The 72089-nt window shown below is 47.8% G+C and overlaps 1 protein-coding gene across 1 annotated transcript; it reads right to left on the minus strand.

The window, feature by feature from the left end:
• Positions 1-674: 674 nt before the first annotated feature.
• C2H1orf74 (chromosome 2 C1orf74 homolog) lies at positions 675-45206 on the minus strand. The gene is made up of 2 exons (XM_063955349.1): positions 45106-45206; positions 675-4540 (listed from the first exon to the last, which is right to left on the minus strand). Exon 2 carries the CDS (start codon positions 4500-4502, stop codon positions 3726-3728), a length of 777 nt encoding a protein of 258 aa, XP_063811419.1. The 5' UTR covers positions 4503-4540; positions 45106-45206; the 3' UTR covers positions 675-3725.
• Between the last annotated feature and the right edge of the window lie 26883 nt (positions 45207-72089).

Below are 72089 nucleotides of genomic sequence, written 5' to 3' on the forward strand. Positions count from 1 at the left end.
ATAGCTAGAGAAGTGGACCGATCAACTCATCTGTGTCATCCCCATGTCCGGATTCTAGATTTGTGCGTAAGTCTAGGCTTCGGGAAATCTTCTCTGTTTATTTTTGTTTGAGTTTGTACCATTTTTAAAATCTTCTTAATTAATCTTTGTAACAATTTTTTTTACTAAAGCTCTGAAGTATTCTTGGAATTAAACTTACAAATTCTAGTCCTGATTCTGTGATTCTTAGAACCTAAGGCCTCGTGTGAAGGCCTCGTGTGGCACACGTCTACCTACTTTTTCTAAGCAGTGTGTGTGTGTGTGACAGGTAGAAGCAAAGGCTACCTTGCATTTAGACTCTAAAATCCCTCTTGCTGGTGGTGGCGAATGTGTTTGTATGACCCCCGCATGTCCAAAGTGACCCACACGTCATAGGCGGTGCTTCTCAGATTGGCGTATCTGGAGAAGCGACTGGCAGGTCCGTGACATAGGACAGTGTTTCTGAGGCTAGAAGGACCAAAACAAGCAACCTACATGGAGGGTTTCCATGTTATTCTTTTGCCAACCGTTACCTGCCTTTCTGTACTCTTTATATTGCAAAGTATTTACTTCTAGAACAGTCTATAAACTGCAGTGCCTAATACAGCAGTAGTTCAAGAAGCATGTATAGACAATCACCGATTGACAGATGTCATTCAATTTATTTTGTGTCAGCTGGTAAATATAACACGGAGGCTCAGGATTTATAAGAATATGATTATTGGTGCAGATATAAGAACAAAAACATGCATGTGAAAGTGATGATGAGATACTCTGCTTTGGATTTATCTGCATTTTATTGTCCAATATATTCTTGAAAGTCTGAGGAAAACTTTGTCAATCATCAATATTACTTCTTGCAAGTCCTTCTAAGTCAGACTCCCACAAAACATAAGGTTGCTATATTCTATATACATTTCCTTAATTTGTTCAAATCCCCAAGATAACTTGTTAGGACTGGCTTAGATGAGAAAGCTATTTGTCCCAGAATGCTTAGGGAGTGTCCACTACATGTCAGGCTAGTGCCAGGCAGATGCAGAAAAACAAGCATGATGTAACCTATAGCACACAATCTGTGACCGAGTTGGGTCTCGCATGATATTAATGTTTTGTTTGACTTCCAAAAGTTAATACAATGGGCCAGATTCATTACATATACTTTGATGTAAATGTGTGTTCAATATTTAACAAACTGATACACCCTATGAGGATTCTGCTAGTTTGTAATCATGTAGAAATCAACATTTTTAACCCTATGGTCACAACATAGAAGGAACACTGGCACATAACAGTGTACAAAAAATCTTCCCAGATATTTTTGGAGTATATTCAGAACTTAATTACTATCTTGTATTTATTAAGACTCCCATAGTGCCATACAAAGGAATAAAATAGACAACAGAAACATAAGTGCTTAATAATGCAGACCATATAAATTCACATTTATGCAGAGAAGACAGAGGGAAACGCGAGGTAAAAATGGAAGGAGACTCTAATGGAGCAATGGAGGTCATTCCAGAGTTTAGGAGCTGCCCATGAGAAGTCCAGAATGTGAGATTAGGAAGTAGTGATCAGGGAGGACTTGAGGTGACAATCAGCACAGTTAAAGAGGTAGGAGGAAATTAGGCTGGAGATGTAGGGAGGAGCATTCATGGGGAAAGAGTGGGGAGTTTGAATTGAATTAAGAGTGTTCTAGGGAGACAATGGAGTTACTATCCGAGAGGGACAGCACAGGTAAAGCAACAAGAGAGAAAAGGGAGGCAGACAGTAGAGTTGAGGATAAACTGGAGAAGGATGAGGCAGGAAGAAGCCAAAAATGAGAAGAATACAGTAATCAAGGTGGCAAATGAGTAGAGCATGCATGAGCTTTAGTAGCTTCCAAGATGAGATAGGCAGAGCTGACCCTGACCAATTTGGTGGCCTATGCAACATCTGTGTCACGCCGCACCTCTGGATGGGCCTTCCCCGGATTGATGCTGTCAAAAGACTGGCACTGAGGAGAATAATCCGCCTCCTTATCTGCCCCGTACTGCCTCTAATGCTGCCCTGCTCAGTGCTGTAAATGCTGGTACGATAGGCCAAGCTCCACCCGCTGTATGTTAAATAGGTAAGGATTGCAGGGATAGGCTGACTTTATTCCAAAGGGCCCTAGGTTTCCTTGCTTAGCTTCTTGCTCTCCTTAGGGCTCCTCCTTTGAGGTGAAAAGGTAAAGATTTTCGCACAACACTTAAGGTCACTGGGAGAGCTGTCGGCACCCTTTACACAGCAGATAGTCAGCAAATGCTTGTCAAGCTTTCCTTTAATACATTTAAGAGTCAAACGATCTATGTCTCCTTTACTGCTTTTACTGAGAGAATCTGCAATGTTTAGTGCAAGTGAAAATTTAACCTCTGATAATTACACTGTTCTCTCCTGACTGAAAATCGTTTGGTTAAGTACTTATATGTGGAATCTAAATAAATTGAGACATATATACATATATATATATATATATATATAAATAAATATATATATAAAAAATCTCAAATACCACTGACTCATCACAAAATCTCCTGAACCATAGGGCTTCACTTCCTTGCCAGTGGCAGTTTTACAGCAGGCCATTATTCAAATAGGGGAGCCACACTCAGCGATGTTTGACAGTGTTTAGACGTGGCAGTTGATGTGGCTCCCCTATTTGAATAATGGAGTGCTCTGCCACTGCAAGGAAATCCAGGAACAGAGCATTGTATCTCCCCCCTCCATGACTTGATATCGCCGGCACCATGCATCGGGCTGTCTTAACTTTCCTCTGTGAGGGGGGAATTACCTCACCCCTTTTAACCCTTTTGTGGGTGGAATTTAGGAAAATCCCTTCTTAGTGGGTGCCTACGTCACCAAATCAAGCTACTGTCCAAATTTCAAGTTCCTAGTCCTTATGGTTCAGGGGATTTTGTGATGAGTTAGTGGTATCTGCCATATACAGTGTGTATGTATGTATGTATGTATATTCACATATAGTATACTATACACACACACATACAGACACTTATACATATATACACAGTCGCACACTTATGCACACAGCCACACACTTATACACGCTGCAGCCCATAGAAGCCAGTTAGGGTTGACATTGAGAAGCATACTCTGTTAATCACAGCTCGGCCTGGCAGTCCCAGAGGAAGAATCACCTCACCCCTGGGTGTGTTTGTCGTGTGGGTGATTGACAGGTAGCACTTCCAATAGGAAGTCACAGTGAAGTCAGTGCAGTCACAGACTGTAATTGGCTCAGTGAGCTGAGGTTGCGTATTTTTTTTTTTTTTTTATTATTTTTTTTTGGGGGGGGGGGGGGGGTTGTTAGCTGCTGTCCTGCAGCCCTTAGGTAAAATATGCCACTGTTAGCAATGCATGGGAAGACTAGATGGGCAAAGGGGGTTCTTATCTGTCAACAAAAACATTTCTGTGTTAATGTGCCTAGGTTTGTTATCACCATCTTGTCTGTTCAATTGATTACTGTTACATAAGAGCACTGCAAGCAATGCCAGAAGGAATCGCATATTAATACTGAAGGAAGAAATCTTTTATGGACCAGGTAAATTCATCATACTAAGCAACAGGTGTTTTATGTCATTAGAAGAAAATAAGGATAATATATTGTAAGCTGGGTTGTAATGGAGACAAAGCAGGCACACCTATAATCCAATTTGCATTATATACACATTCCTTTAGAGAGCCACAGCTGGTAGTGTTACAGTTTCTGTGATAATTTCAAGGTCTGTGAAATGACCTTGTTCATGAAACACACGTCTGACATCCTTGCTCCATGTCTGCAGTGGCGATTGCAGAGAAGGATATATCAACTCTGGAATTGTGAAAGAATAAAGCTGAAATTTATGTAGTTCTATTTTGGGACATGTGGTCTGGACAATAAAACGCTTCAGTGGCATAAGAGACAAGCAATTCTCAAAGTTTCTTGTGGTATCAAACCAGTAAACAGCCGGGTAATGGAGGAGGAGACCAAACATTGTGCAGAGATTCCACTCTGAACAAGGGAGCTCTGTAACTGTTATGGAACCTGGCTGTTCTCCCAGGTAAGGTCTTAGATGCGTCAAAAGATCTGAAATATGGGGTCGGATATGACAAAGTTGATCCTGCCCAAATATCTTGGGTTGCTTTAGCTGGGCAGAAACATCCATTACGTGTAAGTCTTTACTCTGTAGTAATATCTTCAGAAAAGAGACAACTCTCGACACATTAAGAATCAGAATATTCTCTTCCATGGTAAGAAGGTGGAGAGGCCCTTTTATAAAACCCATCTTTTGAAGCTCTTTGAGGTAGTTCAATATTTGGAGCATATCTGCTGCACTGAAGTCATACAAAAAACACGGCTTTAGTCCACAGTCTACAGACAGTATTTCAGCAGCAAGTTTCAGGACTAATGACCTCTTCAGCCCTTTAAGATGGTTCTTCGCTGCCGAGTGAAGATCCTTTATAAGAGACATTGCAGCAGAACTCAAGGAACCGTGACTTGTATTGCCATCTATGATAAATAAACAAAACCCCTTCAGTGAAACATTGAGGATTACACTGCCAAATTATATATATATATATATATATATATAGATTAAAATAGGATTTTAATACCTACCGGTAAATCCTTTTCTCTTAGTCCGTAGAGGATGCTGGGGACTCCAAAAGGACCATGGGGTATAGACGGGATCCGCAAGAGACATGGGTACACTACAAGACTTTGAATGGGTGTGAACTGGCTCCTCCCTCTTAGAGATGAGCGCCGGAAATTTTTCGGGTTTTGTGTTTTGGTTTTGGGTTCGGTTCCGCGGCCGTGTTTTGGGTTCAACCGCGTTTTGGCAAAACCTCACCGAATTTTTTTTGTCGGATTCGGGTGTGTTTTGGATTCGGGTGTTTTTTTCAAAAAACCCTAAAAAACAGCTTAAATCATAGAATTTGGGGGTCATTTTGATCCCAAAGTATTATTAACCTCAAAAACCATAATTTCCACTCATTTTCAGTCTATTCTGAATACCTCACAATATTATTTTTAGTCCTAAAATTTGCACCGAGATCGCTGTGTGAGTAAGATAAGCGACCCTAGTGGCCGACACAAACACCGGGCCCATCTAGGAGTGGCACTGCAGTGTCACGCAGGATGTCCCTTCCAAAAAACCCTCCCCAAACAGCACATGACACAAAGAAAAAAAGAGGCGCAATGAGGTAGCTGTGTGAGTAAGATAAGCGACCCTAGTGGCCGACACAAACACCGGGCCCATCTAGGAGTGGCACTGCAGTGTCACGCAGGATGTCCCTTCCAAAAAACCCTCCCCAAAAAGCACATGACGCAAAGAAAAAAAGAGGCGCAATGAGGTAGCTGACTGTGTAAGATAAGCGACCCTAGTGGCCGACACAAACACCGGGCCCATCTAGGAGTGGCACTGCAGTGTCATGCAGGATGTCCCTTCCAAAAAACCCTCCCCAAACAGCACATGACACAAAGAAAAAAAGAGGCGCAATGAGGTAGCTGACTGTGTGAGTAAGATAAGCGACCCTAGTGGCCGACACAAACACCGGGCCCATCTAGGAGTGGCACTGCAGTGTCACGCAGGATGTCCCTTCCAAAAAACCCTCCCCAAACAGCACATGACGCAAAGAAAAAAAGAGGCGCAATGAGGTAGCTGACTGTGTGAGTAAGATAAGCGACCCTAGTGGCCGACACAAACACCGGGCCCATCTAGGAGTGGCACTGCAGTGTCACGCAGGATGGCCCTTCCAAAAAACCCTCCCCAAACAGCACATGACGCAAAGAAAAATAAAAGAAAAAAGAGGTGCAAGATGGAATTGTCCTTGGGCCCTCCCACCCACCCTTATGTTGTATAAACAAAACAGGACATGCACACTTTAACCAACCCATCATTTCAGTGACAGGGTCTGCCACACGACTGTGACTGATATGACGGGTTGGTTTGGACCCCCCCCAAAAAAGAAGCAATTAATCTCTCCTTGCACAAACTGGCTCTACAGAGGCAAGATGTCCACCTCATCATCATCCTCCGATATATCACCGTGTACATCCCCCTCCTCACAGATTATCAATTCGTCCCCACTGGAATCCACCATCTCAGCTCCCTGTGTACTTTGTGGAGGCAATTGCTGCTGGTCAATGTCTCCGCGGAGGAATTGATTATAATTCATTTTAATGAACATCATCTTCTCCACATTTTCTGGATGTAACCTCGTACGCCGATTGCTGACAAGGTGAGCGGCGGCACTAAACACTCTTTCGGAGTACACACTTGTGGGAGGGCAACTTAGGTAGAATAAAGCCAGTTTGTGCAAGGGCCTCCAAATTGCCTCTTTTTCCTGCCAGTATAAGTACGGACTGTGTGACGTGCCTACTTGGATGCGGTCACTCATATAATCCTCCACCATTCTTTCAATGGGGAGAGAATCATATGCAGTGCCAGTAGACGACATGTCCGTATCCGTAATCGTTGTCAGGTCCTTCAGTCCGGACCAGATGTCAGCATCAGCAGTCGCTCCAGACTGCCCTGCATCACCGCCAGCGGGTGGGCTCGGAATTCTGAGCCTTTTCCTCGCACCCCCAGTTGCGGGAGAATGTGAAGGAGGAGATGTTGACAGGTCGCGTTCCGCTTGACTTGACAATTTTCTCACCAGCAGGTCTTTCAACCCCAGCAGACTTGTGTCTGCCGGAAAGAGAGATCCAAGGTAGGCTTTAAATCTAGGATCGAGCACGGTGGCCAAAATGTAGTGCTCTGATTTCAACAGATTGAGCACCCGTGAATCCTTGTTAAGCGAATTAAGGGCTCCATCCACAAGTCCCACATGCCTAGCGGAATCGCTCCGTGTTAGCTCTAGAGATGAGCGGGTTCGGTTCCTCGGAATCCGAACCCGCCCGAACTTCAGCTTTTTTTACACGGATCCGAGCGACTCGGATCTTCCCGCCTTGCTCGGTTAACCCGAGCGCGCCCGAACGTCATCATGACGCTGTCGGATTCTCGCGAGGCTCGGATTCTATCGCGAGACTCGGATTCTATATAAGGAGCCGCGCGTCGCCGCCATTTTCACACGTGCATTGAGATTGATAGGGAGAGGACGTGGCTGGCGTCCTCTCCATTTAGATTAGAAGAGAGAGAGTGAGATTGAGACAGAGACACTTGATTTACTGGAGCTTAGGAGTACTAGAGAGTGCAGAGTTTACTAGTGACTGACCACTGACCAGTGACCACCAGTGCAGTTTTATTTAATATAATCCGTTCTCTGCCTGAAAAAAACGATACACAGTGACTCAGTCACATACCATATCTGTGCTCAGCCCAGTGTGCTGCATCATCTATGTATAATATCTGACTGTGCTCACACAGCTTAATTGTGGGGGAGACTGGGGAGCAGTTATAGGTTATAGCAGGAGCCAGGAGTACATATTATTAAAATTAAACAGTGCACACTTTTGCTGCAGGAGTGCCACTGCCAGTGTGACTGACCAGTGACCTGACCACACTGACCACCAGTATAGTATACTATATTGTGATTGCCTGAAAAAGTTAAACACTCGTCGTGTGACTTGTGTGGTGTTTTTTATTCTATAAAAAACTCATTCTGCTGACAGACAGTGTCCAGCAGGTCCGTCATTATATAATATATACCTGTCCGGCTGCAGTAGTGATATATATATATTTTTTATATCATTATTTATCATCCAGTCGCAGCAGACACAGTACAGTAGTTCACGGCTGTAGCTACCTCTGTGTCGGCACTCGGCAGTCCATCCATAATTGTATACCACCTACCCGTGGTTTTTTTTTTCTTTCTTCTTTATACATACTACATCTCATTATCATCCAGTCTATATTAGCAGCAGACACAGTACAGTACGGTAGTCCACGGCTGTAGCTACCTCTGTGTCGGCACTCGGCAGTCCATCCATAATTGTATACCACCTACCCGTGGTTTTTTTTTTCTTCTTTATACATACTACATCTCATTATCATCCAGTCTATATTAGCAGCAGACACAGTACAGTACGGTAGTCCACGGCTGTAGCTACCTCTGTGTCGGCACTCGGCAGTCCATCCATAATTGTATACCACCTACCCGTGGTTTTTTTTTCTTTCTTCTTTATACATACTACATCTCATTATCATCCAGTCTATATTAGCAGCAGACACAGTACAGTACGGTAGTCCACGGCTGTAGCTACCTCTGTGTCGGCACTCGGCAGTCCGTCCATAATTGTATACCACCTACCCGTGGTTTTTTTTTCTTTCTTCTTTATACATACTACATCTCATTATCATCCAGTCTATATTAGCAGCAGACACAGTACAGTACGGTAGTCCACGGCTGTAGCTACCTCTGTTTAGGCACTCGGCAGTCCGTCCATAATTGTATACCACCTACCCGTGGTTTTTTTTTCTTTCTTCTTTATACATACTACATCTCATTATCATCCAGTCTATATTAGCAGCAGACACAGTACAGTACGGTAGTCCACGGCTGTAGCTACCTCTGTGTCGGCACTCGGCAGTCCGTCCATAATTGTATACCACCTACCCGTGGTTTTTTTTTCTTTCTTCTTTATACATACATACTACATCTCATTATCAACCAGTCTATATTAGCAGCAGACACAGTACAGTACGGTAGTCCACGGCTGTAGCTACCTCTGTGTCGGCACTCGGCAGTCCATCCATAATTGTATACCACCTACCCGTGGTTTTTTTTTTCTTCTTTATACATACTACATCTCATTATCATCCAGTCTATATTAGCAGCAGACACAGTACAGTACGGTAGTCCACGGCTGTAGCTACCTCTGTGTCGGCACTCGGCAGTCCATCCATAATTGTATACCACCTACCCGTGGTTTTTTTTTTCTTCTTTATACATACTACATCTCATTATCATCCAGTCTATATTAGCAGCAGACACAGTACAGTACGGTAGTCCACGGCTGTAGCTACCTCTGTGTCGGCACTCGGCAGTCCATCCATAATTGTATACCACCTACCCGTGGTTTTTTTTTCTTCTTTATACATACTACATCTCATTATCATCCAGTCTATATTAGCAGCAGACACAGTACAGTACGGTAGTCCACGGCTGTAGCTACCTCTGTGTCGGCACTCGGCAGTCCATCCATAATTGTATACCACCTACCCGTGGTTTTTTTTTTCTTCTTTATACATACTACATCTCATTATCATCCAGTCTATATTAGCAGCAGACACAGTACAGTACGGTAGTCCACGGCTGTAGCTACCTCTGTGTCGGCACTCGGCAGTCCATCCATAATTGTATACCACCTACCCGTGGTTTTTTTTTTCTTCTTTATACATACTACATCTCATTATCATCCAGTCTATATTAGCAGCAGACACAGTACAGTACGGTAGTCCACGGCTGTAGCTACCTCTGTGTCGGCACTCGGCAGTCCATCCATAATTGTATACTAGTATCCATCCATCTCCATTGTTTACCTGAGGTGCCTTTTAGTTGTGCCTATTAAAATATGGAGAACAAAAATGTTGAGGTTCCAAAATTAGGGAAAGATCAAGATCCACTTCCACCTCGTGCTGAAGCTGCTGCCACTAGTCATGGCCGAGACGATGAAATGCCAGCAACGTCGTTTGCCAAGGCCGATGCCCAATGTCATAGTACAGAGCATGTCAAATCCAAAACACCAAATATCAGTAAAAAAAGGACTCCAAAACCTAAAATAAAATTGTCGGAGGAGAAGCGTAAACTTGCCAATATGCCATTTACCACACGGAGTGGCAAGGAACGGCTGAGGCCCTGGCCTATGTTCATGGCTAGTGGTTCAGCTTCACATGAGGATGGAAGCACTCAGCCTCTCGCTAGAAAAATGAAAAGACTCAAGCTGGAAAAAGCACAGCAAAGAACTGTGCGTTCTTCGAAATCCCAAATCCACAAGGAGAGTCCAATTGTGTCGGTTGCGATGCCTGACCTTCCCAACACTGGACGTGAAGAGCATGCGCCTTCCACCATTTGCACGCCCCCTGCAAGTGCTGGAAGGAGCACCCGCAGTCCAGTTCCTGATAGTCAGATTGAAGATGTCAGTGTTGAAGTACACCAGGATGAGGAGGATATGGGTGTTGCTGGCGCTGGGGAGGAAATTGACCAGGAGGATTCTGATGGTGAGGTGGTTTGTTTAAGTCAGGCACCCGGGGAGACACCTGTTGTCCGTGGGAGGAATATGGCCGTTGACATGCCTGGTGAAAATACCAAAAAAATCAGCTCTTCGGTGTGGAAGTATTTCACCAGAAATGCGGACAACATTTGTCAAGCCGTGTGTTCCCTTTGTCAAGCTGTAATAAGTAGGGGTAAGGACGTTAACCACCTCGGAACATCCTCCCTTATACGTCACCTGCAGCGCATTCATAATAAGTCAGTGACAAGTTCAAAAACTTTGGCCGACAGCGGAAGCAGTCCACTGACCAGTAAATCCCTTCCTCTTGTAACCAAGCTCACGCAAACCACCCCACCAACTCCCTCAGTGTCAATTTCCTCCTTCCCCAGGAATGCCAATAGTCCTGCAGGCCATGTCACTGGCAATTCTGATGATTCCTCTCCTGCCTGGGATTCCTCCGATGCATCCTTGCGTGTAACGCCTACTGCTGCTGGCGCTGCTGTTGTTGCTGCTGGGAGTCGATGGTCATCCCAGAGGGGAAGTCGTAAGCCCACTTGTACTACTTCCAGTAAGCAATTGACTGTTCAACAGTCCTTTGCGAGGAAGATGAAATATCACAGCAGTCATCCTGCTGCAAAGCGGATAACTGAGGCCTTGACAACTATGTTGGTGTTAGACGTGCGTCCGGTATCCGCCGTTAGTTCACAGGGAACTAGACAATTTATTGAGGCAGTGTGCCCCCGTTACCAAATACCATCTAGGTTCCACTTCTCTAGGCAGGCGATACCGAGAATGTACACGGACGTCAGAAAAAGACTCACCAGTGTCCTAAAAAATGCAGTTGTACCCAATGTCCACTTAACCACGGACATGTGGACAAGTGGAGCAGGGCAGGGTCAGGACTATATGACTGTGACAGCCCACTGGGTAGATGTATGGACTCCCGCCGCAAGAACAGCAGCGGCGGCACCAGTAGCAGCATCTCGCAAACGCCAACTCTTTCCTAGGCAGGCTACGCTTTGTATCACCGGTTTCCAGAATACGCACACAGCTGAAAACCTCTTACGGCAACTGAGGAAGATCATCGCGGAATGGCTTACCCCAATTGGACTCTCCTGTGGATTTGTGGCATCGGACAACGCCAGCAATATTGTGTGTGCATTAAATATGGGCAAATTCCAGCACGTCCCATGTTTTGCACATACCTTGAATTTGGTGGTGCAGAATTTTTTTAAAAACGACAGGGGCGTGCAAGAGATGCTGTCGGTGGCCAGAAGAATTGCGGGACACTTTCGGCGTACAGGCACCACATACAGAAGACTGGAGCACCACCAAAAACTACTGAACCTGCCCTGCCATCATCTGAAGCAAGAAGAGGTAACGAGGTGGAATTCAACCCTCTATATGCTTCAGAGGTTGGAGGAGCAGCAAAAGGCCATTCAAGCCTATACAATTGAGCACGATATAGGAGGTGGAATGCACCTGTCTCAAGCGCAGTGGAGAATGATTTCAACGTTGTGCAAGGTTCTGATGCCCTTTGAACTTGCCACACGTGAAGTCAGTTCAGACACTGCCAGCCTGAGTCAGGTCATTCCCCTCATCAGGCTTTTGCAGAAGAAGCTGGAGACATTGAAGGAGGAGCTAACACTGAGCGATTCCGCTAGGCATGTGGGACTTGTGGATGGAGCCCTTAATTCGCTTAACAAGGATTCACGGGTGGTCAATCTGTTGAAATCAGAGCACTACATTTTGGCCACCGTGCTCGATCCTAGATTTAAAGCCTACCTTGGATCTCTCTTTCCGGCAGACACAAGTCTGCTGGGGTTGAAAGACCTGCTGGTGAGAAAATTGTCAAGTCAAGCGGAACGCGACCTGTCAACATCTCCTCCTTCACATTCTCCCGCAACTGGGGGTGCGAGGAAAAGGCTCAGAATTCCGAGCCCACCCGCTGGCGGTGATGCAGGGCAGTCTGGAGCGACTGCTGATGCTGACATCTGGTCCGGACTGAAGGACCTGACAACGATTACGGATACGGACATGTCGTCTACTGGCACTGCATATGATTCTCTCCCCATTGAAAGAATGGTGGAGGATTATATGAGTGACCGCATCCAAGTAGGCACGTCACACAGTCCGTACTTATACTGGCAGGAAAAAGAGGCAATTTGGAGGCCCTTGCACAAACTGGCTTTATTCTACCTAAGTTGCCCTCCCACAAGTGTGTACTCCGAAAGAGTGTTTAGTGCCGCCGCTCACCTTGTCAGCAATCGGCGTACGAGGTTACATCCAGAAAATGTGGAGAAGATGATGTTCATTAAAATGAATTATAATCAATTCCTCCGTGGAGACATTGACCAGCAGCAATTGCCTCCACAAAGTACACAGGGAGCTGAGATGGTGGATTCCAGTGGGGACGAATTGATAATCTGTGAGGAGGGGGATGTACACGGTGATATATCGGAGGATGATGATGAGGTGGACATCTTGCCTCTGTAGAGCCAGTTTGTGCAAGGAGAGATTAATTGCTTCTTTTTTGGGGGGGGTCCAAACCAACCCGTCATATCAGTCACAGTCGTGTGGCAGACCCTGTCACTGAAATGATGGGTTGGTTAAAGTGTGCATGTCCTGTTTTGTTTATACAACATAAGGGTGGGTGGGAGGGCCCAAGGACAATTCCATCTTGCACCTCTTTTTTCTTTTATTTTTCTTTGCGTCATGTGCTGTTTGGGGAGGGATTTTTGGAAGGGCCATCCTGCGTGACACTGCAGTGACACTCCTAGATGGGCCCGGTGTTTGTGTCGGCCACTAGGGTCGCTTATCTTACTCACACAGTCAGCTACCTCATTGCGCCTCTTTTTTTCTTTGCGTCATGTGCTGTTTGGGGAGGGTTTTTTGGAAGGGACATCCTGCGTGACACTGCAGTGCCACTCCTAGATGGGCCCGGTGTTTGTGTCGGCCACTAGGGTCGCTTATCTTACTCACACAGTCAGCTACCTCATTGCGCCTCTTTTTTTCTTTGCGTCATGTGCTGTTTGGGGAGGGTTTTTTGGAAGGGACATCCTGCGTGACACTGCAGTGCCACTCCTAGATGGGCCCGGTGTTTGTGTCGGCCACTAGGGTCGCTTATCTTACTCACACAGCTACCTCATTGCGCCTCTTTTTTTCTTTGCGTCATGTGCTGTTTGGGGAGGGTTTTTTGGAAGGGACATCCTGCGTGACACTGCAGTGCCACTCCTAGATGGGCCCGGTGTTTGTGTCGGCCACTAGGGTCGCTTATCTTACTCACACAGTCAGCTACCTCATTGCGCCTCTTTTTTTCTTTGCGTCATGTGCTGTTTGGGGAGGGTTTTTTGGAAGGGACATCCTGCGTGACACTGCAGTGCCACTCCTAGATGGGCCCGGTGTTTGTGTCGGCCACTAGGGTCGCTTATCTTACTCACACAGCTACCTCATTGCGCCTCTTTTTTTCTTTGCGTCATGTGCTGTTTGGGGAGGGTTTTTTGGAAGGGACATCCTGCGTGACACTGCAGTGCCACTCCTAGATGGGCCCGGTGTTTGTGTCGGCCACTAGGGTCGCTTATCTTACTCACACAGCGACCTCGGTGCAAATTTTAGGACTAAAAATAATATTGTGAGGTGTGAGGTATTCAGAATAGACTGAAAATGAGTGGAAATTATGGTTTTTGAGGTTAATAATACTTTGGGATCAAAATGACCCCCAAATTCTATGATTTAAGCTGTTTTTTAGGGTTTTTTGAAAAAAACACCCGAATCCAAAACACACCCGAATCCGACAAAAAAAATTCGGTGAGGTTTTGCCAAAACGCGGTCGAACCCAAAACACGGCCGCGGAACCGAACCCAAAACCAAAACACAAAACCCGAAAAATTTCCGGCGCTCATCTCTAGTTAGCTCCTCCTTCAATGTCTCCAGCTTCTTCTGCAAAAGCCTGATGAGGGGAATGACCTGACTCAGGCTGGCAGTGTCTGAACTGACTTCACGTGTGGCAAGTTCAAAGGGCATCAGAACCTTGCACAACGTTGAAATCATTCTCCACTGCACTTGAGACAGGTGCATTCCACCTCCTATATCGTGCTCAATTGTATAGGCTTGAATGGCCTTTTGCTGCTCCTCCAACCTCTGAAGCATATAGAGGGTTGAATTCCACCTCGTTACCACTTCTTGCTTCAGATGATGGCAGGGCAGGTTCAGTAGTTTTTGGTGGTGCTCCAGTCTTCTGTACGTGGTGCCTGTACGCCGAAAGTGTCCCGCAATTCTTCTGGCCACCGACAGCATCTCTTGCACGCCCCTGTCGTTTTTTAAAAAATTCTGCACCACCAAATTCAAGGTATGTGCAAAACATGGGACGTGCTGGAATTTGCCCATATTTAATGCACACACAATATTGCTGGCGTTGTCCGATGCCACAAATCTACAGGAGAGTCCAATTGGGGTAAGCCATTCCGCGATGATCTTCCTCAGTTGCCGTAAGAGGTTTTCAGCTGTGTGCGTATTCTGGAAACCGGTGATACAAAGCGTAGCCTGCCTAGGAAAGAGTTGGCGTTTGCGAGATGCTGCTACTGGTGCCGCCGCTGCTGTTCTTGCGGCGGGAGTCCATACATCTACCCAGTGGGCTGTCACAGTCATATAGTCCTGACCCTGCCCTGCTCCACTTGTCCACATGTCCGTGGTTAAGTGGACATTGGGTACAACTGCATTTTTTAGGACACTGGTGAGTCTTTTTCTGACGTCCGTGTACATTCTCGGTATCGCCTGCCTAGAGAAGTGGAACCTAGATGGTATTTGGTAACGGGGGCACACTGCCTCAATAAATTGTCTAGTTCCCTGTGAACTAACGGCGGATACCGGACGCACGTCTAACACCAACATAGTTGTCAAGGCCTCAGTTATCCGCTTTGCAGCAGGATGACTGCTGTGATATTTCATCTTCCTCGCAAAGGACTGTTGAACAGTCAATTGCTTACTGGAAGTAGTACAAGTGGGCTTACGACTTCCCCTCTGGGATGACCATCGACTCCCAGCAGCAACAACAGCAGCGCCAGCAGCAGTAGGCGTTACACGCAAGGATGCATCGGAGGAATCCCAGGCAGGAGAGGAATCATCAGAATTGCCAGTGACATGGCCTGCAGGACTATTGGCATTCCTGGGGAAGGAGGAAATTGACACTGAGGGAGTTGGTGGGGTGGTTTGCGTGAGCTTGGTTACAAGAGGAAGGGATTTACTGGTCAGTGGACTGCTTCCGCTGTCGGCCAAAGTTTTTGAACTTGTCACTGACTTATTATGAATGCGCTGCAGGTGACGTATAAGGGAGGATGTTCCGAGGTGGTTAACGTCCTTATCCCTACTTATTACAGCTTGACAAAGGGAACACACGGCTTGACAAATGTTGTCCGCATTTCTGGTGAAATACTTCCACACCGAAGAGCTGATTTTTTTGGTATTTTCACCAGGCATGTCAACGGCCATATTCCTCCCACGGACAACAGGTGTCTCCCCGGGTGCCTGACTTAAACAAACCACCTCACCATCAGAATCCTCCTGGTCAATTTCCTCCCCAGCGCCAGCAACACCCATATCCTCCTCATCCTGGTGTACTTCAACACTGACATCTTCAATCTGACTATCAGGAACTGGACTGCGGGTGCTCCTTCCAGCACTTGCAGGGGGCGTGCAAATGGTGGAAGGCGCATGCTCTTCACGTCCAGTGTTGGGAAGGTCAGGCATCGCAACCGACACAATTGGACTCTCCTTGTGGATTTGGGATTTCGAAGAACGCACAGTTCTTTGCTGTGCTTTCTCCAGCTTGAGTCTTTTCATTTTTCTAGCGAGAGGCTGAGTGCTTCCATCCTCATGTGAAGCTGAACCACTAGCCATGAACATAGGCCAGGGCCTCAGCCGTTCCTTGCCACTCCGTGTGGTAAATGGCATATTGGCAAGTTTACGCTTCTCCGACAATTTTATTTTAGGTTTTGGAGTCCTTTTTTTACTGATATTTGGTGTTTTGGATTTGACATGCTCTGTACTATGACATTGGGCATCGGCCTTGGCAGACGACGTTGCTGGCATTTCATCGTCTCGGCCATGACTAGTGGCAGCAGCTTCAGCACGAGGTGGAAGTGGATCTTGATCTTTCCCTAATTTTGGAACCTCAACATTTTTGTTCTCCATATTTTAATAGGCACAACTAAAAGGCACCTCAGGTAAACAATGGAGATGGATGGATACTAGTATACAATTATGGATGGACTGCCGAGTGCCGACACAGAGGTAGCTACAGCCGTGGACTACCGTACTGTACTGTGTCTGCTGCTAATATAGACTGGATGATAATGAGATGTAGTATGTATAAAGAAGAAAAAAAAAACCACGGGTAGGTGGTATACAATTATGGATGGACTGCCGAGTGCCGACACAGAGGTAGCTACAGCCGTGGACTACCGTACTGTACTGTGTCTGCTGCTAATATAGACTGGATGATAATGAGATGTAGTATGTATAAAGAAGAAAAAAAAAAACACGGGTAGGTGGTATACAATTATGGATGGACTGCCGAGTGCCGACACAGAGGTAGCTACAGCCGTGGACTACCGTACTGTACTGTGTCTGCTGCTAATATAGACTGGATGATAATGAGATGTAGTATGTATAAAGAAGAAAAAAAAAACCACGGGTAGGTGGTATACAATTATGGATGGACTGCCGAGTGCCGACACAGAGGTAGCTACAGCCGTGGACTACCGTACTGTACTGTGTCTGCTGCTAATATAGACTGGATGATAATGAGATGTAGTATGTATAAAGAAGAAAAAAAAAACCACGGGTAGGTGGTATACAATTATGGATGGACTGCCGAGTGCCGACACAGAGGTAGCTACAGCCGTGGACTACCGTACTGTACTGTGTCTGCTGCTAATATAGACTGGATGATAATGAGATGTAGTATGTATAAAGAAGAAAAAAAAAACCACGGGTAGGTGGTATACAATTATGGATGGACTGCCGAGTGCCGACACAGAGGTAGCTACAGCCGTGGACTACCGTACTGTACTGTGTCTGCTGCTAATATAGACTGGATGATAATGAGATGTAGTATGTATAAAGAAGAAAAAAAAAAACACGGGTAGGTGGTATACAATTATGGATGGACTGCCGAGTGCCGACACAGAGGTAGCTACAGCCGTGGACTACCGTACTGTACTGTGTCTGCTGCTAATATAGACTGGTTGATAATGAGATGTAGTATGTATGTATAAAGAAGAAAGAAAAAAAAACCACGGGTAGGTGGTATACAATTATGGACGGACTGCCGAGTGCCGACACAGAGGTAGCTACAGCCGTGGACTACCGTACTGTACTGTGTCTGCTGCTAATATAGACTGGATGATAATGAGATGTAGTATGTATAAAGAAGAAAGAAAAAAAAACCACGGGTAGGTGGTATACAATTATGGACGGACTGCCGAGTGCCGACACAGAGGTAGCTACAGCCGTGGACTACCGTACTGTACTGTGTCTGCTGCTAATATAGACTGGATGATAATGAGATGTAGTATGTATAAAGAAGAAAAAAAAAACCACGGGTAGGTGGTATACAATTATGGATGGACTGCCGAGTGCCGACACAGAGGTAGCTACAGCCGTGGACTACCGTACTGTACTGTGTCTGCTGCTAATATAGACTGGTTGATAATGAGATGTAGTATGTATGTATAAAGAAGAAAGAAAAAAAAACACGGGTAGGTGGTATACAATTATGGACGGACTGCCGAGTGCCGACACAGAGGTAGCTACAGCCGTGGACTACCGTACTGTACTGTGTCTGCTGCTAAAATAGACTGGATGATAATGAGATGTAGTATGTATAAAGAAGAAAGAAAAAAAAAACACGGGTAGGTGGTATACAATTATGGACGGACTGCCGAGTGCCGACACAGAGGTAGCTACAGCCGTGGACTACCGTACTGTACTGTGTCTGCTGCTAATATAGACTGGATGATAATGAGATGTAGTATGTATAAAGAAGAAAAAAAAAAACCACGGGTAGGTGGTATACAATTATGGATGGACTGCCGAGTGCCGACACAGAGGTAGCTACAGCCGTGGACTACCGTACTGTACTGTGTCTGCTGCTAATATAGACTGGATGATAATGAGATGTAGTATGTATAAAGAAGAAAAAAAAAACCACGGGTAGGTGGTATACAATTATGGATGGACTGCCGAGTGCCGACACAGAGGTAGGTACAGCCGTGGACTACCGTACTGTACTGTGTCTGCTGCTAATATAGACTGGATGATAATGAGATGTAGTATGTATAAAGAAGAAAGAAAAAAAAAACCACGGGTAGGTGGTATACAATTATGGATGGACTGCCGAGTGCCGACACAGAGGTAGCTACAGCCGTGAACTACCGTACTGTGTCTGCTGCGACTGGATGATAAATAATGATATAAAAAATATATATATATCACTACTGCAGCCGGACAGGTATATATTATATAATGACGGACCTGCTGGACACTGTCAGCAGAATGAGTTTTTTATAGAATAAAAAAACACCACACAAGTCACACAACGAGTGTTTAACTTTTTCAGGCAATCACAATATAGTATACTATACTGGTGGTCAGTGTGGTCAGGTCACTGGTCAGTCACACTGGCAGTGGCACTCCTGCAGCAAAAGTGTGCACTGTTTAATTTTAATAATATGTACTCCTGGCTCCTGCTATAACCTATAACTGCTCCCCAGTCTCCCCCACAATTAAGCTGTGTGAGCACAGTCAGATATTATACATAGATGATGCAGCACACTGGGCTGAGCACAGATATGGTATGTGACTGAGTCACTGTGTATCGTTTTTTTCAGGCAGAGAACGGATTATATTAAATAAAACTGCACTGGTGGTCACTGGTCAGTGGTCAGTCACTAGTAAACTCTGCACTCTCTAGTACTCCTAAGCTCCAGTAAATCAAGTGTCTCTGTCTCAATCTCACTCTCTCTCTTCTAATCTAAATGGAGAGGACGCCAGCCACGTCCTCTCCCTATCAATCTCAATGCACGTGTGAAAATGGCGGCGACGCGCGGCTCCTTATATAGAATCCGAGTCTCGCGATAGAATCCGAGCCTCGCGAGAATCCGACAGCGTCATGATGACGTTCGGGCGCGCTCGGGTTAACCGAGCAAGGCGGGAAGATCCGAGTCGCTCGGATCCGTGTAAAAAAAGCTGAAGTTCGGGCGGGTTCGGATTCCGAGGAACCGAACCCGCTCATCTCTACTCCCTCTATGCCCCTCCTCCAGACCTCAGTTATAGGAACTGTGCCCAGAGGAGACGGACATTTTGAGGAAAATAATTTTTTTAAACTAAGGGTGAGATGCATCCCAGCTCACACCACACCACACCACACCGTACAACATGGCATTTAACTAAACCCAGTTAACAGTGTGAACCAAACCCGATCAGCAACAGTCTGACCCTTACCAACACAACCATTGTGTATCACAAGCAATAACTATATACAATTACTGCAGATAGAGTCCGCACTGGGACGGGCGCCCAGCATCCTCTACGGACTAAGAGAAAAGGATTTACCGGTAGGTATTAAAATCCTATTTTCTCCTTCGTCCTAGAGGACGCTGGGGACTCCAAAAGGACCATGGGGTTTATACCAAAGCTCCAAACCGGGCGGGAGAGTGCGGATGACTCTGCAGCACCGATTGAGCAAACATGAGGTCCCCATCAGCCAGGGTATCAAACTTGCAGAACTTTGCAAAGGTATTTGACCCCGACCAAGTAGCTGCTCGGCAAAGCTGTAATGCCGAGACACCTCGGGCAGCCTCCCAAGATGAGCCCACCTTCCTAGTGGAATGGGCCTTCACCGATTTCGGTAACGGCAATCCTGCCGTAGAATAAGCCTGCTGAATTGTAGTACAGATCCAGCGTGCGATAGTCTGCTTAGAAGCAGGAGCGCCAACCTTGTTGGCCGCATACAGGACAAACCGCCTCTGTTTTCCTCACCCGAGCCGTCCTGGCTACATACATTTTCAAAGCTCTAACCACATCTAGAGACTTTGAATCAGCCAAGGCCTCAGTAGCCACAGGCACCACAATAGGTTGGTTCATGTGAAACGAAGAAACCACCTTTGGTAGAAATTGTTGATGAGTTCTCAACTCCGCCCTATCCTCATGGAAAATCAGATAGGGGCTTTTGTGAGACAAAGCCGCCAATACGGACAACCGCCTCGCGGACGCCAAGGCCAATAGCATGACCACTTTCCAAGTGAGAAATTTCAACTCAACCTTTTGTAAAGGTTCAAACCAATGTGACGTAAGGAACTGTAACACCACATTAAGATCCCACGGTGCCACTGGGGGCACAAATGGAAGTTGGATGTGTAGTATGCCTTTCACGAAAGTCTGTACTTCTGGAAGTGAGGCTAATTCCCTTTGAAAGAAAATTGATAAGGCCGAAACCTGCACTTTAATGGAGCCTAACTTCAGGCCCGCATCCACACCTGCTTGCAAAAAGTGGAGAAAACGCCCCAGCTGAAATTCTTCCGTAGGAGCCTATTTGGATTCACACCAAGACACATATTTTCTCCAAATACGGTGATAATGCTTCGCCGTTACTTCCTTTGTAGCTTTAAGTAGAGTGGGGATGACTTCCCCGGGAATACCCTTCCTAGCTAGGATTCGGCGTTCAACCGCCATGCCGTCAAACGCAACCGCGGTAAGTCCTGGAACACGCACGGCCCTTGCTGTAACAGATCCTCTCTTAGAGGAAGAGGCCAGGGGTCTCCGGTGAGTAATTCCTGAAGATCCGGATACCAGGCCCTCCGTGGCCAATCTGGAACGAGTATCGCCTGAACCCTTGTTCTTCTTATGATCCTTATCACCTTTGGAATGAGTGGAAGTGGAGGGAACACATAGACCGACCGAAACACCCACGGCGTCACTAGTGCGTCCACTGCTATTGCTTGAGGGTCCCTCGACCTGGAACAATATGTCTGAAGCTTCTTGTTGAGGCGAGACGCCATCATGTCTATTTGAGGAAGCACCCAATGACTTGTCACTTCTGCAAAGACCTCTTGATGAAGACCCCACTCGCCTGGATGGAGATTGTGTCTGCTGAGGAAGTCTGCTTCCCAGTTGTCCACTCCTGGAATGAAGACCGCTGACAGAGCGCTTGCATGTTTTTCCGTGGTGGCCTCCGCCATCGCCGCTCTGCTCTTTGTTCCGCCCTGGCGGTTTAAGTGCGCCACGGCTGTGATGTTGTCCGACTGAATCAGGACGGGTAGACCGCAAAGAAGCTGTTCCGCCTGCCGCAGGCCGTTGTAGGTGACCCTTAACTTCAGCACATTTATGTGCAGACAAGCTTCCTGGCTTGACCTTTTTCCCTGGAAATTTTGTCCCTGTGTGACTGCTCCCCACCCTCGGAGACTCGCGTCCGTGGTCACCAGAATCCAATCTTGGATGCCAAACCTGCGAACCTCTGGAAGGTGAGAACTTTGGAGCCACCACAGGAGAGAAACCCTGGCCCTGGGGGACAGACTTATCTTCCGGTGCATCTGTAGATGGGACCCTGACCATTTGTCCAGCAGGTCCCGCTGAAACGTTCTTGCATGGAACCTGCCAAACGGAATGGCCTCGTAGGCCGCCACCATTTCCCCCAGCACTCGAGTGCAGTGATGAATCGACACTCTTGGCGGTTTCAGAAGTCCCTTGACCATGTTCTGGATTTCCTGAGCTTATTCCAACGGAAGAAAGATCCTCTGCAGTTCGGTATCCAGAATCATACCCAAAAACGACAGCCGAGTTGTTGGAATCAACTGCGACTTTGGGAAATTTAGGAGCCAGCCATGCTGTTGCAGCACCTGCAGGAAGAGCGCAACGTTTTTTAGTAACAGCTCCTGTGATCTGGCCTTTATCAGGAGATCGTCCAAGTACAGGATAATTGTGACCCCTTGCTTGCGCAGGAGCACTGCTGAAGAACTGAAGTCTTCTGCCGCCTTCAGACGTCTTCGATCTTCTGGCTCTGTGAGGGGGACAGCGGCGCGGCTCCGGGAGCGAGCAGCTAGGCGACCCAAGTGATCGGACCCCCTGGAGCTAATGGTGTCCAGTAGCCTAAGAAGCAGAGCCCATCAGTCTCACAGAAGTAGGTCTGCTTCTCTCCCCTCAGTCCCACGAAGCAGGGAGCCTGTTGCCAGCAGTGCTCCCTGAAAATAAGAAACCGAACAAAAGTCTTTTAGAGAAACTCAGTAGAGCTCCCCTAGAGTGTGACCAGTCTCCTCTGGGCACAGAATCTAACTGAGGTCTGGAGGAGGGGCATAGAGGGAGGAGCCAGTTCACACCCATTCAAAGTCTTATAGTGTGCCCATGTCTCCTGCGGATCCCGTCTATACCCCATGGTCCTTTTGGAGTTCCCAGCATCCTCTAGGACGAAGGAGAAATATTTAGTAACACATTTAAATTTCATAAATGCACCTTATTAGCACATATATCAGGTAACATGCTGTGTATATGGTCATATACCTATTCATTCTATACTTAAATGTTAACACTACATATAGCATTCTAGCATATAGATGTAGAGTAACAATTAAAATGCATCAGTCAACATTTTAAAATTCTCTTCTTATTCCCCAAAGTAATACAGTTCAAAATCCCAAATTTTTTGGGTTCCCTACCGAGATAATGTGAGATATTTTATGTGTAATGTGATATATTATGTGTATATACAGATATACCTATATATTATAGCTATATAATATGTGTCATTATCTCAGTAGGGGAACCAAAAATGGGTGATTTTGAATTTTGGATAAGGGATACTTGTATATGCCGGGTGTAGTATGGTATGCCGGCGCTCGGGCTCCCGGCGACCAGCATACCGGCGCCGGCATACCGACAGCGTGGCGAGCGCAAAGGAGCCCCTTGCTCTATTGCACTATTTTATTCTCCCTCCCACGAGGGAGAATAGTTGTCGGTATGCCGGGTGTCGGGATTCCGGCGCCGGTATACTGTGCGCCGGGATCCCGACATTCGGCATACAGAAGACCACCCGTATATGCCTACTTCTAGTGGCGCCGCTATTTTTTCTTTTTTTGTTTCAATGTATTGGTATAATGCAGCAGATTAAGACTCGTAGATAAGGGCAGCACAGACGGTGTAATGGTTAACATTACTGCCTCACAGCACTGAGGTCATGGGTTCGATTCCCACCATGGCGCTACCTGTGTGGAGTTTGTATATTCTCCCTGTGCTTGCGTGGGTTTCCTCCGGGTACTCCGGTTTAGCGTGAATGCGTGTGCGTGTATGTGTGCTACGCAATATGTAAACGCGCTGCGGAATATGTGTGCGCATATAAATAACTGATAATATATAAAGGTTGCTTTTGTTTTTTCTCTAGGAATATGAAAAAGTGCATCAGACCAACAGAGTTTAAATTGCAATCGTACTTTATATGACAAGTATTATTTGTACAAAATTAGAAGCAGTGTATACTATATTAATGTAGACTGGTAATTATATTGCAATCGGAAATGCTTTGTGATACAATACATTTTATTGTCCTAATGTACTTCTGTCACTCCTTTTCAATTAAAAACACTATTTTAAAAGAAAAAGAAAAAAAAAAAGCTCGTCAAACCAGGGCCGAAATATAGGGAGGGGAGGGGTAGTTGTGTGTGTGTGTTGCTTTTTATATATAGATGCTGAAATGGGCAGGCTATAATGCTGCTGCACTATATACACCAGTACTGGCACATGTAAGCTCACCTGTCGCCGCACAAATCCCAGACAATCGGGGGCAGAGGACAGCAGTAGCCACCAGCAGCTGGCTTGGAGGGTTGGTGTGAGAGGGGCAAGCACAGGACCATGGCCTCCGCTAGCACGCAATATATATAAAGCAGCTGGGCTAGTCACCTGCCCCCTCATCTGCAGACCCAGCACTGACCCCTCTTCTCGGTCACTGCACTGCTTACCCCACACGGGGTGTCACCCTTCCTGCTGGACTGATTCACCTCCTCATGCTGGAAAGTGGAGCCTCCGTTCTGAGTGCTGTGGGACTGTCAGGTGGTTTCTGCATCTGTTTCCTGGTTACTGCTTCTACTTGTTGCAGAGTCCTGGGATGGCAAGTAACCTGGGGTTGCTGCACAGTATATGGCGGGGTTCACTACGGCTGGCCGGCGGTCGGGCTCCCGGCGACCAGCATCCCGGCGCCGGGAGCCCGACCGCCGGCTTACCGACAGCGTGGCGAGCGCAAATGAGCCCCTTGCGGGCTCGCTGCGCTCGCCACGCTACGCGCGCCACACTATTTTATTTTCCCTCTATGGGGGTCGTGGACCCCCACGAGGGAAAATAAGTGTCGGTATGCCGGCTGTCGGGCTCCCGGCGCCGGTATACTGAGCGCCGGGAGCCCGACCGCCGGCATACAGAAGACCACCCATATGGAGGAGGGGGTGCAGAGTATGCGGTATATGGTGGGAGCGGAATATGGAGGAGGGGTGTTCCCTGTATATAGGGGGCACTGTATCGAGAAGTATGGGTGTACAGTGTGTATATAGAAACAGTATGGTGGGGGTGTAGTGTACATAGGGGGGTTTCCGTGTCCCTAACGGAGCACCCTCGGGCACCCTCCAGTGGCCGCCGGGTGCACCACAAAGGTGACTATATTGAATAAATGTGCATCTCTCTCTTCACTGTCCCTGTCTGCCCCTACCACTCCACTCTCTCCCTATACCCTATCTACCCCAACCTTCCCACCCCCCAGTTCCTATCTGCCCCTACCCCCATCTCTATCTCCAGACCCTATCTGGCCCAACCCTCCCATCCTCTCTCTCTTTATCCCCCAGTCCCTATCTGCCCACTAACTTTCTCCCCAGCGCTCTCTCTCTGTATGCAGCAAGTGTGAAACAGTCTGATCAGTATTATTAATGCTAGCAGCAGGTTAGGAGGCTATAACATATCCCTGCAGGGGCTATTCCCACTTGTGAGTGTCCATGACACCCATAGAATGGGAATTGAACCTGTGGCAAGCACAGCGAGCTACCAAACCTACAGCATGGCAAGCACAGCGAGCCCACAATGGACTTTGTTACGCTCACCCCCCTTCCAGCATTCTAGAGGATGGGATCCTGGCGTCTGTATGCTAACCGCTGGGATCCCGGCCGCCAGCATCCCATACCCAACGCCTTACAGCTGCAGTCACTAAACAGGCAGCAACAGGCCCTTCAACTGGGAGGATGAGGAGTAGCCATGAGACAAGACAGAGGAACATGCTTTCCCACCCCCCACCCCCTACCTAAGCAAAACCCAATAATCTCCACTAGAAACAGTGGGGCCCCTCAAGGAGTTACCTGGCCCAGCAATCGGGATCAGGTCACCATGCCAGTGTTCAGGATTCCGGCAGTCAGGATCAACACTCAGGAGACTGATGCCAGGATACCGACATGGATCACAATGCCGGTGCTGGAATCCAACTACTTGCACCCCGATCAGAATTATGCCGGGGAGGGGGTAAAGTCAGGCCCTTGGGGGAGGGGGGGAGGTTTAGGCTGTGGGGAAGGAGGGTTAGGCTACAGAGGGCAAGGGGTAGGGTTAGGCACCACTGGGGAGGGTTAGGGTCAGGATGCAGGAAGGAAGGGGTAGGGGGTTTAGGGATACCACTGTGTAGCATACTATGAATTTGTGGGCACTATGTTGTGGAATACTATGAATTGGGGACACTATTGTGTGGCATGCTATGAACTGGTGGGTACTAACTTGTGGCATACTATAAATTGGAATGGCAGTCTATAAATTGGGTTCATTACTCTGTTGCAAACTATGGATTGGGTAAATGTGTTTGATTCAGCACCAATCAACAATTGAAATAAAGTATGATATGATATATTAGAAAACCTAAATAGAAAAATCCTAGGGTATATGTACCTTGGTTATATATATTTGGATATTGATTGGGACCAGGAGACAAACATGTAGCGAAGCCTATATATTTTTGACACTTTATGGACAAAAGTATTTGGCCACACCTCTTAATTATTGAATTCAGGTGTTTCAATCAGACCTGTTGCCACAGGTGTATAAAATCAAGCACCTAGGTATGTAGTCTCCATTTGCAAACATTTGCGATACAAAATGGATCGTTCTGAAGAGCTCAGTGACGTCAAGTGTGGCACTGTGATAGGATGCCACCTTTGCAATAAAATAGTTTGTGGAATTTCATCCCTGTTGGATATTCCACGGTCAACTGCGATATTATTAGACAGTGGAAGTGTTTAGGAACAGCAGCAATTCAGCCATGAAGACCACGTAAAATCACAGAGCGGGGTCAACAACTACTAAGGCACATGATGCTTAAAAGTCACCAATGCTCTTCTAATTCCATAGCTGAAGAGTTCCGAACTTCCACTGGCATTAATGTAAGCACAAAAACTGTGCGGAAGGAGCTTAATGGAATGGGTTTCCATGGCCGAGCAATGGCTAGGGTGGTGTAAAGCACACCAACACTGGACTGCGGAGTATTGGAAATGTGTTCTGCGGAGAGACAAATCACTCTTCTTTGGCAGTCAGATGGGCAAGTCTGGGTTTGGTAGATGACAGGAGAACATTAGCTGCCTGACTGCATTGTGCCAACTGTGAAGTTTGGTGGACGAGGAATAATGGTATGGGGCTGTTTCTCAAAGTTTGGGCTAGGCTAAGGTAACAGGCAGTCCCTGTACCAATAATAGCAAAAGTTATAGTCACTTGGGCAAAGAGAGGGCACTCACCAGTATAAGGAAAAATAAAGAAATTGAGGCTTTATTAATTCAGCAGGGTAGATATCACAAGCCAACGTTTCGACCCGAGGGTCATTGTTAAGACAGTCCAAAAAGGGATCAGCACAGCATTCATTATTACCTATTGACTGCATGCTGTGCTGATACCTTTTTCGACTGTCTTGACAATGACCCTCAATACCTACCCTGCTGAATTAATAAAGCCTCAATTTTTTTTTATTTTTCCTTATACTGGCGAGTGCCCTCTCTTGGCCCAAGTGCCCATCATTTTTGCAATCTATCTGCTTATGTGTTTTCAGAACACTGTATTTAGGGCCTAATTCAGCATGGATCACTATTCAGAAAAATCGCAAATCGAGCAATTATCGAACGACTGCACGTGTAGCATTCTCACTGTGCACACGCGAGGGATAATAGTGACAGAAAATGCATACAGATTGTAATCGCAATGTAGCCGCTGTTTCACTAACAGGAAGCCGGAAACCTGACGTTTTCCGCCAGAAAAAAAATGCAAGCATACTCAGGCGTTTTCAGGGTGGGTCTCTTGACGTCAGCGCAGACCACTTCCAGGCTTTTTCAGTCACAGATTAGTGGCAGCCTCAGATCTACTTACCTTTGTTCAGACAGCAAAAAAAAGTCTTCAATGTTCCAGAAATTGCATATGCATCTGTTTATGGATAGTGATCTGCGATGCATTCGCAAACTTGCACCAGGTATTTTTTTCTTTCTCAGAACAACAAACCATGCTAAATTAAGCCTTTAATTCTTAAATGGTGGTGTGATGGTTTCTTTTGGCTTTTTAAACTTATTTTATATCTATACCAACCCGTAATTGAATAACTCAAGCAGGTTTTGTTCAAATAGTGTAGGCTCAGCAACAACATTTTGGAGAAACAAACTTTTTTCTAAAGCTACATCAGTGCCTCAGATGTTTCCACTATAAGGGGGGAGATTTACAAAGAATCATGTTTGGTCAATAAGGCGTTTTTCAGTGATAACGCTGCAATTTTACAAATCAGTAATGTACTAATAGCAAATTTGCATGTCAAACACGACTTCGCAGACCAAATTGTGGTAAATCTCCATCGAACCAAACATCGACAAAAATAAGATTTTACTCACCGGTAAATCTATTTCTCGTAGTCCGTAGTGGATGCTGGGGACTCCGTAAGGACCATGGGGAATAGCGGGCTCCGCAGGAGACTGGGCACTCTAAAGAAAGATTTAGTACTATCTGGTGTGCACTGGCTCCTCCCTCTATGCCCCTCCTCCAGACCTCAGTTAAGGAAACTGTGCCCGGAAGAGCTGACATTACAAGGAAAGGATTTTGGAATCCAGGGTAAGACTCATACCAGCCACACCAATCACACTGTACAACTTGTGATAAACTTACCTAGTTAACAGTATGAACAACAACTGAGCATCACTCAACCGATGCTACATAACCATAAACAGAGCATCCGATAAACCTGATGCAACCATAAAATAACCCTTAGTTAAGCAATAACTATATACAAGTATTGCAGAAGAAGTCCGCACTTGGGACGGGCGCCCAGCATCCACTACAGACTACGAGAAATAGATTTACCGGTGAGTAAAATCTTATTTTCTCTAACGTCCTAGTGGATGCTGGGGACTCCGTAAGGACCATGGGGATTATACCAAAGCTCCCAAACGGGCGGGAGAGTGCGGATGACTCTGCAGCACCGAATGGGCAAACACAAGGTCCTCCTCAGCCAGGGTATCAAACTTGTAGAATTTTGCAAATGTGTTTGAACCCGACCAAGTAGCAGCTCGGCAAAGCTGTAATGCCGAGACCCCTAGGGCAGCCGCCCAAGAAGAGCCCACCTTCCTTGTGGAATGGGCTTTCACTGATTTTGGATGCGGCAATCCAGCCGCAGAGTGAGCCTGCTGAATCGTGTTACAGATCCAGCGAGCAATAGCTTGCTTTGAAGCAGGAGCACCCACTTTGTTGGATGCATACAGGATAAACAGCGAGTCAGTTTTCCTGACTCCAGCCGTCCTGGCAACATAGATCTTCAAAGCCCTGACTACATCAAGCAACTTGGAATCCTCCAAGTCACGAGTAGCAGCAGGCACCACAATGGGTTGGTTCAAATGAAAAGATGACACCACCTTTGGCAGAAACTGCGGACGAGTTCGCAATTCTGCCCTATCCATATGGAAAACCAGATAGGGGCTTTTACATGACAAAGCCGCCAATTCTGACACACGCCTAGCCGAAGCTAAGGCCAATAGCATGACCACTTTCCACGTGAGATACTTTAGCTCCACAGTCTGAAGTGGCTCAAACCAGTGGGATTTCAGGAAACCCAACACCACGTTAAGATCCCAAAGTGCCACTGGTGGCACAAAAGGGCGCTGAATATGCAGCACTCCCTTAACAAACGTCTGAACCTCAGGCAGTGAAGCCAGTTCTTTTTTAAAGAAAATGGATAGGGCCGAAATCTGGACCTGTATGGACCCTAATTTTAGGCCCATAGTCACTCCTGACTGTAGGAAGTGCAGGAATCGACCCAGCTGGAATTCTTCTGTAGGGCCTTCCTGGCCTCACACCAAGCACATATTTTCGCCATATACTGTGATAATGCTTTGCTGTCACGTCCTTCCTAGCCTTTATCAGCGTAGGAATAACTTCATCCGGAATGCCTTTTGCCGCTAGGATCCGGTGTTCAACCGCCATGCCGTCAAACGCAGCCGCAGTAAGTCTTGGAACAGACAGGGCCCTTGTTGCGACAGGTCCTGTCTGAGAGGCAGAGGCCATGGGTCCTCTGTGAGCATTTCTTGCAGTTCCGGGTACCAAGTCCTTCATTGCCCTCCGGAACAATGAGTATTGTTCTCACTCCTCTTTTTCTTACAATTCTCAGCACCTTTGGTATGAGAGGAAGAGGAGGAAACACATAGACCGACTGGAACACCCACGGTGTTACTAGTGCGTCCACAGCTATCGCCTGAGGGTCCCTTGACCTGGCGCAATACCATTTTAGCTTTTTGTCGAGGCGGGACGCCATCATGTCCACCTGTGGCAGTTCCCGTCGATTTGCAATCTGCGTGAAGACTTCTTGGTGAAGTCCCCACTCTCCCGGGTGGAGGTCGTGCCTGCTGAGGAAGTCTGCTTCCCAGTTGTCCACTCCCGGAATGAACACTGCTGACAGTGTGCTTACGTGATTCTCCGCCCAGCGAAGAATTCTGGTGGCCTCTACCATCGCCACCCTGCTCCTTGTGCCGCCTTGGCGGTTTACATGAGCCACTGCGGTGATATTGTCTGACTGGATCAGAACCGGTTGGTCGCGAAGCAGGGTCTCCGCTTGACTTAGGGCGTTGTATATGGCCCTTAGTTTCAGGATATTGATGTGAAGACAAGTCTCCTGCCTTGACCACAGACCTTGGAAATGTCTTCCCTGTGTGACTGCCCCCCACCCTCGGAGGCTTGCATCCGTGGTCACCAGGACCCAGTCCTGAATGCCGAATCTGCGACCTTCGAGAAGGTGAGCACTCTGCAGTCACCACAGGAGAGACACCCTTGCTCTGGGGGATAGGGTGATTAACCGATGCATCCGAAGATGTGATCCGGACCACTTGTCCAGTAAGTCCCATTGGAAGGTATGGAACCTGCCGAAGGGAATGGCCTCGTATGATGCCACCCTCCTTCCCAGGACTCGAGTGCAGTGATGCACTGACACCTGTTTTAGTTTTAATAGATTCCTGACCAGTGTCACGAGCTCCTGAGCTCTCTCTATCGGGAGATAAACTTTTTCTGGTCTGTGTCTAGGATCATGCCTAGAAGAGGCAGATGAGCTGTAAGAACCAACTGCGACTTTGGAATATATAGAATCCAGCCGTGTTGCCGTTTCACTTTCGGAGAAAGCGATACGCTGTTCAGCAACTGCTCTCTTGATCTCGCTTTTATGAGGAGATCGTCCAAGTACGTGATAATAGTGACACCTTGCTTCCGCAGGAGCACCATCATTTCCGCCATTACCTTGGTGAATATTCTCAAGGCCGTGGAGAGACCAACCGGCCACGTCAGAAATTGGTAATGACAATTCTGTACCGCAATTCTGAGGTACGCCTGATTAGGCGGATAAATGGGGACACGAAGGTATGCATCCCTTTTGCCCCGAGACACCATAAAATCTCCCCCTTTTTTAGGCTTGCAATGACCGCTCTTAGCGATTTCATCTTGCACTTGAACCTTTCCAGGTATATGTTCAGGGATTTTAAATTCAATATGGGTCTGACCTAACCTTCCGGTTTCGGGACTACAACCTGGTGGAATAATAACCCCCTCCTTGTCGAAGGAACCTTGACCACCACCTGTTGAATATACAACTTGTGAATTGCAGTTAACCCTGTTACCCTCTCGCAGGGGGAAGCCGGCAGGGCCGGCAGTGAGGAGGCATCTTCTCCAAATCCAGCTCGTATCCCGGAGACACAACATCTATTGCCCAGGGATCTAATAGGGAGTGAACCCACTTGTGGCTGAACTTACGAAAGCGTGCCCCCACCGGGCCTAGCTCCGCCTGTGGAGCTCCAGCGACATGCGGTGGATTTTTTTTTTTCAGAGTTCGGGGAGGACTTCCCTGGGAACTAGCTGTTCCATTGCTTATTCTACAGGACACGTCAAGCAGAAATCGACATAGCTTTGACTCTAGGACCCAGTATACTCATGTCTCTTTGGGCATGTTTTATATATATATATATATATATATATATATACCTATCTCTTAAGACAGCATCTTCAATATATATATATCTCTATATATATATATCTCTATATGCCTACTAGGGTCTCAATCTCTGCCGATAAGGTACCTGTCCACGCTGCCACCGCGCTATAAACCCATGCCGACATAATCGCCGGTCTGAGTAGCGTACTAGAATGTGCACGCTATCTGCAGGATACCTGAGAATAGCTAGTGCTACCTTCTGTGCAAACGTGACACCCTAGGGGAAGATTCCCATCACATCCTGGCCCTAGTGAGGAAAGGATACTGCCTGAGAATTTTTTTGTGGGAAACTGCAGTCTCTTGTCTGGAGATTCCCGCTCTTTTTCCTCATGAGAGGAGGGAAATTTACCTCAGCTTTCTTCCCCTTAACATGTGTACCCTTGTGTCAGGGACAAATGAGACATCAGTGATATGCAAATCATCTTTTATTACAATAATCATATATTGAATACATTTTAGCCATTTTGGCTGTAACTTTGTATTATCGTAGTCGACACTGGAGTCAAACTCCGTGTCGATATCCTTGTTTATTTTTTTGGATAGTGAGCATTGTGAGACTCTGAAGGTCTCTGTGACATAGGGACAGACATGGGTAGATTTCCTGTCTGTTCTCTAATCTTTTGTGCAATAAATTCACCTCAGCACTTACACATATCCAAACAGGTGTCGGCGTTGTCGACGGAGACACCCTCTCACACACATATTTGCCCTATCTCCTCCTTAGGGGAGCCTTTTACCTCAGACATGTCGACACACACACGTACCGACACACCACACACACAGGGGATGCTCTATTTGAAGACAGTTCCCCCACAAGGCCCTTTGGAGAGACAGAGAGAGAGTATGCCAGCACACACCCCAGCGCTATATGACCCAGGAATCACACAGTAACTTAGTGTTAACCCAGTAGCTGCTGTATATATTGTTTTTGCACCAAATTTATATGCCCCCCCTCTCTTTTTACCCTCTTCTATTGCAGGGGAGAGCCCGGGGAGCTTCTCTCAGCGGATCTGTGGAGAGAAAATAGCGCTGGTGAGTGCTGAGGAAGAAGGCCCCGCCCCCTCAGCGGCGGGCTTCTGTCCCGTTTCTGTGTAAAAATAATGGCGGGGGCTCGTACATATATACAGTGCCTGACTGTATATATGTATAATTTTGCCAAAAGGTATCTTAATTGCTGCCCAGGGCGCCCCCCCCCTGCGCCCTGCACCCTACAGTGACCGGAGTGTGCGGTGTGCTGTGGGAGCAATGGCGCACAGCTGCAGTGCTGTGCGCTACCTTAAGTGAAGACAGGAGTCTTCAGCCGCCGATTTCGATGTCTTCATGCTTCTGTTCTTCTGGCTCTGCGAGGGGGACGGCGGCGCGGCTCCGGGAACGGACGATCAAGGTTAGGTACCTGTGTTCGATCCCTCTGGAGCTAATGGTGTCCAGTAGCCTAAGAAGCGCTACCTAGCTGCCGTGAGTAGGTTTGCTTCTCTCCCCTCAGTCCCTCGTAGCAGAGAGTCTGTTGCCAGCAGAAGCTCTCTGAAAATAAAAAACCTGACAAAATACTTTCTTTTCTAGCAAGCTCAGGAGAGCCCACTAGGAGCACCCAGCTCTGGCCGGGCACAGATTCTAACTGAGGTCTGGAGGAGGGGCATAGAGGGAGGAGCCAGTGCACACCAGATAGTACTAAATCTTTCTTTAGTGTGCCCAGTCTCCTGCGGAGCCCGCTATTCCCCATGGTCCTTACGGAGTCCCCAGCATCCACTAGGACGTTAGAGAAATAATGTTAGTACCAATGTAAATCACGAATTTACTAAGAATTGCTTGCAAAACTGACTGAACCAAAACTGCAACACATTGCACATGTTATAAAAATCATGTCTGCTTGTGAAAAATATTTTAATTAGAACAATCTCAATCAGGATGCTTATAAAAGGGAACCAATTCCGCTGCAGCACCATTTGCTAACATTCATGGCTGAGGCAGGCTATTCAGTCCTGTGGCTGAACAAACGCCACCAATTCACGTGCTTTGGCCACACTGTAGTGTGTGCGGATTCGGATTGATTGGAATATGTTTGCGATTTTCACTTATTTATTCCAAGCATGATTTGCAAATTCAGTTGTGAAAAAATAGGATTTTGGTACCTACTGGTAAATCCTTTTCTCGTAGTCCGTAGAGGATGCTGGGCGCCCGCCCAGCGCTTCGTTTCCCTGCATATGTTATTTGGTTCAGTACCACTTTGTTTAGTTGCGTACTGCATTGTTACTGGGTAAATAATGTTTCAGCCGTTTGCTGATTAGTTCAAGCTAGTTGACTTGACGTGCCTTGGATGTGTGAGCTGGTATGAATCTCACCACTATCTGTGTTAAGTCCTTCTCTCGAAGTATGTTGTCTCCTCGGGCACAGTTTCTAGACTGAGTCTGGTAGGAGGGGCATAGAGGGAGGAGCCAGCCCACACTCTCAAACTCTTAAAGTGCCAATGGCTCCTGGTGGACCCGTCTATACCCCATGGTACTAATGTGGACCCCAGCATCCTCTGCGGACTACGAGAAAAGGATTTACCGGTAGGTACCAAAATCCTATTTTTCTCTAACGTCCTAGAGGATGCTGTGGTCCACATTAGTACCATGGGGATGTACCAGAGCTCCCAGAACGGGAGGGAGAGCGCGGAGGCTCCTGCAGAACTGATTGACCGAATTTCAGATCATCAGAGGCCAAAGTATCGAACTTGTAGAACCTTGCAAATGTGTTCGACCCAGACCAAGTTGCCGCTCGGCAAAGCTGCGTTGCCGAGACACCCCGGGCAGCCGCCCAGGAAGACCCCACCTTACGAGTAGAGTGGGCCTTTACAGATTTTGGACACGGCAGTCCTGCCGTAGAATAGGCATGCTTGATAGTGAACCTAATCCAGCGAGAAATAGACTGCTTAGAAGCAGGACACCCAATTTCTTGGGATCGGATAGGACAAACAAAGAGTCCGACTTCCTGTGACAAGAAGTTCTCTTCACATAAATCTTCAGAGCCCTCACGACATCCAAGGACTTTGAAGTAATCGGGGAGTCAGTAGCCACTGGCACCACAATAGGTTGGTTTATATGAAATGCCGACACAACCTTTGGAAGGAACAGCTGACGAGTCCGGAGCTCAGCTCTATCCTCATGGAAGATCAAGTAAGGGCTTTTGCATGACAAAGCCCCCAGCTCAGAGACACGCCTAGCAGAAGCGAAGGCCAACAAAGTGACCGCCTTCCATGTAAGAAATTTGAGCTTCTGTAGAGGCTCAAACCAATCCGACTGGAGAAACTGCAACACCACGTGAAGGTCCCAAGGCGCCGTAGGCGGTACAAAGGGAGGTTGGATATGCAGAACTCCCTTCAAAAAGGTCTGAACCTCAGGGAGGGCAGCCAATTCTTTCTGAAAGAAAATGGACAGGACTGAAATCTGGACCTTCACAGATCCCAATCTCAGCTCCATATCCACTCCTGCCTGCAGGAAGAGGAGGAAACGTCCCAGTTGAAATTCCACCTCAGGAAACTTCTTGGACTCACACCAAGAGACATATTTCTTCCAAATACGATGGTAATGTGTAGACGTTACCCCTTTCCTAGCCTGTATGAGGGTAGGAATCACTTCTTTCGGAATACCGTTCCGAGCAAGAATCAGACGCTCAACTTCCATGCCGTCAAACGAAGCCGCGGTAAGTCTTGATAGACGAGCGGACCCTGCTGCAGCAGGTCCTCCCGAAGAGGAAGAGGCCTCGGCTCTTCTTGCAGTAGATCCAGAAGGTCCACGTACCCAGCCCGTCTTGGCCAGTCTGGGGCAATGAGGATCCCTTGAACCCTTGTTCTCCTTATGAGCTTTAGGATTCTTGGGATGAGTGGGAGTGGTGGAAACACGTACACTGACTGGAACACCCATGGAGACACCGGGTGTCCACCGCCACTGCCTGAGGGTCCCTCGACCCGGAACAATAACGCCAAAGCTTCTTGTTGAGACGAGAGGCCATCATGTCTATTTGAGATAGACCCCAAAGATCTGTTACCTCCTTGAACACCTCCGGATGGAGGCCCCACTCTCCCGGATGGAGATCGTGTCTGCTGAGGAAGTCTGCTTCCTAGTTGTCAACTCCCGGAATGAAGACGGCTGACAGCGCCAGCGCGTGCTTTTCCGTCCAGAGGAGTATTCTGGCGACCTATGACATCGCCGCTCTGCTCTTCGTTCCGCCCTGTCGGTTTATGTAAGCCACTGTAGTTACGTTGTCCGACTGTGCTTGAATGGCCCTGTTTCTTAGAAGAGGGGCCGCCTGAAGAAGACCATTGTAGACTGCTCTTAGTTCCAGAATGTTGATGGGCAGACCGGCTTCCAGGCTCGACCATCTTCCTTGGAAGGTCACCCCTAGAGTGACTGCTCCCCAGCCCCGGAGGCTTGCATCCGTCGTTAACAGGACCCAGTCCTGAATTCCGAACCTGCGGCCTTCCAGGAGGTGAGGCAGTTGGAGCCACCAGAGGAGTGAGATCCTTGCCCTTGGTGACAGACGAATTCTCTGATGTATGTGGAGGTGAGATCCCGACCACTTGTCCAGGAGGTCCAGTTGAAAGGTCCGAGTACTGGAGAGCCTCGTAGGAGGCCACCATCTTTCCCAATAGGCGAATGCATTGATGAACAGACACCCCAGACCATGGATTGGATCACCAACGCCTTGTCCCGCTGAAGGAACACCTGCTGTGCTTCCGTATCCAGGATCATTCACAGAAACGACTATTTCCGGGACGGTTCCAAATGTAGACTTTGGAAAATTCAGAATCCACCCGTGACTCTGAAGCAGCCGTGTTGTGAGAACAATGGATTGCAGCAACCTTTCCCTGAACGATGCCTTTATCAGGAGATCGTCCAGATAAGGAATGATGTTCACACCCTGTTTTCGGAGTAGCGTCATCATCTCTGCCATCACCTTGGTAAACACCCTCGGTGCTGTGGAGAGGCCGAACGGCAGAGCCTGGAACTGAAAATGACAGTCCACCAGAGCGAATCAGAGATAAGCCTGATGCGGTAGCCAGATCGGAATATGAAGGTACGCATCCTTGATATCCAGGGATACCAGGAATTCCCCCTCTTCCAGACCTGATATCACCGCCCTGAGAGACTCCATCTTGAACTTGAACTCCCTTAGAAAGGGGTACAATGATTTTAGGTTCAGGATGGGCCTGACCGAACCATTCGGTTTTGGTACTACGAAAAGGTTTGAATAGTAACCCTTTGTCAGCATGTGCGGTGGTACTGGCACAATGACTTGTGCCTCTACCAGCCTTTGAACAGCCTCTTGTAGCACTGTGCTGTCCACCAACAGAGTTGGTAAGCCCGACTTGAAAAAACGATGAGGAGGGAGACTTTGAAATTCCAGCCTGTATCCCTGAGAGACAATATCCACCACCCAGGGATCTAGGCCGGAGGAGACCCAGACATGACTGAACTGTCTGAGTCTCGCTCCCACGGACCCCACCACCAGGCCGTCCCGTCCACCGTCATGCGGAGGACTTAGGGGTACCTGAAGCCGGCTTTTGTTCTTGGGAACCTGCAGCGGCAGGTTTCTTGGACTTAACCTTACCTCCCCTGAAGAAGGTACCGGATGATTTGGTCTTTCTGGACTTGCTGGCCCGAAAGGACTGCTGCGAAGCTGAGGAGAAGGACCTCTTCGAAGCAGGAGCTGCTGAGGGAAGATACAGAGACTTACCCGCTGTAGCGGTGGATATCCACGCGTCTAATGCTTCCCCAAAGAGAGCTTGACCTGTATAGGGCAGCGACTCCACACTTTTTCTGGATTCCGCGTCGGCCGAACACTGGCGGAGCCACAGTCCCTGACGAGCTGAAACAGACATGGAAGAAATTCCCACAGCCATGGAACCCAGGTCTTTCATAGATTCTACCATGAAACCTGCAGAATCATGAATGTTGCGTAAATACAATACAATACAACGTCATATCTATCCATCATATCCAAATCCTCCATCAAGGCAGCCGACCACTTCACTATATCCTTAGCAATCCATGCACTAGCAATAGTGGGACGTAATATAGCCCCTGAAGCAGTGTTCACTGATTTCAGAGTATTATCAATTTCTCTAACGTCCTAGAGGATGCTGGGACTCCATAAGGACCATGGGGATAGACGGGCTCCGCAGGAGACATGGGCTTCTCCCTCAGCACTCACCAGCGCCATTTTTTCTCCACAGCACCGCTGAGAGGAAGCTCCCCGGACTCTCCCCTGCTTGACACACGGTGAAAGAGGGTTTTAAAGTAGAGGGGGGGCACATAATTGGTGCATATACATGCTACAAAAGCGCTACTGGGTAAACATTGTGTTTTTTCCAGGGTCATATAGCGCTGGGGTGTGTGCTGGCATACTCTCTCTCTGTCTCTCCAAAGGGCCTGGTGGGGAACCTGTCTTCAGAAAAGAGCTTCCGTGTGTGTGTGTGTGTGTGTGTGTGTGTGTGTGTGTGTGTGTGTGTGTGTGTGTGGTGTGTCGGTACGCGTGTGTCGACATGTCTGAGGTTGAAGGCTCACCTAAGGAGGAGGGGGAGTGTATGAATATTAGGTCTCCGTCGGCAGCGCAGACACCCGACTGGATGGATATGTGGAATGTTTTAAGTGCTAATGTTAATTTATTGCACAAAAGATTAGACAAAGCTGAAGCTAGGGTACAGTCAGGGAGTCAACCCATGTCTGTCCCAATGTCGCCGGGACCTTCGGGGTCTCAGAAGCGCCCACTATCCCAAATAGTTGACACAGATACCGACACGGATTCAGACTCCAGTGTCGACTACGATGATGCTAAATTGCAGCCAAGGGTGGCTAAATGTATTCGATATATGATTATCGCAATTAAAGATGTTTTGCATATCACTGAGGAACCCCTGTCCCTGACACGAGGGTACACATGTATAAGGGAAAGAAACCTGAGGTCACCTTTCCCCCTTCACATGAGCTGAACGAGTTATGCGAAAAAGCGTGGGAAACTCCAGACAAAAAACTTCAGATTCCCAAAAGGATTCTAACAGCGTATCCTTTCCTGTCACAGGACAGAATACGGTGGGAATCCTCCCCTAGGGTAGACAAAGCTTTGACACGCTTATCAAAAAAGATAGCGCTCCCATCCCAAGATACGGCTACCCTCAAGGATCCTGCTGACCGCAAGCAGGAGGTTACCTTGAAGTCCATTTACACACATTCTGGTACGTTACTCAGACCGGCAATTGCGTCGGCCTGGGTTTGTAGTGCTGTAGCAGCATGGACAGATTCTTTATCAGCGGATATTGAGACCCTTGATAAGGATACCGTTTTAATGACCCTAGGGCATATAAAAGATGCTGTCTTATATATGAGGGATGCTCAAAGAGACATTAGTTTACTAGGTTCCAGAATAAACGCTATGTCCATTTCTGCTAGAAAAGAGGCATATGGAGTTTTTGCCTTACAAGGGCGAGGAATTGTTTGGAGAGGGCCTCTCGGACCTCGTCTCCACAGCTACGGCAGGTAAATCGATTTTTTTGCCTTATATTCCCACACAATCTAAGAAAGCGCCTCATTATCAAATGCAGTCCTTTCGTTCAGATAAAAGCAAAAGAGTACGTGGATCGTCCTTTCTTGCCAGGGGTAAGGGCAGAGGGAAACAGCTGCACAACACAGCTAGTTCCCAGGAACAGAAGTCCTCCCCGGCCTCTGCAAAATCCACCGCATGACGCTGGGGCTCCCCTGAGGGAGTCCGCTCCAGTGGGGGCACGTCTTCAACTTTTCAGCCACATCTGGGTTCAATCACAGGTGGATCCCTGGGCAATGGAAATTGTTTCCCAGGGATACAAGCTGGAATTCGAAGAGGTGCCTCCTCGCCGGTTTTTCAAATCGGCGCTACCAACTTCTTCCCTGGAAAGGGAGATAGTGTTACATGCGATTCAAAAATTGTGTCTTCAACAAGTGGTGGCCGAGGTTCCCCTGCTTCAGAGAGGGAAGGGGTACTACTCAACCCTGTTTGTGGTCCCGAAACCGGACGGTTCGGTCAGACCCATTTTGAATTTAAAATCCCTGAACCTTTACTTAAAACGGTTCAAGTTCAAGATGGAATCGCTCAGAGCGGTCATCGCCAGCCTGGAAGGGGGGGATTTTATGGTATCGCTGGACATAAAGGATGCATACCTGCATGTTCCCATATATCCTCCTCATCAGGCATACCTGAGATTTGCGATACAGGATTGTCATTACCAATTTCAGACGTTGCCATTTGGGCTTTCCACGGCCCCGAGAATTTTCACCAAGGTAATGGCGGAAATGATGGTGCTCCTGCGCAAGCAGGGTGTCACAATTATCCCGTACTTGGACGATCTCCTCATAAAAGCGAGATCACGGGAGAAGTTGCAGAACAGCGTATCCCTTTCACTGAAGGTGTTACAGCGACACGGATGGATTCTCAATATTCCAAAGTCGCAGCTGAATCCTACGACTCGCCTGCCCTTCTTGGGCATGATTCTGGACACAGACCAGAAAAGGGTTTTTCTTCCGGTAGAAAAAGCACAGGAACTCATGACTCTAGTCAAGAACCTGTTGAAGCCGAAACAAGTGTCAGTACATCATTGCACTCAAGTACTGGGAAAAATGGTGGCGACATACAAAGCAATTCCCTTCGGCAGGTTCCATGCAAGGACTTTCCAATGGGACCTATTGGACAAATGGTCCGGGTCACATCTGCACATGCATCAGCGGATCACCCTGTCCCCCAGGGCCAGGGTAACTCTCCTGTGGTGGCTGCAGAGTGCTCACCTTCTAGAGGGCCGCAGGTTCGGCATTCAGGATTGGATCCTGGTGACCACGGACGCGAGCCTCCGAGGTTGGGGAGCAGTCACACAGGGAAGAAATTTCCAAAGCCTTTGGTCAAGTCAGGAGACTTGTCTTCACATCAACATCCTGGAACTAAGGGCCATATACAACGCCCTACGTCAAGCGGAGACCTTACTTCGCGACCGACCAGTGCTGATTCAGTCGGACAACGTCACCGCAGTAGCTCATGTAAACCGCCAAGGCGGCACAAGGAGCAGAGTGGCGATGGCGGAAGCCACCAGAATTCTTCGCTGGGCGGAGAATCATGTAAGTGCACTGTCTGCAGTGTTCATTCCGGGAGTGGACAACTGGGAAGCAGACTTCCTCAGCCGACACGACCTGCATCCGGGAGAGTGGGGACTTCATCAGGAAGTCTTCGCACAGATTGCAAGTCGGTGGGGACTGCCCCAAATAGACATGATGGCGTCCCGTCTCAACAAAAAGCTACAAAAGGTATTGCGCCAGGTCTAGAGGTCCTCAGGCGGTAGCCCTAGTGACACCGTCGGTGTTCCAGTCAGTCTATGTATTTCCTCCTCTTCCTCTCATACCCAAGGTGTTGAGAATAATAAGAAAAAGAGGAGTGAGAACAATACTCATTGTTCCGGATTGGCCACGAAGGACCTGGTATCCGGATCTGCAGGAAATGCTCACAGAAGATCCGTGGCCTCTTCCTCTAAGACAGGACCTGTTGCAATAGGGTCCCTGTCTGTTCCAAGACTTACCACGGCTGCGTTTGACGGCATGGCGGTTGAACGCCGGATCCTAGCGGAAAAAGGTATTCCGGATGAGGTCATTCCTACGCTAATAAAGGCTAGGAAGGACGTGACATCTAAACATTATCACCGAATATGGCGAAAATATGTTTCTTGGTGTGAGGCCAGGAATGCTCCTACGGAAGAATTCCATCTAGGCAGTTTTCTTCACTTCCTACAAACTGGAGTGAATTTGGGCCTAAAATTAGGCTCCATTAAAGTTCAGATTTCGGCCTTATCCATTTTCTTTCAAAAGGAATTGGCCTCTCTACCTGAAGTACAGACTTTTGTGAAGGGAGTACTGCATATTCAGCCTCCTTTTGTGCCTCTGGTGGCGCCTTGGGACCTTAACGTGGTGTTAAGTTTTCTTAAGTCACATTGGTTTGAACCACTTAAAACAGTGGAGTTGAAATATCTCACTTGGAAGGTGGTCATGTTGTTAGCCTTGGCTTCGGCTAGGCGAGTTTCGGAATTAGCGGCTTTATCACATAAAAGCCCCTATCTGGTTTTCCATATGGATAGAGCGGAATTGCGGACCCGTCCTCAATTCCTACCTAAGGTGGTCTCATCCTTTCATATGAACCAACCTATTGTCGTGCCTGTGGCTACACGTGACTTGGAGGATTCCGAGTCCCTTGATGTGGTCAGGGCTTTGAAGATTTACGTGGCCAGAACGGCTAGGATCAGAAAAACAGAAGCACTGTTTGTCCTGTATGCAGCCAACAAGGTTGGCGGCCCTGCTTCAAAGCAGACCATTGCTCGCTGGATCTGTAACACGATTCAGCAGGCGCATTCTACGGCAGGATTGCCGTTACCAAAATTGGTTAAGGCCCATTCCACTAGGAACTGAAGGTGGGCTCGCCTTGGGCGGCTGCCCGAGGGGTCTCGGCACTACAGCTGTGCCGAGCTGCTACTTGGTCGGGGTCAAACACCTTTGCAAAGTTCTATAAGTTTGATACCCTGGCTGAGGAGGACCTCCTGTTTGCTCAGTCGGTGCTGCAGAGTCATCCGCACTCTCCCGCCCGTTTGAGAGCTTTTGTATAATCCCCATGGTCCTTACGGAGTCCCAGCATCCTCTAGGACGTTAGAGAAAATAATATTTTAAGCCTACCGGTAAATCTTTTTCTCGTAGTCCGTAGAGGATGCTGGGCGCCCGTCCCAAGTGCGGACTATTTCTGCAAGACTTGTATATAGTTATTGTTTTCATAAGGGTTATGTTATAGTTTTGTCGGTTTTGGACCGATGATATGTTGTTGTTCATACTGTTAACTAAATTGTATATCACAGGTTATACGGTGTGATTGGTGTGGCTGGTATGAATCTTGCCCTTAGATTAACAAAAATCCTTTCCTCGTACTGTCCGTCTCCTCTGGGCACAGTTTCTCTAACTGAGGTCTGGAGGAGGGGCATAGAGGGAGGAGCCAGTGCACACCCAGATCCAAAGTCTTTCTTAAAGTGCCCATGTCTCCTGCCGAGCCCGTCTATCCCCATGGTCCTTACGGAGTCCCAGCATCCTCTACGGACTACGAGAAAAAGATTTACCGGTAGGTTTAAAATCTTGTTTTTTCTATCCTCCGGCTTTTAAGGCAGTAGATCCCGGTACTGGTAAAACCACCTTTTTTGAGAGTCTAGATACAGATGCGTCAACAATTGGCGGGTTTCCCACTTTTTCCTATCCTCCTCAGGGAAAGGAAAAGCTACCAGAATCCTCTTAGGGATCTGAAACTTCTTTTCAGGATTCAACCAGGCCTTTTCAAATTCAGCTCTTTTGACGCAGGGAAGGTTAGTGAGGCTTTCTTGTTTTCCGTGAAAAAAGCCTCCTCAACCTGCTCAGGTGTGGTATCATTAACATTTAACACATCCCTGATAGCCTCTATCAACAACTGCACCCCCCTTGCAAGAGATGCGGACCCCCGCAATACCTACCCATCACCATCTGTTGTGTCAGAATCGGTATCCGTGTCGTCTTGTGTTATCTGCACAAGAGCACGTTTGTGGGGGTATATAGAGGGTGACTTGAGGTAGCTGACAAGGGCCACACAGCCATAGAGGACTGCAATACCTGGGTTGCCGACTCATTACTGGTAACCCTGTCAGAAATCTGAGTAATCCAAGTCCTGATAGAGGAAAACCACTCTGGTACCCTTGCTGGAATCTGTGCTAAACCAGTGCTACCCTGATTACATGGAATGGGATCATCCTGGGAGGATAAATCCTCTGCAGCATATGACACTGTATCCCTGGACATTGCTGCTGGTGACCACCAAACACACCACACACACAAACAGGATGGGGTAAGACCGAGTTTCCCCCCCCAAGAATGGCAAGAGAGAGACAGAGATTGGAACCAACCCACACCAGCGCTTAACAACAGGAGAAAACCCCCTTACCAGCGCTGACTTGTGCACCTTAATAGGCCACACAGTCAAACAATTAGCCTCCCCTCCCTTCTACAACCCCCTGGTACTGTTACAGTAATCTGGAGCTGCTGTGGAGGGACCAGGATCTTCCTTCAGCAAACAGAATGCAGGAAAATGGCGCTGGAACGCTGCAGGGTCCGCTCTGAGGAGAAGCTCCGCCCCCTTCATGGTGCTGTCTTCCCGCTCATCTGAGTTTGAAAATGGTCTGAGGAGTTGTGCTGGCTGGGATCCCAGGGGCCCGACAGGCTTGCTGATCAATTGTGAGGGGTAGGAGCTGGCCCAGGGCGCCCCTCACAGCGCCGCACAGTGTGCCTCTGGAACCATCCTGGAGCGCGGTTAATACCGTGCTCCAACCCTTATTGCCTCCATCTTCACACCGGCCCCCCGCTTGCTAGGGGGGGTCGGTGACTAACTCACCACTTGCTTCAGTTCTGTAAGGGGTCGGCGGCATGCTGCTGGGGTAAGCGGTTCCCCTGCGGCGGAGACCGATCAGCCCCTCTGGAGCTCAGTGTCCAGTCAGCGGATACAGTGGCTCAGACCCCGCAGGGCGGACACTGCTCCCCCCCTTAGTCCCACGCTGCAGGGAGGCTGTTGCCAGCAGCCTACCTGTAAAATAAAAAACTCTAAAACTAAACTTTATTAGGAAAGCTCAGGAGAGCTCCCCTAGCTGTGACCGGCTCCCCCGGGCACATTTTCTAAACTGAGTCTGGTAGGAGGGGCATAGAGGGAAAAGGCAGCCCACACTCTTAAACTCTTAAAGTGCCAATGGCTCCTGGTGGACCCGTCTATACCCCATGGTACTAATATGGACCCCAGCATACTCTAGGACGTTAGAGAAACATCAGATACTACTGATCTTGCACACACCATAACACGACTAGTTACTCCATCGAATGACAATATTCAAGCAGACTCAATTTTTAGTAAATGTGCGATTTGTGGCACATAATGTTCTGGCAATAAGGTGTAGCCCAACTTGATTTTTAGTAAATTTCCCTCTCAATACTTGAGAACATTTGAAAGGGCCAATCAACTTTATTTTACAATTAAAAAATCAATACTGTAAACAAACTGGATCATAACTTGTACTAAACTGTACTGGATCAAATCCAAACACGAATAAATAATGAATCACCACAATGTAAATAGCAAAAAAAAAAAAAAAATACCAAAACAGAAAGATATATTTAAACATTCAAACCATATAAATTATAAATAAAATCTAATCCACAAACAGGAAGGACAGCAACAATAAATAACATAAATGCTGTTCAAATTATGGAAATAGCGGCTAACTACACAAAACCAAAACTGAATAACAAACAGGTAATTAAATCTAAAAGGGTAAAACCTGTCTGTGTATTCGGTAGATGCAGAACCAGGAAGTTGAAAAGCAAATCACATGACTCATTTGCTCCAATAAAAGCGCTGATATGATGCCTACAAACAGTGAACTCATTACTATGAGACGCGAGTCTCAGCATACAAGGAATAGGCACATGACTGAGTATGGCCAATAGGATGGAGCTAATAGTGTTAGCATAGAGCTCATAGTTACTATGCAACACACCAGCGCTTCTATTGGTGATGTTGAGTCATGTGATCGGCACTTCTACTTCCTGGTTTATCTAATGAAAAGTAATGTACATGCTCATGCTGCAGTTTTGCTAGTGTGTCGACGTGAGGGAATTTAATTGAACAATGTAGTGTGAAGGGAAGTGTGTGCAGTAGCGCCGACTACATAGTTCAGAGGGAGGCGCTAGTATATATATATATATATATATATATATATATATATATATATATATATATATATATATATATATATATAGACATACTGTACGTGTTAAGATGTGTGTGTGTGGCTTGTTTTATCCCGGGATGGCAGCGCTGTGTATAATACACCTTTCACACAGCCCAAAATTTCCCGGGTTAAAGCACATGAACGCGCATCAACCCGGGAAATTTCTCAGTGTGAAGGGGTACAGGGACAAAATCCCGTGATTTCTGTCCCCGCATTTCAACCCAGCAATCGACCAGGGTTGGTCCCGGGATGTTCCCTGGAACCTGGACAGTGTGAATGGTGCAGGGACATGTCCCACCTTCCCGGGTTGCCTCTGCTGACGCTGATTGGCTATTCAGGGCACTTCCTGGTCTTGTGTTTTTTCTGAGATGCCCATTTTCAGAAAATGCAGGGCCATCTCCGGATCATTCAGTATGAAAGGTGCAGACCCGGGATGTCTCGGCTCCAAATGCTGGTATGAAAGGTGCCAACCCGGGAATGTCCCTGCATGAGCCCGTAGCAGAATTCCCGGGTTTTGCCCCTGCATTTCTGGTGTGAAAGGGGTATAACAGTCGCCGTGCGCACCCAGGGCTCAGCATTAGGCATCACTCTCCTAAGCCCACACTCAGCCTCCAATTGGCTAGATTTCAGAGAAGCCTGGAGGATGGTCCTTGAAGGACTGTGGAGCGGAATGCTGCGTCTCAAGTGCAGCGGCAGCTGCGATAAACGCATCGCTGCCTCGATCCCTGGGGACCGGCAGCCCAGGGACGTGCAGGCAAGGGAGGCACATTAGTGGTTAAAATAATAAAAAGCAGAAATTTATGACACATATTCTGTGTCATAAGTGTATGCTTTGTATTATACTGACAAATTACACGTTAAAAAGAAGTTTGCTGCAGGAGCGGGGGCAGGGCCAAGCTGTGGGCATTAAAAGCCCATTGAAAATAACATTGAAAGCGGCACTTGTATAAGTGCCTCGGTGACAGAGGCGTGCTTTCACTGTTCCAGTGATGGATCCGCTGTCATCACTGAGTGGGCAGAGGGATGTGCGGTGGGGGCGTTGCGGAGGTGCGGGTGTTAGCGGCAGCGGGACCCAGTGTGGATAGCTGGCATGACAGCAGACCTGGATCTTCCTCACCAAACACACTACGTCCACCTCTCCTCTCTCCTTTCAGAACCCATTTCAAGCTTCTCACACTCGCTTACAAAGTCCTCACCCACTCCTCTCCCATCTACATCTCTGACCTTATCTCCCTTTACACTCCCACCCGTCCTCTTCGCTCTGCTAAATTAATGCACGCCGACTCTCCTGCCTACGGATTACTTCCTCCCACTCCTACCTCCCAAGATTTTTCACGTGCTGCACCATTTCTCTGGAATTCCCTACCTCTCCCCCTCAGACTCCCCACCTCTCTACAAAACTTAAAACGGGCTCTCAAGACCCACTTCTTCACCAAACCCAGCCAAATCTCATCCTAACCCTCTGTTCCACGCTCTCTATGTACCCCGTCTCTGTCACCCCTGTCTGTCTACCCCTCCCCTTTAGAATGCAAGCTCTCACGAGCAGGGCCCTCTTCCCTCATGTGTTTATCCTTTCTTTAATATTCTTCAACTGCACCAAATCCAGCAGTCTTCTGCCACCTGATACTTATTCCTGTGTCATCTGCTGATGTAACTATGTTTATTTACCCTGTACTTGTCCTATACTGTCATCAACTGTAAGTTGCTGTTTTCCTGTTTGATTATTTGTTTATGTACTCTGTAATTGGGCGCTGCGGAACCCCTGTGGCGCCATATCAATAAAGGATAATAATCATCTGGATCCAGTCACTGCCTGTCATTTTGCAGAGTTCGGCAGCGGAGCACTTCCAATTTATAAAAACGGCACCGTTAGCGTCATTTTTGAAATCTAAGATGGCCACCGTGAGCCAATCAAGGCTCGCCGCGTCATCACCCCGCCCCTCGGCGATGGTTTATAGAAACCCGCGCGAGGGAGCGGCTGTCAGTCCACCGGCAGGGAGGGCGCGTGCAAGAGCTCCCGAAGACAGAAGACGCCTGGAAGCCCTGGGGAGGCGGCGGCCATGGAAAAGAGCTTCCCAAAGCCTGCTGCCCACCCAGGTGAAGACAGAAGATGCCAGGAAGCCCTGGGGAGGCGGTAGCCCCCCAGGTGAAGATAGAAGATGCCAGGAAGCCCTGGGGAGGCGGCAGCCCCCCAGGTGAAGACAGACTACTCCAGAAGTCCTGGGGAGGCGGCGGCCATGGAAAAGAGCTGCCCAAAGGCTGCCACCCACCCAGGTGAAGACAGAAAATGCTGGGGAGGCGGCAGCGCCCCAGGTGAAAACTGAAAACTCCAGAAGTCCTGGGGTGGCGGTGGCCATGGAGAAGAGCTGCCCAAAGGCAAGTGAAGATGCTGTACAATAAAATTTTTAAAATGAACGTGTCTTGTGTTTATGTTGATATTTTCTTTACAGGTGGACTACAGACGCATGGGTGCGAGAAATCGTCTCACGGGTACGCAGTCTCTTTCAAGAGACGTCCCCCTTGCCAGTTTTGCACCACGGTCATCCCTTCGGATCCACTAAAGGCGCAAACTCTGCAGCAAATTGTGAGTTCCCTCCTGGATACAGTAGTGGTAGTGCCGGTACCTCTGTCCCGAAGGGGCAGTGGTTACTACTCGACCCTGTTTCTAGTCCCGAAACCCAACGGGTCATTCCGGCCTATACTGAAATTACTAAACAAGTTTGTGAGAGTGTCCAAGTTCCGTATGAAGACGCTGCGTTCAATTGTGCTGGCGATGGAACCCAGAGACTATATGGTATCCCTGGATATTCAGGATGTGTACCTGCATATACCTATTGCCAAGTCAGATCAGCAGTACCTGCGGTTTGCTATTGGCAATCTACATTATCAGTTCCAGTCTCTGCGATTAGGACTGGCTACGGCTCCTCAGATCTTCACCAAGGTTATGGCCGTAATGACGGCACATCTCCGTTGCCAGGGAGTCAGGATCCTGCCATATCTGGACGACTTGTTGATCCTGGCAAACTCCCACAATATCCTCCTCAGTCATTTACAACTGACGGTAAGCTTCCTACAAGCCCACGGGTGGCTCATCAATTGGAAGAAATCCTCACTGGTCCAAGCTCAGAGCACGGTGCACCTGGAAGCACTCCTGGACAAACACAGTCAACATCTGTTCTTGTCTCCGGGGAAGGTCCTGAAGCTTCAGGACAAGATAAGATGCCTCCTCTGTCGCCCCAGAGTGTCGATACACTCGGCGATGCAAGTACTTGGCCTGATGATGTCGGCTTTCGACATGGTGGAGAACGCTCAATTTCATTCCCACCCTCTGCAGAGGTTAATTCTTTCCAAGTGGTACGGCATGTCTCATCGGATCAGATAACACATGATTACTTTGACTCCGGAGGTTCGTCAGTCGCTGCCCTGGTGGCTACAGGACCAGCAATTGAGCAGAGGCTATCCCTTCTGGATCCCCGACTGGGTCCTGCTGACAACGAATGCCAGTCTGCGGGGATGGGGTGTGGTGTTGGAGCAACACTCTTTCCAGGGTCGCTGGACCAAGGAGTAGTCTCTCCTCTCGATAAACATTCTGGAGCTGCGGGCGGTGCTCAATGCATTAACTTTTGCTCTGCCTCTGGTACAGAACAGGCCTGTTCAAGTACGGTCAGACAACATCACCACGGTGCCATACATCAACCATCAAGGTAGCACTCGAAACCGCATGGCAATGTTGGAAGTGTCAAAAATCCTTCAATGGGTGGAACGCCATCTGCCAGCAATATCGGCAGTGTTCATTCCGGGTATCCTCACCTGGAAGCAGAGTTCCTCAGTCGTCAATATGTACACGCCGGAGAGTGGAGTCTTCATCCGGAAGTCTTTCAACTCCTAGTGGACACGTGGGGCCTACCAGATGTAGACCTGATGGCGTCTTGACACAATCACAAAGTTCCAGTCTTCGGATCAAGGACCAGGGATCCCCAAGCAGTGTTCGTGGATGCACTAGCCATTCCATGGAACTTTTGGCTGCCTTACGTGTTCCCTCCAGTGTCACTCCTGCCCAGGGTCCTGCGGAAGTTCAAGCAAGAAGGAGGAATACTACTTCTAGTCGCTCCAGCGTGGCCCAGACTGCATTGCTTTTCAGACCTGCTGGGTCTATCGACAGAGCGTTCTCTTCTATTTCCTCAATGACCAGACCTCCTTGTACAGGGCCCTTGTATCTATCCAGACCTGGCCAGACCGGCTTTGACGGCGTGGCTCTTGAAGCATCACTCCTGAGGGCCAAACGATTCTCTGAGGCGGTTATCCAAACTATGTTGAAAGTCCGTAAACCGGCATCTGCTCGGATCTATTACAGGGTCTGGAATTCTTACTTCGCCTGGTGTGCTGTTAAGAACTATGATGCGTACAGATTAAAAACAGCCAGAATCCTGGCTTTCCTGCAACAAGGCCTGGATTTAGGCCTTCATCTGGCTTCCCTCATGGTTCACATATCTGCCTTATCGGTGCGGTTTCAGAGAAAAATTGCATCTATACCTGACGTTCATCTATTCACTCAGGGTGTGTTACGGATTCAGCCTCCCTATGTCCTGAATGCCCTGCAAGAGTCTCCATTTGAACCCCTTGAGTCAGTGGACCTTAAATGACTCACAGCCAAGGTCCTGTTTCTGCTGGCTATTGCCTCTGCTAGAAGGGTGTAGGACTTAGCCGCTTTGTCGTGTCGTCCACCCTTTCTAATATTCCATTGTGACCGGGCAGTCCTGAAAACTCACCCAGGTTACTTACCTAAAGTGGTGTCATCTTTTCACCTTAACCAAGAGATTGTGGTTCCGGCCTTTATCTCTTCGGACTTGTCCCCCAAAAAGCGGTCTTTGGATGTGGTAAGGCCTCTCTGTATATATGGGGAGAGAACTGCCTCTATAAGGAGGTCAGATACCCTTTTTGTACTGTTTGGTTTCCACAAACGTGGCTGGCCTGCGAATAAGCAAACCTTGGCCAGATGGATTACAATGGTGATTGCACAAGCTTATGCGCAGGCTGGACTCCCAGCTCCTGCTGCTACTAAAGCCCATTCTACTCGGTCTGTTGTACCTTCTTGGGCGGCCCGCCGTGGCGCATCCGCAGAACAATTGTGCAAGGCGGTTACGTGGTCCTCATTGGACACGTTCATTATATTCTATGCCTTTGATACTTTCGCCTCCCAGGATGCTTCCTTTGGACGCCGGGTTCTCATACCCGCTAATGTGCGTCCCTTCCCTTGAGGAACTGGTTTAGGACATCCCCGATGTATTCGCTGTGGAATACAGTGTTCCCTGCTGCAGAAAAGGAGAGTTATGGTAGACTTAACATGGTTAACTCTCTTTTTGCGAGGTACACTGGGTTCCACAGGGCGCCCACCCTGACACACCTAGCTTCTATGGGTTTGTATGGCATTAGCCGCTGGTCCCTTCTCCTGTCATGAGAATGTGGTTCTATGTGACTAACATCTGCCTTCTCTCTTACCTGCTCCTACATTGGACTGTTTACGAAACTGAGCTCACAGTGCCTGGAGGCGTGGTTACAGAGGAGGCCCCAATGCATCCTGGGACAGCCTAAAGCTTTAGCCTGTTGGTGCCTCTGGATAAAGATCCACTCTACACTCCGATGTTTCCCTGTGGAACCCAGTGTACCTCGCAGAAAGAGAGTTAACCATGGTAAGTCTACCATAACTCTCCTTTTATTATATGTTTCTCATATCATTGCCAGCTCAACCCCTCTGTGTAGGGAAAAGTTATCTTGGGAATATAAATGCATTGCCATCTGAGATAAAGGTCTTAATACTTTTATTTCCCAATTGCTTTTGTTGCAAAGGATTTAGCAGCTAAACTACAGCTTTTGAAACAAGCAAGCAGCTTTCGTCATCATTCTGTTCAAAGGTTTGTTATTAAAGAGCAAAATACATCAAATGACAGTGCGCACCACGGGTGCCCAGTGAGATGCTAAAAGCATCTCTGGGCTGCGATTGCCTCTGCCTGATTGAGAGGCGGGGCGATTGCCTCTGCCTGATTGAGAGGGGGCGTGCCAACAGCATTAAAATGCAGCTGGCGGGGCGCAGTCCGGACAACAGGCATGTCCGGACCGTTGGGGGGGGGCGCGAGCCGTGGCGGCTGTGTGACATCACACGCAGCCGCTGCGACCCATGGCGCAGCGGGTAGCTCCCTGCCAGAGCACAGGAGCTGTACAGGCAGGGAGCTACTTGCTGGGTGCAAAAGCATCGCAGCTGTGCGATGCTTTTGCACCAGTGCAAGGGCAGGGAGAGAGCCAGACATGTGGGGCAGATTAGCCCTGTGCTGGCCGTCCCTCCGCATGTCTGAGAAAATGATCGTAGATGTGCTAAATTTCGCACATCTACGATGAGATCTGAATAAGGCCCTTAAAGGCTCAGTTGACTGATGCTTCGGGACTTTGCACTGGAACTGCAGCACCATTACAAGACACTCAGGCACATGTGCATTCCTGAAAACTTTGGTCAATTGCCACTTAATCGGGACTGTGTGCAGGGCTGAATTCCCCCAGGTCCTGAAGTTCCATGGGGAAAAGTTGGGGAGATCACTCTTTAACCACTACTCTGCATAGCACACCCTCTTCTTCTGAGGCCATGTGTGTGGGTGTGGCTAGGGCTATGTAGCTGTGTACATCCCCCTGCACTATAATTTCTTATGTATCCATAAATACAGAAAATTTGAAAATTTGCATAATTGTGTGAGGAAAATAGAAATACAGTTTTAAAACTTATGATTTAATGATGATAGACCTGTTTTTGTATGGAGGCCTGTGGCAGTAATCCCATCCACCCCACTGTTAATCTTTCCCCGCGTGCAACTACTTATTTAGGAGATGTCCAGTAAGAAACCGCATTAATGCTAAATATAGGCCTAGAGTAGTGGAAAACATTGTGTCCCGAGAAGAAGAGAGTGGGAAATTCCCATTCCACCTTCTTTCAGCTTAATGTCTTGTTGCCTGTATATACCAAATAATACAATTGTGGATACATGCCCTTAGCACCTAGTAAAACAGGTTTTACAGGTGGCCTTGTTTTGTCCCATAATTATTGTAATAATGATTAACTTTATAAAGAACATAAGATTATAACAAAAATGTGTAAGTACAATGTAGTAGCCCCTCCAGTCCTACAGAATTGTGTATTTGTAAGCATCATCTTTTCAACTGAGACTCAAACTGGTTTATCCTGTTGTATAATAAAACACAGGAACTGTACTGGAAGTCTTGTTTCATCTCACCAGGATCTTATCAGCATATCTAAAGATATTACAACATCAGTTAACTATCTGTTGGGCCTGGTTAAAAGTCATGGATATTTCTGCAAACACCGTAAGCAATAAGAATAGAAGAAGAATGGGACTGTATGAGAGATGGTTATACTCTAGTAATATCCCCCTGCACTGGCTCAGGCGAATGCAGTATGAAGCCCCTTTATTGCCTCACTACGCATGTGCAAAAATGTGACACTAGGTTTTGCACTGTAAAAAATGGCCGCTTTAAATCTTGCTGCTAATCGACGTGAGTTTGGGACTTTACAATTCTAGCATCCTGTTACACCCTTTGTATTTACTTTAAATATATCTATTTTAATTCTTTATTACCGTGGTTCTCAAACTGTGCGCCGCGGCACCCTGGGGTGCCTTGGGACACTTGCATGGGTGCCTTGGATTGACAGTCCAGGAACAATTCAGAATATTTCTGGTCAATGTAATAGGCAAAACCAGAGCTGGTGGCTGTCAATCATAAAATATGTGGACAAACAGAAGCAATTCTTATCCCTCACCTCACAATCGAACCTAAGTATGACATATAAACACAATTTATGTCATTTAATATTTCTTTCTAAATTTCTCATTAAGAAACTTAAAGGTAGGCATGCCGTAAATAAATAGAAAAAATTATACTCTAGGGCGCCGTGATTCAAGAAAGTTTGGGAACCACTGCTTTATTATATAGCAAATTTCTGTCAGTATGACTCATAGTACATTCTAGCAATCAAACCCATGACCCCAGTGCTGTGAAACAGCAATGCTAACCACAGTGCTGGCATGGTTCATATTATAGAAACAAGAGAACAGGTGCCCCTCCCTCCCTGTGGTTCATATTATTTGGTCACTTTGAAGGCACTTTTTTCACAGGAAAAAAATCTAGTGTTTCTAGCATTTTTTAGGACTTAAACCACCCCATACTTTCATTATAATTGCATTGTGTGATCATGTGATTTGCACCCCTACAGTGACTGCAGGCTTCCCCCGTCCAGTGAATTTTTTTTTTACAAAAGTATAGTTTATTTATATACATATTGTTTTCTCTAGACTTAGGGGTATATTCAATTAAGGTTGAAACTGCCGTCTTGTAGCAAAGACGGCAGTTTTCGAATTTTTCAGGTCGGAAGGGGTTCCGACCTATTCAGTCCCAAGCATTTTTATTCGACAAGTCAGGGTATTCGACTTGTTGAATAGTACGTGAATTGGCGGTGTAGCTGCCGATTCACGTACTTTTGAGGGAAACGGGGCCAAATTCCACAGGTTTTTGGCCCCGTTTCCGACCATCTCAGTTCGACTTAAAAAAAAAGTCGAACTGAGATGAGGGACCTGAGAGGAGGAGAGGGGGGAGAGCCGCGGGCAGACGGGGGACAGCAGAGCTACAGCACAGCGCTGTACGAGGATGTGTCATAGCCGCAGCTCACGGCAGCGTCCATCCGGCTCTAGCAAGTGAGGTCCTGCTTGCAGGAGCCGAGTGGACGCTGCTGCCATGAGGTCTGGCGGCTGTGCCACATCCTCCTGCAGCGCTGCTGGCCCCCGTCTGCCCGCGGCTCTCCCCCGTCTGCCCGCGGCTCTCCCCCCTCTCCGGTTCCTCATCTCAATTCAACTTTTTTAAAGTCGAATTGAGATGGGCTTTGAATAGGCCTTGTCGGATCAATTCCGACAAATGCATGTCGGAATGGATCCGACCTTAATTGAATATCCCCCTTATAGTTCAGGATATTTGCATCTAGACCTGGTCAAAATTGTTTCAGAAGAGTTTCGAGCACAAGAATAATCTCTGAATAACATATACAAACTTGAACCATGGGAACCCCGCGGATTTCAAAATCACGGTCTGGCTGTTTCCTACTAAAGGTAAAAAATAAGAATTTACTTACCGATAATTCTATTTCTCATAGTCCGTAGTGGATGCTGGGAACTCCGTAAGGACCATGGGGAATAGCGGCTCCGCAGGAGACTGGGCACAAAAGTAAAGCTTTAGGACTACCTGGTGTGCACTGGCTCCTCCCCCTATGACCCTCCTCCAAGCCTCAGTTAGGATACTGTGCCCGGACGAGCGTACACAATAAGGAAGGATTTTGAATCCCGGGTAAGACTCATACCAGCCACACCGATCACACCGTACAACCTGTGATCTGAATCCAGTTAACAGCATGATAACAGAGGAGCCTCTGGAAAGATGTCTCACAACCACAATAACCCGATTTTTGTAACAATAACTATGTACAAGTATTGCAGACAATCCGCACTTGGGATGGGCGCCCAGCATCCACTACGGACTATGAGAAATAGAATTATCGGTAAGTAAATTCTTATTTTCTCTGACGTCCTAGTGGATGCTGGGAACTCCGTAAGGACCATGGGGATTATACCAAAGCTCCCAAATGGGCGGGAGAGTGCGGATGACTCTGCAGCACCGAATGAGAGAACTCCAGGTCCTCCTCAGCCAGGGTATCAAATTTGTAGAATTTAGCAAACGTGTTTGCCCCTGACCAAGTAGCTGCTCGGCAAAGTTGTAAAGCCGAGACCCCTCGGGCAGCCGCCCAAGATGAGCCCCTTTCCGTGTGGAATGGGCTTTTACAGATTTTGGCTGTGGCAGGCCTGCCACAGAATGTGCAAGCTGAATTGTGCTACAAATCCAACGAGCAATAGTCTGCTTAGAAGCAGGAGCACCCAGCTTGTTGGGTGCATACAGGATAAACAGCGAGTCAGATTTTCTGACTCCAGCCGTCCTGGAAACATATATTTTCAGGGCCCTGACTACGTCCAGCAACTTGGAGTCCTCCAAGTCCCTAGTAGCCGCAGGTACCACAATAGGCTGGTTCACGTGAAACGCTGAAAACACCTTAGGGAGAAATTGAGGATGAGTCCTCAATTCCGCCCTGTCTGGAAGATCAGATAAGGGCCTTTACAGGATAAAGCCCCCAATTCTGACACGCGCCTGGCCGAGGCCAGGGCCAACAACATGACCACTTTCCATGTGAGATATTTTAACTCCACAGACTCAAGTGGTTCAAACCAATGTGACTTTAGGAACCCCAAAACTACATTGAGATCCCAAGGTGCCACTGGAGGCACAAAAGGAGGCTGTATATGCAGTACCCCTTTTACAAAACGTCTGAACTTCAGGAACTGAAGTTAGTTCTTTCTGGAAGAAAATTGACAGGGCCGAAATTTGAACCTTAATGGACCCCAATTTTAGGCACATAGACACTCCTGTTTACAGGAAATGCAGGAATCGACCTAGTTGAAAATTCCTCCATCGGGGCCTTACTGGCCTCGCACCCCGCAACATATTTTCGCCAAATGCGGTGATAATGCTTTGCGGTTACATCCTTCCTGGCTTGATCAGGGTAGGGATGACTTCATCCGGTATGCCTTTTTCCTTCAGGATCCGGCGTTCAACCGCCCTGCCGTTAAACGCAGCCGCGGTAAGTCTCGGAATAGACAGGGTCCTTGCTGGAGCAGGTCCCTTCTTAGAGGTAGAGGCCACGGGTCCTCCGTGAGCATCTCTTGAAGTTCCGGGTACCAAGTCCTTCTTGGCCAATCCGGAGCAACGAGTATAGTTCTTACTCCCCTCCATCTTATAATTCTCAGTACTTTTGGTATGAGAAGAAGAGGAGGGAACACATACACTGACTGGTACACCCACGGTGTTACCAGAGCGTCCACAGCTATTGCCTGAGGGTCCCTTGACCTGGCGCAATACCTGTCCAATTTTTTGTTTAGGCGGGACGCCATCATGTCCACCTTTGGTTTTTCCCAATGGTTTACAATCATGTGGAAGACTTCTGGGTGAAGTCCCCACTCTCCCGGGTGGAGGCCGTGCCTGCTGAGGAAGTCTGCTTCCCAGTTGTCCACTCCCGGAATGAATACTGCTGACAGTGCTATCCCATGATTTTCCGCCCAGCGAAGAATCCTTGCAGCTTCTGCCATTGACTGCTTCTTGTGCCACCCTGTCTGTTTACATGGGTGACTGCCGTGATGTTGTCCGACTGGATCAACACCGGCTGACCTTGAAGCAGAGGTCTTGCTAAGCTGAGAGCATTGTAAATGGCCCTTAGCTCCAGGATATTTATGCGAAATGATGTCTCCAGGCTTGACCATAAGCCCTGGAAATTTTTTTATTTTTTTTATTTTTTTCCTGTGTGACTGCTCCCCAGCCTCGCAGGCTGGCATCCGTGGTCACCAGGACCCAGTCCTGAATGCCGACTCTGCGGCCCTCTAGAAGATGAGCACTCTGCAACCACCACAGGAGGGACACCCTTGTCCTTGGTGACCGGGTTATCCGCTGATGCATCTTAAGATGCGACCCGGACCATTTTTCCAGCAGGTCCCACTGGAAAGTTCTTGCGTGGAATCTGCCGAATGGCTTTGCTTCGTAGGAAGCTACCATTTTCCCCAGAACCCTTGTGCATTGATGTACTGAGACTTGGCTCGGTTTTAGGAGGTTCCTGACTAGCTCGGATAACTCCCTGGCTCTCTCCTCCGGGAGAAACACCTTTTTCTGAACTGTGTCCAGAATCATCCCTAGGAACAGAAGACGAGTCGTCGGAACCAGCTGCGATTTTGGAATATTGAGAATCCAATCATGCTGTCGCAACACTACCTGAGATAGTGCTACACCGACCTCCAACTGTTCCCAGGATCTTACCCTTATCAGGAGATCGTCCAAGTAAGGGATAACTAAAACTCCCTTCCTTCGAAGGAGTATCATAATTTCGGCCATTACCTTGGTAAAGACCCGGGGTGCCGTGGACCATCCAAACGGCAGCGTCTGAAACTGATAGTGACAGTTCTGTACCACAAACCTGAGGTACCCTTGGTGAGAAGGGTAAATTTGGACATGAAGGTAAGCATCCTTGATGTCCAGAGACACCATGTAGTCAGTCCCCTTCTCTTAAATTTGAACCTCTGTATGTAAGTGTTCAAAGATTTTAGATTTTAGATTTAAAATCGGTCTCACCGAGCCGTCCGGCTTCGGTACCACAACAGTGTGGAGTAATACCCCTTTCCCTGTTGCAGGAGGGGTACCTTAATTATCACCTGCTGGGAATACAGCTTGTGAATGGCTTCCAACACTGCCTCCCTGTCTGCTTGTAAAGCCCCAGCGTCATGCTGAGGGCTTGGCAGAGGCGGGAGAGGGCTTCTGTTCCTGGGAACTGGCTGATTTCTGCAGCCGTTTCCCTCTCCCTCTGTCACGGGCAGAAATGAGGAACCTTTTGCCCACGTGCCCTTATGGGAACGAAAGGACTGCGCCTGATAATACGGCGTCTTCTTATGTTGAGAGGCGACCTGGGGTAAAAACGTGGATTTCCCAGCTGTTGCCGTGGCCACCAGGTCTGAAAGACCGACCCCAAATAACTCCTCCCCTTTATAAGGCAATACTTCCATATGCCATTTGGAATCCACATCACCTGACCACTGTCGTGTCCATAACCCTCTTCTGGCAGAAATGGACAGCGCACTTACTCTTGATGCCAGTCGGCAAATATCCCGCTGTGCATCACCCATATATAGAAATGCATCTTTTAAATGCTCTACAGGCAATAATATACTGTCCCTATCTAGGGTATCAATATTTTCAGTCAGGGAATCCGACCACGCCAACCCAGCACTGCACATCCAGGCTGAGGCGATTGCTGGTCGCAGTATAACACCAGTATGTGTGTAAATACTTTTTAGGATACCCTTCTGCTTTCTATCAGCAGGATCCTTAAGGGCGGCCATCTCAGGAGAGGGTAGAGCCCTTGTTTTGACAAGCGTGTGAGCGCTTTATCCCCCCTAGGGGGTGTTTCCCAACGCACCCTAACCTCTGGCGGGAAAGGATATATGCCAATAACTTTTTAGAAATTATCAGTTTTTTTATCGGGGGAAACCCACGCTTCATCACACACCTCATTTAATTTCTCAGATTCAGGAAAACTACAGGTAGTTTTTCCTCACTGAACATAATACCCCTATTGGTGGTACTCGTATTATCAGAAATGTGTAAAACATTTTCCATTGCCTCAATCATGTAACGTGTGGCCCTACTGGAAGTCATATTTGTCTCTTCACCGTCGACACTGGAGTCAGTATCCGTGTCGGCGTCTGTATTTGCCATCTGAGGTAACGGGCGCTTTAGAGCCCCTGACGGCCTATGAGACGTCTGGACAGGCACAAGCTGAGTAGCCGGCTGTCTCATGTCAATCACTGTCTTTTGTAAAGAGCTGACACTGTCATGTAATTCCTTCCAGCAGTTCATCCACTCAGGTGTCGACCCCCTAGGGGGTGACATCCCTATTACAGGCAATTTACTCCGCCTCCACATCATTTTCCTCCTCATACATGTCGACACAAACGTACCGACACACAGCACACACACAGGGAATGCTCTGATAGAGGACAGGACCCCACTAGCCCTTTGGGGAGACAGAGGGAGAGTTTGCCAGCACACACCAGAGCGCTATATATATACAGGGATAACCTTATATAAGTGTTTTTCCCCTTATAGCTGCTGTATTGTTTATACTGCGCCTAATTAGTGCCCCCCTCTCTTTTTTAACCCTTTCTGTAGTGTAGTGACTGCAGGGGAGAGCCAGGGAGCTTCCCTCCAACGGAGCTGTGAGGGAAAATGGCGCCAGTGTGCTGAGGAGATAGGCTCCGCCCCTTTCTCGGCGGCCTTTTCTCCCGTTTTTCAGTGTAATCTGGCAGGGGTTAAAATTCATCCATATAGCCCTGGGGGCTATATGTGATGTATTTTCGCCAGCCAAGGTGTTTTTATTGCTGCTCAGGGCGCCCCCCCCCCTAGCGCCCTGCACCCTCAGTGACCGAAGTGTGAAGTGTGCTGAGGAGCAATGGCGCACAGCTGCAGTGCTGTGCGCTACCTTGGTGAAGACAGGATGTCTTCTGCCGCCGATTTTCCGGACCTCTTCTTGCTTCTGGCTCTGAAAGGGGGCCAGCGGCGCGGCTCTGGGACCGGACTCCATGGCTGGGCCTGTGTTCGATCCCTCTGGAGCTAATGGTGTCCAGTAGCCTAAGAAGCCCAATCCACTCTGCACGCAGGTGAGTTCGCTTCTTCTCCCCTTAGTCCCTCGATGCAGTGAGCCTGTTGCCAGCAGGTCTCACTGAAAATAAAAAACCTAAAACTAAACTTTTCACTAAGCAGCTCAGGAGAGCCCCTAGTGTGCACCCTTCTCGTTCGGGCACAAAAATCTAACTGAGGCTTGGAGGAGGGTCATAGGGGGAGGAGCCAGTGCACACCAGGTAGTCCTAAAGCTTTACTTTTGTGCCCAGTCTCCTGCGGAGCCGCTATTCCCCATGGTCCTTACGGAGTTCCCAGCATCCACTAGGACGTCAGAGAAATACGCTAATTTAGGCTTATCAGAGAGAGATAATGCTTTTATTTACATTTAACAATGTTTCAAATAAAACTATCTTTCAACTATATACTGCAACACTACAATTTCTCATGTAATTTTGATATTAGAAATTATTTGCAGAATTTAAAAATCAAGGAAATAACAATTACTTCATTTTTTTGTTTTGTTAATTACAGGAGTTAACTTATTAAAAGACAAACTAATTAATCATCTTCTTCATATTCACTGTCAGTAGTGGGGTGGTTGTTATCTCAACCACTGATTTGGCACTCCCCACAAGCTGTTAAGCAGGGCAATCCATTACACTTGCACCCACATCGTCAAGCAGGTCACAAGTTTCCTAAATGAAACAATGAGGGGATCCATCTTCAAAACTACTGAAACCAGTAAGGTACTAAGAGATGTATCTACTATAATATGATATTGTATTGCTCTAGAAACTGCTTTTCTCTGACGTCCTAGTGGATGCTGGGAACTCCGTAAGGACCATGGGGAATAGCGGCTCCGCAGGAGACTGGGCACAATTAAAGAAAGCTTTAGGTCACCTGGTGTGCACTGGCTCCTCCCACTATGACCCTCCTCCAAGCCTCAGTTAGATTTTGTGCCCGGCCGAGGTTGGATGCACACTAGGGGCTCTCCTGAGCTTCTAGAAAGAAAGTATATATTTAGGTTTTTTATTTTACAGTGAGACCTGCTGGCAACAGGCTCACTGCAGCGAGGGACTAAGGGGAGAAGAAGCAAACCTACCTGCTTGCAGCTAGCTTGGGCTTCTTAGGCTACTGGACACCATTAGCTCCAGAGGGACCGACCGCATAGAACTGGCCTTGGTGTTCGGTCCCGGAGTCGCGCCGCCGTCCCCCTTACAGAGCCAGAAGCAAGAAGAGGTCCGGAAAATCGGCGGCAGAAGACATCAGTCTTCACCAAGGTAGCGCACAGCACTGCAGCTGTGCGCCATTGCTCCTCATACACGCTTCACACTCCGGTCACTGAGGGTGCAGGGCGCTAGGGGGGGGCGCCCTGAGCAGCAATAAAAAGACCTTGGCTGGCAAAAATACCACAATATATAGCCCCAGAGGCTATATATGTGATAATTACCCCTGCCAGAATCCAGAAAAAAGCGGGAGAATAGTCCGCGAAAAAGGGGCGGAGCTATCTCCTTCAGCACACTGGCGCCATTTCTCCCTCACAGCTCCGCTGGAAGGAAGCTCCCTGGCTCTCCCCTGCAGTCTACACTACAGAAAAGGGTAAAAAAGAGAGGGGGGGCACTAAATTTAGGCGCAGTATATATAACAGCAGCTATAGGGGACATAATTCAGTTAGTCCCTGCATTATATAGCGCTCTGGTGTGTGCTGGCATACTCTCACTCTGTCTCCCCAAAGGGCTTTTGTGGGTCCTGTCCTCTGTTAGAGCATTCCCTGTGTGTGTGCGGTGTGTCGGTACGGCTGTGTCGACATGTTTGATGAGGATAATGAGGTGGAGGCGGAGCAGTTGCATATAGAAGGGATGTCACCCCCTGCGGGGCAGACACCTGAGTGGATGGACTTATGGAAGGAATTGCGTGCACGCGTCGACTCCTTACACAAAAAATTTGACGACATGCCAAATGCGGGACAGCCGGCTTCTCAGCTCGTGCCTGTCCAGGCGTCTCAAAGGCCATCGGGGGCTCTAAAATGCCCGCTACCTCAGATGGCAGACGCGGATGTCGACACGGATACTGACACCAGTGTCGACGACGATGAGTCTAGTCTAATGTCCACTAAGGCCATTTGTTGCATGATTGAAGCAATGAAAGAGGTGTTACACATTTCTGATATAAAACCAGGTACCACTAAAAAGGGTATTATGTTTGGGGAGAAAAAACTACCCGTAGTCTTTCCCCCATCAGAAGAATTAAATGAAGTGTGTGAAGAAGCGTGGGCTTTCCCTGATAAAAGATTGGTAATCTCTAAGAAGTTACTTATGGCGTTCCCTTTCCAGCCAGAGGATAGGTCACGTTGGGAAACACCACCTAGGGTGGATAAAGCGCTCACACGTTTGTCTAAAAAGGTGGCACTACCGTCTCCGGATACGGCCGCCCTCAAGGAACCTGCTGATAGAAAGCAGGAGGCTATCCTGAAGTCTGTATATACACACTCAGGCATTATACTTAGACCTGCTATTGCGTCAGCGTGGATGTGCAGTGCTGCCGCTGCGTGGTCAGATTCCCTGTCAGAAAATATTGACACCCTAGACAGGGACACTATTCTGCTAACCATAGAGCATATTAAAGACTCAGTCTTATACATGAGAGATGCACAGAGGGAGATCTGCCGGCTGGCATCTAAAATAAGTGCACTGTCCATTTCTGCTAGGAGAGGCTTATGGACTCGCCAGTGGACAGGGGATGCAGATTCAGGGTGAGGAGTTATTCGGGGATGGTCTCTCGGACCTAGTTTCCACAGCAACTGCTGGGAAGTCAGCATTTTTACCCCATGTTCCCTCACAGCCTAAAAAGGCGCCGTTTTATCAAGTACAGTCCTTTCGGACTCAGAAAAACAGGCGTGGAAAAGGCGGGTCCTTTCTGTCCAGAGGCAGAGGTAGGGGAAAAAGGCTGCAACAAACAGCAGGTTCCCAGGAGCAAAAGTCCTCCCCCGCTTCTTCCAAGTCCACCGCATGACGGTGGGGCTCCACAGACGGAGCCAGGTACGGTGGGGGGCCGCCTCAAAAATTTCAGCGATCAGTGGGCTCGCTCACAGGTGGATCCCTGGATCCTGCAAATAGTATCTTAAGGGTACAAACTGGAATTCGAGGCGTCTCCACCCCACCGGTTCCTAAAATCTGCCTTACCGACAACTCCCTCAGGCAGGGAGGCTGTGCTAGAGGCAATTCACAAGCTGTATTCCCAGCAGGTGATAGTCAAGGTGCCCCTACTTCAACAAGGACGGGGTTACTATTCCACACTGTTTGTGGTACCGAAACCGGACGGTTCGGTGAGACCCATTTTAAATTTGAAATCCTTGAACACATACATAAAAAAATTCAAGTTCAAGATGGAATCGCTCAGGGCGGTTATTGCAAGCCTGGACGAGGGGGATTACATGGTATCCCTGGACATCAAGGATGCTTACCTGCATGTCCCCATTTACTATCCTCACCAGGAGTACCTCAGATTTGTGGTACAGGATTGCCATTACCAATTCCAGACGCTGCCGTTCGGACTCTCCACGGCACCGAGGGTGTTTACCAAAGTAATGGCGGAAATGATGATACTCCTTCGAAGAAAGGGAGTTTTAATTATCCCGTACTTGGACGATCTCCTAATAAAGGCGAGGTCCAAGGAGCAGTTGTTGGTGGGAGTAGCACTATCTCAGGAGGTGCTACACCAGCACGGTTGTATTCTGAATATTCCAAAATCACAGCTGGTCCCGACGACACGTCTACTGCTCCTGGGTATGATCCTGGACACAGTCCAGAAAAAAGTGTTTCTCCCGGAGGAGAAAGCCAAGGAGCTGTCATCTCTAGTCAGAGACCTCCTGAAACCGAAACAGGTATCGGTGCATCACTGCACGCGGGTCCTGGGAAAGATGGTGGCTTCTTACGAAGCAATTCCTTTCGGCAGGTTCCATGCCAGAATCTTTCAGTGGGACCTGTTGGACCAGTGGTCCGGATCGCATCTTCAGATGCATCGCCTGATAACCCTGTCTCCAAGGACCAGGGTGTCTCTGCTGTGGTGGCTGCAGAGGGCCCATCTTCTAGAGGGCCGCAGATTCGGCATACAGGACTGGGTCCTGGTGACCACGGATGCCAGCCTTCGGGGCTGGGGGGCAGTCACACAGGGAAGAAACTTCCAAGGACTATGGTCGAGTCAGGAGACTTCCCTACACATAAATGTTCTGGAACTAAGGGCCATTTACAATGCCCTAAGTCAGGCAAGGCCTCTGCTTCAAAACCAGCCGGTACTGATCCAGTCAGACAACATCACGGCAGTCGCCCATGTAAATCGACAGGGCGGCACAAGAAGCAGGATGGCAATGGCAGAAGCCACAAGGATTCTCCGATGGGCGGAAAATCACGTACTAGCACTGTCAGCAGTGTTCATTCCGGGAGTGGACAACTGGGAAGCAGACTTTCTCAGCAGGCACGACCTCCACCCGGGAGAGTGGGGACTTCATCCAGAAGTCTTCACGCTGATTGTAAATCGATGGGAACGTCCACAAGTGGACATGATGGCGTCCCGCCTAAACAAAAAACTAGAGAGATATTGCGCCAGGTCAAGGGACCCTCAGGCGATAGCTGTGGACGCTCTGGTGACACCGTGGGTGTACCAGTCAGTTTATGTGTTCCCTCCTCTGCCTCTCATACCAAGGGTTCTGAGAATAATAAGAAAACGAGGAGTAAGAACAATACTCGTGGTTCCGGACTGGCCAAGGCGAGCGTGGTACCCGGAACTTCAAGAGATGATCTCAGAGGACCCATGGCCTCTGCCGCTCAGACCGGACCTGCTGCAGCAGGGGCCCTGTCTGTTCCAAGACTTACCGCGGCTGCGTTTGACGGCATGGCGGTTGAACACCGGATCCTGAAGGAAAAGGGCATTCCGGAGGAAGTCATTCCTACGCTGATTAAAGCCAGGAAAGATGTAACTGCAAAGCATTATCAACGCATATGGCGGAAATATGTTGCTTGGTGTGAGGCCGAAAAGGCCCCAACAGAGGAATTTCAACTAGGTCGATTTCTGCATTTCCTACAAACAGGAGTGACTATGGGCCTGAAATTAGGCTCCATTAAGGTACAGATCTCGGCTCTGTCGATTTTCTTCCAGAAAGAACTGGCTTCATTGCCTGAAGTTCAGACGTTTGTGAAGGGAGTGCTGCATATTCAGCCCCCGTTTGTGCCTCCAGTGGCACCTTGGGATCTCAACGTGGTGTTGAGTTTCTTAAAATCACATTGGTTTGAGCCACTTAAGACCGTGGATCTAAAATATCTCACGTGGAAAGTGGTCATGTTATTGGCCTTGGCTTCGGCCAGGCGTGTGTCAGAATTGGCGGCTTTGTCATGTAAAAGCCCTTATCTGATTTTCCATATGGATAGGGCAGAATTGAGGACTCGTCCCCAGTTTCTTCCTAAGGTGGTATCAGCTTTTCACTTGAACCAACCTATCGTGGTGCCTGCGGCTACTAGGGACTTGGAGGACTCCAAGTTACTGGACGTAGTCAGGGCCTTGAAAATTTATGTTTCCAGGACGGCTGGAGTCAGGAAAACTGACTCGCTATTTATCCTGTATGCACCCAACAAGCTGGGTGCTCCTGCTTCTAAGCAGACTATTGCTCGCTGGATTTGTAGCACAATTCAGCAGGCGCATTCTGCGGCTGGACTGCCGCATCCTAAATCAGTAAAAGCCCATTCCACAAGGAAGGTGGGCTCATCTTGGGCGGCTGCCCGAGGGGTCTCGGCTTTACAACTTTGCCGAGCTGCTACTTGGTCAGGGGCAAACACGTTTGCAAAATTCTACAAATTTGATACCCTGGCTGAGGAGGACCTGGAGTTCTCTCATTCGGTGCTGCAGAGTCATCCGCACTCTCCCGCCCGTTTGGGAGCTTTGGTATAATCCCCATGGTCCTTACGGAGTTCCCAGCATCCACTAGGACGTCAGAGAAAATAAGATTTTACTCACCGGTAAATCTATTTCTCGTAGTCCGTAGTGGATGCTGGGCGCCCGTCCCAAGTGCGGATTGTCTGCAATACTTGTACATAGTTACTGTTAACTAAAGGGTTATTGTTGAGCCATCTGTTGAGAGGCTCAGTTGTTTTCATACTGTTAAACTGGGTATTGTATCACGAGTTGTACAGTGTGATTGGTGTGGCTGGTAAGAGTCTTACCCGGGATTCAAAATCCTTCCTTATTATGTCAGCTCGTCCGGGCACAGTGTCCTAACTGAGGCTTGGAGGAGGGTCATAGTGGGAGGAGCCAGTGCACACCAGGTGACCTAAAGCTTTCTTTAATTGTGCCCAGTCTCCTGCGGAGCCGCTATTCCCCATGGTCCTTACGGAGTTCCCAGCATCCACTACGGACTACGAGAAATAGATTTACCGGTGAGTAAAATCTTATTTTCCAGCCATCGTGTGTAACACGACATTTGGGGCCTAATTCAGACCTGATCGCAGCAGCAAAATTGTTCTCTAATGGTCAAGACCATGTGCTGTGCAGGTGGGGCAGATATAACATGTGTAGAGAGAGTTACATTTGGGTGGGGTGTGTTCAAACTGAAATCTAAATTGCAGTGTAAAAATAAAGCAGCCAGTATTTACCCTGCACAGAAACAAAATAACCCACCCAAATCTAAATATCTCTGCACATGTTATTTCTCTTGCTCGGTCCACAGGTTATCCACAGGATAACGTAGGGATATGCCGGAGCGACAGCGGAAATGGCACCAAACGGTCACGAGCTTTCTGGCCTCCCAGGATGCATCGGGGCTTCACCATATAATCCCGCCCACTGACTCAGTCAAATCAGTTTTTTGTTTGGTGCGGCAGGAGCCGGACCATGGTCACAGGGCTGCTGTTAATAAAGCAGCCTGAAGCTTTTATTATTTTATTTTTATAGTCTCACTATGTTTTTTGAGCAACTTTTCTTAACAGCGTCTTAAACGCATACTAGAAAGAGTCGCTCCAACAACTCCCCACCGGGTCGCAACAACGCTTACCTTCGCGGTACAGTGCTGTCTCGACGGGCGTCTGTGTCGGATGTTCTAGCAGGTCCAGCAGACGTAACCAGGCTGTGGCCGGAGCATGGGGAGAAGGTAAGTCTATGGATTTCCTCTTCCTAGAGGGGTCCGGACACAGCTGCACTGCTTTTGGTGGAGACTACAAACAGTGTGTTGATGCGCCGAACACTCTGGTGCGACAGCGCTACGCTCTAGGGATCATAGGCGCCAGGACTAGGTAGAGACCGCGATCCTTAGAGTTTAAGTCAACAGGGGGATTCAGACCTGGCCGCCCTCCCCTGAGTTCTTGACCAGTTTCCGTGTGTCTCCCGTCCATGAACTGAATGACCTTCCGTCTCAGACGCTACCACGAGGGTACTCGGTCGCAGCTTAGACGCTGCGGTTGTGTACACTAGAGATCCTGCCTAGACCGAGTCGCAGGCCCTGGCGTCTGCATACACGTGGAAGTCACTGAGCGTCCGTGTCCGTCAGTGAGCGACTGTGTCTTTCATCAGTTGTCAGGAGCGGTAGTGTACATCAGTAGCGTCTGAATTCACTCAGCGTCTTACGAACGTATTTGCTTGGATATGGAAGTGTGGTGAGTCTCCCTGTATCCCGCTCTATGGAGGAAGGGTATACAGTACTAAAATATATTTTTCAAGAAGCTCTCTACCCTTCTGTCTGTGACATCATTTAATGAGGTAGATGACAGTGGTAAAGCAGATTTATGCACAAGTCGCAGTACATGTGCATCTACTTTCGGAGGAACTTCTCTCTTCGAAAAATCCGCAGCTGGAAATGGATAATAAGAACCCCATCTTTTCTGAATCTTATACCTTTTTTTCTGGAAGTCGCCCAGACTTCATCCATCATTTCCGTCAGCTCATCTGACGCTGGGAATTCAGCTTTAACTGTTTTTGTTCGTTTAAACACAGGTGATTTAGATTTTGACACTGTTTTGGCTGATTCCTCCAAAGAGAGAACAGCCTTCACAGCATCAATAAGTTCAGCTACATCCTCTGAACTAAAACTCTGCGACTAATCATCATACGGAGTATTTGAATATACTGTATCATCATCTGTTGTATCATCTTGTGTAGTCTGCCACATAGACGCATCTGTCTTAGTCTAACTTGTCCCTTGGTTACTTGTAGAGGCTACTGGAACCAAGCCGTAAGGAAGGAGCTGCATGTATTGGTTAATAGTGTAACCTAACCCCTGGGGCGGTGCTGCCGGAGTTAACCTGTCCGCTATCGAAGACAAAGTCTTTGCGAACATACTCCATGGTGGTTCTATTGGCTGTTGAACCAAATCCTGTTTTTTACTTTGCTGAAAAGCAAAACAGTTCGCAAATAACCCCTCATATCTGACCAACTGGTCAATTAACCCTGTTTTACAAGATAAACATGTAAAGGATGTAGGAGTGCCTGATAAATTTTTCTCGTCACTTTTGCCGCTCACAGACATGGTAATATTCTGTTAATGACTACACAATTTGTGACTGAAAATCACCTATATATGGATATATAGAAGTGAGATCAATCTGACCACAACCGTGCACCTGAATTGAGGGTCAGAACAGGACTGACGACATAAAAAAGTCAGCACACATACTAGCAGTCAGTCACATGTTAAGGCGTTAAACATTGTCATATGAGAATACAACCCCCATAACAACTTACAAGTAAGTAGGAAAATTGTACTTCTGTTTTAACTGTTTATTTTTAAACATAACATGCAGAAACAACAGTAATATACAGGTCTCATATGCAATATGTACTAAAATTAGTAGAGAGAATTTTTCTCTCGCAGGAGCAGTGGTAAGACCTGCTATGGCTTCGGCCTGGATAGCAAAGGCAATGGGCGAATGGATAGAGGAACTAGATAATGGTCTCTCCTCCTAATAGGGAGCAAGAGTATCATTTAAGCCGTTTAAGACAATCTGCCCAATACTTGGAAGAAGCGGCAATTGACATGGGTACAATCGCTTCTAGAGCATCAGCCTTGACGGTAGCCGCTCGTAGAGAAATTTGGCTGCGAACTTGGAAAGCGGATGCAGAATCCAAGAAGGAATTGGAAGCATTACCTTTCATTGGTAATATATTGTTTGGGAAACGATTGTCAGACATTCTAGAATCGGAAGCTGAGTCAAAGAAGGTCAGATTTCCGACTAGTTATAACCCTAAGTCTAGGGGTTCAAAGTTTCGGCCATTTCGATGGCAAGGCAAAGGCTAAGGAGGAGTCTAAGCAGCCCCAGTTCAAAACCAGGGGTAGGAAGAAGTGGGCTAGCAAAAAGCCAGCTTCCAAGCATGAACAGAAACCATCAGCCTGAAGAGACGGGCCTCCGCCTGGAGGATTCCAGGGTTGGGAGCCGACTCCTTCGTTTTGCACACATATGGCAACAGTCGACAACAGATGCTTGGGTGCAGAAGGTGGTATCTCAGGGGTATGGGTTCCCAGTCAGGAGGCAGCCTCCTCAAAGATTTTTTTGCACCAGTCCATCTCGTATAGAGTCGAAGGCCAATGCCCTGCAAGAAGCAGTCCAAAAATTACTGCAGTCTGGTGTGATTGTCCCAGTACCTCCATCACAAAGGGGACAGGGGTTTTACTCCAATCTATTTCTGATCCAAAAGCCAAATGGGTCATTTCGACCAATTTTCAATCTGAAAATGTTAAACAAATACATTTGGATTCCAAGGTTCCACATGGAGACATTACGCTCCATAATGTTGGCTATGGAACCGGGAGATTACCTGGTATCTCTGGATGTACAGGATGCTTACCTACATGTGCCTATAGCACTGTCTCATCAGTGTTACCTCAGGTTTGCCATCCTCCAGGAACATTTTCAGTTCCAAGCCTTGCCCTTTGGGCTAGCAACAGCACCCAGGGTGTTTTACCAAAATGATGGTGGTTATGGCAGCTTGTCTCTGCAAGCAGGGGATAAGAATATTCCCATACCTCGACGACCTATTAATCCTAGCACATTCGCTGGAGTTACTTTTAAGCCATCTTCAACAGACAGTAGTTTGTTTACAGAGACACGGGTGGCTCATAAATTGGGAAAAGTCGTCTCTGAATCCGTCACAGCGGATGGTTCATTTGGGGGCCATATTGGATTCAGACCTACAGAGAGTTTGCTTACCAGAGAAAAAGATAGTCAAGGTGCAGGTCATGACTCAGGAAGCGTTGCACACCCAGACAATGTCAGTCGATGCAGCAATGCGACTGTTGGGTCTGATGGTATCAACCTTCGACATGGTGGAATATGCGCAATTCCACTCCAGACCATTACAGCACCTTATTCTAACCAAATGGAACATAAATCATCAGACGATAAAAAAGCAGATGATAAAGTTTCCAGTAAACGTAAAAAGGTCTCTAGCGTGGTGGCTACAGACAGACCATTTAAACAAGGGGAGACCCTTTTGGATAAAAGAATGGCAAGTCCTGACAACAGATGCCAGTCTGCAAGGCTGGGGTGCGGTACTCGGAGGCCTTTGGTTCCAGGGAAAATGGACCATAAGGGAAAGTCGCCTGCCAATAAATCTGTTGGAAATAAGGGCCATTTACATGGCTCTGGTTCAGGCAAAGGACAGTCTGCAAGGAAGACCGGTCCAGATTTGCTCAGACAATGCGACAGCGGTAGCGTACCTCAATCATCAAGGAGGAATTCACAGCTAAAGATTGATGGAGGAAGTAACCCCCATTCTAAGATGCTGGAAAAATGTGACTCCACGTGGCGCTACTCAACACCCTCAAATACAAAAAAATTGCTTACACAATGGGTAAACAGCAGGATTCAATTCCACAGACAGTTCATTCATAGAACATCACTGAAATAAATGAAATACAGGCATAGCGTAACCCTGTTAATAAAACAATACTGTTTTTATTTCCTTAGGCCCACTCACATAGATATGAAATCTTATCGCATGTAGAGAATCAATAATCCTTGAGGTGGAACGGCCTTTTGCTTCCTAGCGAAATCCTCATTCATATATCACTTAAAAGAGAAATAGTAATAGTGCAACACCGTCTTTAAAGTTAAGACAGATTTTAATAAACAAAATGCACTCACAAACATCCAATAAAAAAACAACATATAAGGTGCCAAGGAAGTTCTCATGGAAAAAGATGCTGCAAAAGGAATAATCACCACAAGCCCCGGTAGCTAAGGTGTCTCCAATAGATAGAAATCGCAGCTCCAATCTCCAAGTCCCCGTGTTGCACCGTCTCCCTGCTTGAGCGCTTTCGGACAGATGTCCTTCATCAGAAGCATAGGAGATGTGCTTTCCAAATCCTCCTTAAATAGCAGTGGAATTAGATTCACTCACAGCACCTGACGATTCCGAATCGTCAGGTGCTGTGAGTGAATCCATCGGGACTTTCTGCAGGAGAAGCGTCGCTGGACGTAGTCCGAGCTTTAAGAATCTACATAGATCGTACTAGTGCCATCAGAAAAACAGATTCTCTCTTCATCCTCTACGGATTTCATAGAAGAGGATGGCCTGCTAGTAAACAGACGCTGGCAAGATGGCTCCGAATGGTAATATCAGAAGCTTATTCTCATGCAGATCTCCCTACTCCGGCTAATGTCTCTGCTCACTCTACACGTAAGGTAGGTCCTTCATGGGCAGCACAACAGGGTGCTTCAGCAGAACAGATTTGTAAGGCAGCCACTTGGTCTTCCATAAACACATTAGACATTATGCCTTGGATACTTTTGCCTTTCATGACGCAGACTTCGGGCGAAAGGTCCTCCTGTCTAATCAGGAGCGCCCCCACCACTAAAAATGGCTTTGGGAAATCCCTACGTTATCCTGTGGATAACCTGTGGACCCAGCCAGAGAAATAGACGTTATGGTAAGAACTTACCGTTGACAACGTCATTTCTCTTATGTCCACAGGTATCCATCTTGACAATCACTAAACCTCTTCCCTCTTGTATGGAAGGGTGTGCATGTGTGTTCTTATCCCCTAAATAGGTTTCTACCTGATGCTCCTGCCTAATCGCTGTGGAAAGAACTGATTTGACTGAATCAGTGGGCAGGATTATATGGTGAAGCCCCGATGTATCCTGGGAGGCCAGAAAGCTCGTGATCGTTTGGTGCCATTTCCGCTGTCGCTCCGGCATATCCCTACGTTATCCTGTGGATACCTGTGGACATGACAG

Source organism: Pseudophryne corroboree, chromosome 2 (genome assembly GCF_028390025.1).
Source record: "Pseudophryne corroboree isolate aPseCor3 chromosome 2, aPseCor3.hap2, whole genome shotgun sequence".
Classification (NCBI taxonomy): Eukaryota; Metazoa; Chordata; class Amphibia; order Anura; family Myobatrachidae; genus Pseudophryne; species Pseudophryne corroboree.

What these genes read in the sequence shown, in the direction of transcription:
- C2H1orf74 (XM_063955349.1), bottom strand. Translation starts at nt 4,502, where the DNA reads ATGTCTCTTATAAAGGATCTTCACTCGGCAGCGAAGAACCATCTTAAA.